The sequence below is a fragment of the Rattus norvegicus genome, chromosome X, assembly GCF_036323735.1.
Source record: "Rattus norvegicus strain BN/NHsdMcwi chromosome X, GRCr8, whole genome shotgun sequence".
Classification (NCBI taxonomy): domain Eukaryota; kingdom Metazoa; phylum Chordata; class Mammalia; order Rodentia; family Muridae; genus Rattus; species Rattus norvegicus.
The window spans coordinates 82205903-82277991 of NC_086039.1; the positions used below are offsets into that span (position 1 = coordinate 82205903).

Below are 72089 nucleotides of genomic sequence, written 5' to 3' on the forward strand. Positions count from 1 at the left end.
ATTCTCCAAACTATTCCACAAAATAGAAACAGAAGGAACACTACCCAATTCCTTCTCTGACGCCACAATTATGCTTATAACTAAACCACACAAAGACCCAACAAAGAAAGAGAATTTCAGACCAATTTTTCATGAATATCCCTGCAAAAATTCTCAGTAAAATTCTTGCAAACCAAATCCAAGAACACATCAAAACAATGATCCATCATGTTCAAGTAGGCTTCATCCCGGAGATACAGGGTAGGTCAACATACAGAACCTAATCCACTTTAAAAACAAAATCAAAGAAAACCAAGCAATCCCCTTATTAGCTGCTAAGAAAGCATTTTACAGAACCTACCCCTTCATGTTAAAAGTCTTGGAAATATCAGAAATTCAAGGACCATACTGAAGCACAGTAAAAGCAATATATAGCAAACCAGTAGCCAACATCAAACTAAATGGAGAGAAACTTAATGCAATTGCACTAAAATCAGGGACTAGACAAGGATACCCACTCTCTCCCTACCTTTTCAATATAATATTCGAAGTTCTAGCCAGAGTAATTAGACAACAAAAGGAGGTAAAGGGATACATATTGCAAAGGAAGTATTCAAAATGTCACTATTTGTAGATGATATGGTAGTATATTTAAGTGACCCCACAAATTCCACCAGTGAACTACTAAGCCTGATAAACAACTTTAGTAAAGTGGCAGAGTATAAAATTGATTCAAATCAATCAGTAGCCTTCCTCTACTCAAAAGAGAAACAGGCTGAGAAAGAAATTACAGAAATGACACCCTTGACAACAGTCAAAAAGAATATAAAATACCACAGTGTGTCTCTAACCAAGCAAGTAAAAGATCCGTATGACAAGAACTCAAGTCTCTGAAGAAATAAATTGAAGAAGATCTCAGGAATTAGAAAGATCTCCCATGCTCATGGATTGGTAGGATTAATATTGTAAAAATGGCCAGCTTGCCAAAAACAATCTACAGATTCAATGCAATCCTTATCAACATTCCAACTCATTTCTTCACAGACATAGAAATGGCAATTTACAAATTTATTTGGAATAAAATAAATCCCAGGATAGAGAAAACTATTCTCAACAATAAAAGCACTTTTGGGGAAATCACCATCCCTGAGCTCAAGTTGTATTACAGAGCAATGGTGATTAAAAAAAACTGTATTGTATTGGTACTGAAACAGGAACGTAAATCAATGGAATAAAATTGAAGATGCAGAAATGAACCCACACAGCTATGGCCACTTGATAATTGACAAAGGATCTAAAACCATCCAGTGGAAAAAAGATAGCATTTTTTAAAAATTGTGCTGTTTCAACTGGAGTACAGAATGTAGAAGAATGCAAACCAATCCATTCTTATCTCCTTGTACAAAGATCAAGTAAAAGTGGATTAAAGACCTCCACATAAAACCAGATACACTGAAACTAATAGATGAAAATGCAGGGAAGAGCCTCGAACACATTGGTACTGTGGAAATTTTCCTGAATAGAACACCAATGGCTTTTGATCTAAGATCAAGAATTGACAAATGGGAGTTCATAAAATTTCAAATCTTCTGTAAGGCAAAGGAATTGACAAATGGGAGTTCATAAAATTTCAAATCTTCTGTAAGGCAAAGGACACTGTCATTAGTTTCATACAGCAACTAACAGATTGGGAAAAGATCTTTACCAATCCTACATCCGATAGAGTGCTAATATCCAATATTTACAAAAAAACTCAAGAAGTTGTACTCCAGAGAATCAAATAACCTTATTTAAAAGTGGGCTACAGGGCTAAACAAAAAATTCTTAACTGATGAATGGCTGAGAAGCACCAAAGAGATGTTCAACATCTTTAGTCATCGAGGAAATGCAAATCAAAACAAATCTGAGATTCTACCTCATATCAGTCAGAATGGCTAAGATGAAAAAGTCAGGTGACAACATACTCTGGCAAGGATGTGGAGAAAACAGAACAGAAAATGGGATTGCAAGCTCTTAAAACTACTCTGGAAATCAGGCAGGAGGTTCCTCAGAAAATTGAACATAGTATTTACTACCTGAGGACCCAGCTGTACCATTCCTTGGCATATACCCAAAACTTGCTCCAACATATAGCAAAGACACATGCTCCACTATGTTCATAGCAGTCTTATTTATAATATCCAGAAGTTGGAAAGAACCCAGATGCCCTTCAACAGAGAAATGGATACAGAAAATGTGGTACATCTACACAATGGAATATTACTCAGCTATCAAAAACAATGACTTTATGAAACTCATAGGCAAATGGATGAAACTAGAAAATATCATCCTGAGTGAGGTAACCCAAACCCAAATAAACACACATGGCGGGCACTCACTGGTAAGTGTATATTAGCCCAAAAGCTCAAAATACCCACAATAAAACTCATATACCCTCTGAAGCTTAACAAGAAAGGACAAAGTGGGACTGCTTCAATCCCATTTAGAAGGGGGAAGAAAATTATCATGGGAGGCAGATGGAGGAAGGACCCTGTGTGGGAGAGGGGGAGTGAAATGGAAAAAAAAAGGAGAGCAGGATCAGATGTGGGAAGAGACAGGAGAGCACAGAGGACCAGGAGAATGAATAAAGGAAGAAGTAACAGTGGAGGATGGGGGTAACCACTAGAATGCCCCAGGTATTAGGGATGCGACAGGTTCCCTGAACCCAAAAGTGATGACATTAGCCAATGTACACAACAACAGTGAAATCGAATCTGAAAAGACCACCTGCACTAGATAGACATGGACCCCAGTGCAAGAATGGGACCACTCACCCATCTCAAACTTATTCATTCAGAGTTATTCCTGTCTAATGGAAATGCAGGGGCAAAAATGGAGCAGAGGCTGAAGGAAAGGTCATCCAGAGATCCACAGACACCACACCCGACACTATTGCTAATGCTGAGATGTGCTTGGACACAGGAGTCTGGTATGGCTGTCCTCTGAGAGGTTCTGCTAGCACCTGACTGAGACAGATGCAGATACTCACAGTCAACCATTGGACTAAGCCTAGAGACCACAATGGAAGACTTAGGGGAAGGGCTGAAGGACCTGAAGGGATTGGAATCCCATAGAAAGAACAATAATATCAATTAACCAGACCCCTCAGAGCTCCCGTGGACTAAACCACCAACCATAGAGTGTACATGGTCTGGTACCCTACATATGTAGCAGAGGACTGCCTCATCTCACATCAGTGGAAGGGGAAGCACTTGGTCCTCCGGATGCTTGATGTCCCAGAGAAGAGCGATTCGAGAAGAGCGAGGCAAGAATGAGTGGGAGGGTTGGGGGAGCACCCTCTTAGAGACAAAGAGGAGGAGAATGTGGTGATGGGTTTTATTGAGGGGGACCAGAAAGGGGGTAGTATTTGAAATGTAAACAAATACAATTATTAATAATACTAATAATAGAGGAGTGGGATTTTCCATACATTACTTTACTGCACAGGTTAGCTTGGAACATTTATTGCTGCCTAGATGCGTATTTCTCCCTATAGTACCTGGTATCTTGTTTCTCTGAGGAGTGTAGCCTTAGATCTTCCTCTTCATTCAAAGAAGGCATAACACTTAACACCTTTCTCCAAGCAAGGGTGATTGTAGATATGTCTGTAAAAGGCAGGAGGCATCTGTACAATCTAATTGGGAGTCACCAAAAGAATTATTTACAAGCAAAGCTTGTAACACAAACAGTTTGTGTTCAATCAACTTACCAGTATTGAAAGCATCCCAGGATTTCTAGCCAGACAACTGCATACAATGTCAAGAGACATTTAGAATTTCAATATATGTGACTAGAGAAAATACTTTCCATTGTGTAGCATAGTCAATATTTAAAAAATATCATCAAGGAAAGAATATTAAGAGCTATAGGACAACAAGACAAAATAGTGATACATCAAGGCAGAAACATCACACTAACACCTGGAACTCACATGGAATTGTAATATCAATCCCATGCATTCTATGCTCTATTCAAATCCTATCTCATGTTCATTCCATAGCACAATCCACCAGTGATTTTCTAGTCCCCGCAGTCTCTGAGGAGCAAGGGTCTGGATCAGCCTTTCCCATTCAGTTATGAGTCTCCAAAAGACATTGCTGCACCACTGATGGCCTCCGGGTAGATGCTTCTACCCTGGTGTAAGAGGGACTTGACAGCACAGTCTCCTAAGCAAGCCTTGCCCTTTCCAATCATGTTGCTCCTTCAATAATCCCTTGTCATGGCTCCTGACAGTGGGCACAAGAACAGGTAGCATTCTGGACTCAAAGGAAGAGGGTCGTCAGGGTTCCTCCTCATTCAGAAAGCTTGGATGATCACCCGGCTACTACAAGCGGAACTATCAAGTGAGGCAGCTCGCGACTGGCCCATGCAGACCTCGCGACTGGCCCGTGCAGACTCGAGGACAGCCCCTCTCGAGCTTTGCTCCAATCATGTTGCTCCTTCAATAATCCCTTGTCATGGCTCCTGACAGTGGGCACAAGAACAGGTAGCATTCTGGACTCAAAGGAAGAGGGTCGTCAGGGTTCCTCCTCATTCAGAAAGCTTGGATGATCACCCGGCTACTACAAGCGGAACTATCAAGTGAGGCAGCTCGCGACTGGCCCATGCAGACCTCGCGACTGGCCCGTGCAGACTCGAGGACAGCCCCTCTCGAGCTTTGCTCGTTTCCCGAGATCAACGGTCACTCGAGTTCTGACTGCTTCGCCTCCCGGACATGTTCACAGTTCTCCGGAGAGAGAGCCACACTCAAAGGATACAGCTAAAATGATGCTCACCATGACTCACCATTGGCAAGTACATTCACTGCCCCGTCACTGGGTAGTAGCCCATTTACCAGTTCTTTTTCAATTTCCTTAATAACTAAATGGCCAGACGTGTGGAGAGAGGCCAGCGAGCCTCAGCCCGGACTTTACCCTCTGATTATGTGCCGCAGATTTCTCAGCCTCCACGGCCTGGGACACCCTTCAGGGTCCCCCAAGCTGTTTATAACACCGGAGCCCAACGGATGAATCACTTGCAGGGTTCACAGCCTCAACGGCCTGGAACCCCATTCAGTGTCCCCCAAGAGGATTATAACACCGGAGCCCAACCGGTGAATCACTTGCAGGGTTCACAGCCTCAACGGCCTGGAACCCCATTCAGTGTCCCCCAAGTGGATTATAACACCGTAGCCCAACGGGTGAATCACTTGCAGGGTTCACAGCCTCAATGGCCTGGAACCCCATTCAGTGTCCCCCAAGCGGATTATAATACCGGACTCCAATGGGGGAAGCACTTGAATGGTTCCCAGCCTCCACTGCTTTGGACCCCCTTTGGTGTCCCCCAACCGGATTATAACACCCTACCCCAATGGGGGAAGCGCTTGAAAAGCAAAGACCCGAGGGACTTTGCCCCTCCGGGACTACTTAAATGGACTCGGCACAAGTTCAGATGCCCAAAACCCTATGAAGACCAGAGTTTCAAAAAACCTGATGCTCGTGTTACAAAAAAGCTACAGAAACTCAAAGATCGTATAAAGGCTTCAGTCAATAAAAGGGCCCTAGACCCCAAAACGGAACTGACAGAGAACAAGAAATGGACAGCTTCATTTCCTCTGAGGGTTCCTGAGGGCATGAGTAACCCACTGACCAAGGATACCAGATCGTTGAGTAACCCACTGATCAGGGATACCAGAACATCTGCTTTACAGCCTGGGGCCAGAAAAAGAGTGGCCTCATCATTAGTGCCCATTTTTGGGAAGGTGAAAAAAAACCGGGTTATGTCTTCTGGGTTTGAAGAACATATGGACTTTGACAAGTTGGTTGTCAGAGTACCTGCAACATCTACAAAACACAGTACTGGAGAGAACAGTGACAGCTTCAAAGAAGATCACACTGTGCCTGGGCCACCTTCGGCTGATTCTACTGCTGACCAACGTGGACAGGTAATTTCCCCACACATTCAAGGTTCCCAACACCCTTCCCTATCTAGTCATGGAGATCTTGGATCTTCCACATTTCCACAAGACGTTCCTACCTACCCAAGAGGTTCTGGAACTAACGAAATATTTCCAAGGGTCTATAGGACATTCTATATTTGCCCAGGTGTCCAAAAGTCTTCCCACAGATCCCGAAAGGAAAATCATACATTCTCCTTTTCCAGGAGTTTCTTTTTCTCTTTCATCTTTATTAAATTGGGTATTTCTTATTTACATTTAAAATGTTATTACCTTTCCCAGTTCCAGGCTAATATACCCCTAGCTGCTCCCCCTCCCTTTCTATATGGGTGTTCCTCTCACCATTCACTCCCCCAATTCCGCCCTTCCCCCAACAATCCCATTTACTGGGGTTCCAGTCTTGGAAGGAGCAAGGGCTTCCCCTTCCACTGGTGCCCCTACTAGACTATTCATTGCTACCTATGCAGTTGGAGCCCAGTGTCAGTCCATGTATAGTCTTTGGGTAGTGGCTTAGTCCTGGAAGTTCTGGTTGGTTGGCATTGTTGTTCATATGGGGTCTCAAGCCCCTTCAAGCTCTAAAAGTCCTTTCTCTGATTCCTTCAGCGGGGGTCCCTTTCTCAGTTCAGGGGTTTGCTGCTGACATTCGCCTATATATTTGCCATATTCCGGCTGTCTCTCAGGAGAGATCTATATCCTGTACTTATCAGCCTGCACTTCTTAGCTTCATCCATCTTATCTAGTTTGGTGGCTATTCCCTGCCAAGGGTATTCTTGTTCCCCTTTTAAAGAAGGAGTGAAGCATCTGAATTTTGGTCATCCTTCTTGGGTTTCCTTTAGTCTGTGCATCTTGGGAAATTCAACCATTTGGGCTAAAATCCACTTATCAATGAGTACATACCATGTATGTATTTTTCTCTGATTTGATTACCTCACTCAGGATGATATTTTCTTTTTTTATATAATTTTTTTATTAACTTGAGTATTTCTTATATACATTTCGAGTGTTATTCCCTTTCCCGGTATCCGGGCAAACATCCCCCTCCTCCCTCCCCTTCCTTATGGGTGTTCCCCTCCCAACCCTCCCGCCATTGCCGCCCTCCCCCCACCAGTCTAGTTCACTGGGGGTTCAGTCTTAGCAGGACCCAGGGCTTCCCCTTCCACTGGTGCTCTTACTAGGATATTCATTGCTACCTATGAGGTCAGAGTCCAGGGTCAGTCCATGTATAGTTTTTAGTTAGTGGCTTACTCCCTGGAAGCTCTGGTTGCTTGGCATTGTTGTTCATATGGGGTCTCGAGCCCCTTCAAGCTCTTTCAGTTCTATCTCTGATTCCTTCAACGGGGGTTCTATTCTCAGTTCAGTGGTTTGCTGCTGGTATTTGCCTCTGTATCTGCTGTATTCTGGCTGTGTCTCTCAGGAGCGATCTACATCCGGCTCCTGTCGGTCTGCACTTCTTTACTTCATCCATCTTGTCTAATTGGGTGGCTGTATAGGTATGGGCCACATGTGGGGCAGGCTCTGAATGGGTGTTCCTTCAGTCTCTGTTTTAATCTTTGCCTCTCTCTTCCCTGCCAAGGGTATTCTTGTTGCCCTTTTAAAGAAGGAGTGAAGCATTCACATTTTGATCATCCGTCTTGAGTTTCATTTGTTCTAGGCATCTAGGGTAATTCAAGCATTTGGGCTAATAGCCACTTATCAATGAGTGCATACCATGTATGTCTTTCTGTGATTGGGTTAGCTCACTCAGGATGATGTTTTCCAGTTCCAACCATTTGCCTACGAATTTCATAAAGTCATTGTTTTTGATAGCTGAGTAATATTCCATTGTGTAGATGTACCACATTTTCTGTATCCATTCCTCTGTTGAAGGGCATCTGGGTTCTTTTCAGATTCTGGCTATTATAAATAAGGCTGCAATGAACATAGTGGAGCACGTGTCTTTTTTATATGTTGGGGCATCTTTTGGGTATATGCCCAAGAGAGGTATAGCTGGATCCTCAGGCAGTTCAATGTCCAATTTTCTGAGGATCCTCCAGACTGATTTCCAGAATGGTTTTACCAGTCTGCAATCCCACCAACAATGGAGGAGTGTTCCTCTTTCTCCACATCCTCGCCAGCATCTGTTGTCCCCTGAGTTTTTGATCTTAGCCATTCTCACTGGTGTGAGGTGAAATCTCAGGGTTGTTTTGATTTGCATTTCCTTTATGACTAAAGATGTTGAACATTTCTTTAGGCATTCCTCAGCTGTGAATTCTTTGTTTAGCTCTGAGCCCCATTTTTTAATAGGGTTATTTGTTTCCCTGCGGTCTAACTTCTTGAGTTCTTTGTATATGTTGGATATAAGGCCTCTATCTGTTGTAGGATTGGTAAAGATCTTTTCCCAATCTGTTGGTTGCCATTTTGTCCTAACCACAGTGTCCTTTGCCTTACAGAAGCTTTGCAGTTTTATGAGATCCCATTTGTCGATTCTTGATCTTAGAGCATAAGCCATTGGTGTTTTGTTCAGGACATTTTTTCCAGTGCCCATGTGTTCCAGATGCTTCCCTAGTTTTTCTTCTATTAGTTTGAGTGTGTCTGCTTTGATGTGGAGGTCCTTGATCCACTTGGACTTAAGCTTTGTACAGGGTGATAAGCATGGATCGATCTGCATTCTTCTACACGTTAACCTCCAGTTGAACCAGCACCATTTGCTGAAAATGCTATCTTTTTTCCATTGGATGGTTTTGGCTCCTTTGTCAAAAATCAAGTGACCATAGGTGTGTGGGTTCATTTAAGAGTCTTCAATTCTATTCCATTCGTCTATCTGTCTGTCTCTGTACCAATAACATGCAGTTTTTATCACTATTGCTCTGTAATACTGCTTGAGTTCAGGGATAGTGATTCCCCCTGAAGTCCTTTTATTGCTGAGAATAGTTTTAGCTATCCTGGGTTTTTTGTTATTCCAGATGAATTTGCAAATTGTTCTGTCTAACTCTTTGAAGAACTGGATTGGTATTTTGATGGGGATTGCATTGAATCTGTAGATCGCTTTTGGTAAAATGGCCATTTTTACTATATTAATCCTGCCAATCCATGAGCATGGGAGATCTTTCCATCTTCTGAGGTCTTCTTCAATTTTCTTCTTCAGTGTCTTGAAGTTCTTATTGTACAGATCTTTTACTTGCTTTGTTAAAGTCACACCGAGGTACTTTATATTATTTGGGTCTATTATGAAGGGTGTCGTTTCCCTAATTTCTTTCTCGGCTTGTTTCTCTTTTGTATAGAGGAAGGCAACTGATTTATTTGAGTTAATTTTATACCCAGCCAATTTGCTGAAGTTGTTTATCAGCTTTAGTAGTTCTCTGGTGGAACTTTTGGGATCACTTAAATATACTATCATATCATCTGCAAATACTGATATTTTGACTTCTTCTTTTCCGATCTGTATCCCCTTGATCTCCTTTTGTTGTCTGATTGCTCTGGCTAGAACTTCAAGAACTATATTGACTAAGTAGGGAGAGAGTGGGCAGCCTTGTCTAGTCCCTGATTTTAGTGGGAGTGGTTCAAGTTTCTCTCCATTTAGTTTAATGTTAGCAACTGGTTTGCTGTATATGGCTTTTACTATGTTCAGGTATGGGCCTTGAATTCCTATTCTTTCCAGGACTTTTATCATGAAGGGGTGTTGAATTTTGTCAAATGCTTTCTCAGCGTCTAATGAAATGATCACGTGGTTTTGTTCTTTCAGTTTGTTTATATAATGGATCACATTGATGGTTTTCCGTATATTAAACCATCCCTGCATGCCTGGGATGAAGCATACTTGGTCATGGTGGATGATTGTTTTGATGTGCTCTTGGATTCGGTTTGCCAGAATTTTGTTGAGTATTTTTGCGTCGATATTCATAAGGGAAATTGGTGTGAAGTTCTCTTTCTTTGTTGTGTCTTTGTGTGGTTTAGATATAAGAGTAATTGTGGCTTCGTAGAAGGTATTCGGTAGTGATCCATCTGTTTCAATTTTGTGGAATAGTTTGGATAATATTGGTATGAGGTCTTCTATGAAGGTTTGATAGAATTCTGCACTAAACCCGTCTGGACCTGGGCTCTTTTTGGTTGGGAGACCTTTAATGACTGCTTCTATTTCCTTAGGAGTTATGGGGTTGTTTAACTGGTTTATCTGTTCCTGATTTAACTTCGGTACCTGGTATCTGTCTAGGCAATTGTCCATTTCCTGAAGATTTTCAAGTTTTCTTGAATATAGGTTTTTATAGTAAGATCTGATGATTTTTTGAATTTCCTCTGAATCTGTTGTTATGTCTCCCTTTTCATTTCTGATTTTGTTAATTTGGATGCACTCTCTGTGTCCTCTCGTTAGTCTGGCTAAGGGTTTATCTATCTTGTTGATTTTCTCAAAGAACCAACTTTTGGTTCTGTTGTTTCTTCCTATGGTCCTTTTTGTTTCTACTTGGTTGATTTCCGCTCTGAGTTTGATTATTTCCTGCCTTCTACTCCTCCTGGGTGTATTTGCTTCTTTTTGTTCTAGAGCTTTTAGGTGTGCTGTCAAGCTGCTGACATATGCTCTTTCCTGTTTCTTTCTGCAGGCAGTCAGCGCTATGAGTTTTCCTCTTAGCACAGCTTTCATTGTGTCCCATAAGTTTGGGTATGTTGTACCTTCATTTTCATTAAATTCTAAAAAGTTTTTAATTTCTTTATTTCTTCCTTGACCAGGTTATCATTGAGTAGAGCATTGTTCAATTTCCAAGTATATGTGGGCATTCTTCCTTGATTGTTATTGAAGACCAGGTTTAGGCCGTGGTGGTCCGATAGCACGCATAGAATTATTTCTATCTTTCTGTACCTGTTGAGGCCCATTTTTTGACCAATTATATGGTCAATTTTGGAGAAAGTACCATGAGGAGCTGAGAAGAAGGTATATCCTTTTGCTTTAGGATAGAATGTTCTATAAATATCCGTTAAGTCCATTTGGCTCATGACTTCTCTTAGTCTGTCTACATCTCTGTTTAATTTCTGTTTCCATGATCTGTCCATTGATGAGAGTGGGGTGTTGAAATCTCCCACTATTATTGTGTGAGGTGCAATGTGTGTTTTGAGCTTTAGTAAGGTTTCTTTTACATATGTAGGTGCCCTTTTATTTGGGGCATAGATATTTAGGATTGAGAGTTCATCTTGGTCGATTTTTCCTTTGATGAATATGAAGTTTCCTTCCTTATCTTTTTTGATGACTTTTAGTTGAAAATTGATTTTATTTGATATTAGAATGGCTACTCCAGCTTGCTTCTTCTGACCATTTGCTTGGAAAATTGTTTTCCAGCCTTTCACTCTGAGGTAATGTCTGTCTTTGTCTCTGAGGTGTGTTTCCTGTAGGCAGCAGAATGCAGGGTCCTCGTTTCATATCCAGTTTGTTAATCTATGTCTTTTTATTGGGGAGTTGAGGCCATTGATGTTGAGAGATATTAAGGAATAGTGATTATTGCTTCCCGTTATATTCATATTTGGATGTGAGGTTATGTCTGTGTGCTTTCATTCTCTTTGTTTTGTTGCCAAGACGATTAGTTTCTTGCTTCTTCTAGGGTATAACTTGCCTCCTTATGTTGGGCTTTACCATTTATTATCCTTTGTAGTGCTGGATTTGTAGAAAGATATTGTGTAAATTTTGTTTTGTCATGGAATATCTTGTTTTCTCCATCTATGTTAATTGAGAGTTTTGCAGGATACAGTAACCTGGGCTGGCATTTGTGTTCTCTTAGGGTCTGTATGACATCAGTCCAGGATCTTCTGGCCTTCATAGTTCCTGGCGAGAAGTCTGGTGTGATTCTGATAAGTCTGCCTTTATATGTTACTTGACCTTTTTCCCTGACTGCTTTTAATATTCTTTCTTTACATTGTGCATTCGGTGTTTTGACTATTATGTGATGGCAGGTGTTTCTTTTCTGGTCCAATCTATTTGGAGTTCTGTAGGCTTCTTGTACGCCTATGGGTATCTCTTTTTTTAGGTTAGGGAAGTTTACTTCTATGATTTTGTTGAAGATATTTACTGGTCCTTTGAGCTGGGAGTCTTCACTCTCTTCTATACCTATTATCCTTAGGTTTGATCTTCTCATTGAGTCCTGGATTTCCTGTATGTTTTGGACCAGTAGCTTTTTCTGCTTTACACTATCTTTGACAGTTGAGTCAATGATTTCTATGGAATCTTCTGCTCCTGAGATTCTCTCTTCCATCTCTTGTATTCTGTTGGTGAGGCTTGTATCTACAGCTCCTTGTCTCTTCTTTTGGTTTTCTATATCCAGGGTTGTTTCCATGTGTTCTTTCTTGATTGCTTCTATTTCCATTTTTAATTCCTTCAACTGTTTGATTGTGTTTTCCTGGAATTCTTTCAGGGATTTTTGCGATTCTTTCAGGGATTTTTGCGATTCCTCTCTGTAGGCTTCTACTTGTTTATTAATGTTTTCCTGTGTTTCCCTAAGGGAGTTCTTCATGTCTTTCTTGAAGTCCTCCAGCATCATGATCAAATATGATTTTGAAACTAGATCTTGCTTTTCTCGTGTGTTTGGATATTCCATGTTTGTTTTGGTGGGAGAATTGGGCTCCGATGATGCCATGTAGTCTTGGTTTCTGTTGCTTGGGTTCCTGCGCTTGCCTCTCGCCATCAGATTATCTCTAGTGTTACTTTGTTCTGCTATTTCTGACAGTGGCTAGACTGTCCTATAAGCCTGTGTGTCAGGAGTGCTGTAGACCTGTTTTCCTCTCTTTCAGTCAGTTATGGGGACAGAGTGTTCTGCTTTCGGGCGTGTAGTTTTTCCTCTCTACAGTTCTTCAGCTGTTCCTGTGGGCCTGTGTCTTGAGTTCACCAGGCAGCTTTCTTGCAGCAGAAAAGTTGGTCTTACCTGTGGTCCCAAGGCTCAAGTTCGTTCGTGGGGTGCTGCCCACAGGCTCTCTGCAGCGGCAGCAACCAGGAAGATATGCGCAGCCCCTTCCGGGAGCTTTAGTGCACCAGGGTTCCAGATGGCCTTTGGTGTTTTCCTCTGGTGTCCGAGATGTGTATGCAGAGTGCAGTCTCTTCTGGTTTCCCAGGCTTGTCTGCCTCTCTGAGGGTTTAGCTCTCCCTCCCACGGGATTTGGGTGCAGAGAACTGTTTATCTGGTCTGTTTCCTTCAGGTTCCCGCGGTGTCTCAGGCAGGGGTCCTGCCGCTCCTGGGCCCTCCCCCACGGGAGCCCAGAGGCCTTATACAGTTTCCTCTTGGGCCAGGGATGTGGGTATGGGTGGGCAGTGTTGGTGGTCTCTTCCGCTCTGCAGCCTTAGGAGTGCCCACCTGACCAGGCGGTGAGGTCTCTTTCCCACGGGGTCTGGGAGCAGAGAGCTGCTGCGGGCCGGGATCCGCGGGTGTGGGACTTCCAGTAAACACAGGACGTGCCCGGTCCTAGAGGAATTCTGTCTCTGTGTCCCGATTTCACCAGGCAGCTTTCTTGCAGCAGACAAGTTGGTCTTACCTGTGGTCCCGAGGCTCAAGTTTGCTCGCGGGGTGCTGCCCACGGGCTCTCTGTGGCGGCAGCAACCAGGAAGAGGATGATATTTTCTAATACCATCCAATTGCCTATGAATTTCATGAAGTCATTGTTTTTCATAGATGAATAGTACTCAATTGTGGAGACAAACCACATTTTCTGAATACATTCCTCTGTCGAAAGACATCTGGGTTCTTTCCAGCTTCTGCTTTGAACCTAGGGAGGCATGTGGCTCTGTTGTATGTTGGAGAATCTTTTGGGTATATGCTCAGGAGAGGTATAGCTGGGTACATAAATAGTGCAATGTCCAATTTTCTGAAGAACCTCCAGACTGCTTTCCATAATGATTTTTACCACTCTGCAATCCCACCAACAATGAAGGACTGTTCCTCCTTCTCCACATCTTTGCCAGCATATGCTGTTGCTGGAGTTTTTGAACATAGCCATTCTGACTGGTGTGAGGTGAAATCTCAGGATTGTTTTGATTTGCATTTCCCTTATGACTAAAGATGTTGAACATTTCTTTAGGTGTTTCTCAGCCATTCGGCATTCCTCAGCTGTGAATTCTTTGTCCAGCTCTGAACCCCATTTTATAATAGGGTTATTTGTCTCCCTGCAGTCTAACTTCTTGAGTTCTTTGTATATTTTGGATATTAGCCCACTATCAGTTGTAGGATTGGTAAAGATTTTTTCCCAATCTATTGGTGGCCGTTTTGTCCTAACAACAGTGTCCTTTACCTTACAGAAGAAGCTTTGCAGTTTAATGAGATCCCATTTGTAGATTCTTGATCTTAGAGAATAAGCCATTGGTATTTTGTTCAGAAAATTTTCTCCAGTGCCCATGTGTTCGAGATGCTTCCCCACATTTTTTTTTTCTGGAGCTGGGAACCAAACCCAGGGCCTTGTGTTTGCTAGGCAAGCGATCTACCACTGAGCTAAATCCCCAACCCCATTTTTTAGCAGTCATTTTCTTTTTTTTTCCCCCACTTTTTTAAAATTAGTTTGAGTGTATCTGGTTTGATGTGGAAGTCCTTTATCCACTTGGACTTAAGCTTTGTACAGGGTGATAAGAATGGATTGATTTGCATTCTTCTACATTCTGACCTCTAGTTGAACCAGCACCATTTGCTGAAGATGCTATCTTTTTTTCGATTGGATGGTTTTGGCTGCTTTGTCAAAAGTCAAGTGACCATAGGTGTGTGGGTTCATTTCTGGGTCTTCAAATCTATTCCACTGGCCTATCTGTCTGTCTCTGTACCAATACCATATAGTTTTTATCACTATTGTTCTGTAATACTGCTTGAGGTCAGGGATAGTGATTAACCCAGAACTCATTTTATTGTTGAGGACAGTTGTAGCTATCCTGGGTTTTTTGTTATTCCAGATGAATGTGCAAATTGTTCTTTCTAACTCACTGAAGAATTGGATTGGAATTTTGATGGGGATTGCATTGAATCTGTAGATCACTTTTGGTAAAATGGCCATTTTCTTTCTTTTTTTATTACTTTTTTTTATTAACTTAAATATTTCTTATTTACATTTCGAGTGTTATTCCCTTTCCTGGTTTCCGGGCCAACATCCCCCTAACTCCTCCCCCTCCCCTTCTTCCTGGGTGTTCCCGTCCCCATCCTCCCTCCCATTGCTGCCCTCCCCCCAACAATCACATTCACTGGGGGTTCAGTCTTAGCAGGACCAAGGGCTTCCCCTTCCACTGGAGATTTTACTAGGATATTCATTGCCACCTATGAGGTCAGAGTCAAGGGTCAGTCCATGTATAGTCTTTAGGTAGTGGCTTAGTCCCTGGAAACTCTCCTTGTTTGGCATTGTTGTTCATAAGGGGTCACCAGCCCCTTCAAGCTCTTTCAGTCCTTTCTCTGATTCCTTCAACGGGGGGTCCTGTTCTCAGTTCAGTGGTTTGCTGCTGGTATTTGCCTCTGTATTTGCTGAATTCTGCTGTGTCTCTCAGTTGAGATCTGCATCTGGCTCCTGTCGGCCTGCACTTCTTTGCTTCATCCATCTTGTCTAATTGGGTGGCTGTATATGTATGGGCCACATGTGGGGCAGGCTCTGAATGGGTGTTCCTTTTGTCTCTGTTTTAATCTTTGCCTGTCTATTCCCTGCCAAGTGTATTCTTGTTCCCCCTTTTAAAGAAGGGGTGAAGCATTCACATTTTGATCATCTGTCTTGAGCTTCATGTGTTCTAGGCATCTAGGGTAATTCAAGCGTTTGGGCTAATAGCCACATATCAATGAGTGTATACCATGTGTGTTTTTCTGTGATTGGGTTACCTCACTCAGGATGATATTTTCCAGTTCCAACTATTTGCCTATGAATTTCAAAAAGTCATTGTTTTTGATAGCTGAGTCATATTCCATTGTGTAGATGTACCACATTTTCTGTATCCATTCCTCTGTTGAAGGGCATCTGGGTTCTTTCCAGCTTCTGGCTATTATGAATAAGGCTGCAATGAGCATAGTGGAGCACGTATCTTTTTTATATGTTGGGGCATCTTTTGGGTATATGCCCAAGACAGGTATAGCTGGATCCTCAGGCAGTTCAATGTCCAATTTTCTGAGGAAACTCCAGACTGATTTCCAGAATGGTTTTACCAGTCTGCAATCCCACCAACAATGGAGGAGTGTTCCTCTTTCTCCACATCCTCGCCAGCATGCGTTTTCACCTGAGTTTTTGATCTTAGCCATTCTCACTGGTGTAAGGTGAAATCTCAGGGTGGTTTTGATTTGCATTTCCCTTATGACTAAAGATGTTGAACATTTCTTTTGGTGTTTCTCAGCCATTCAGCATTCCTCAGCTGTGAATTCTTTGTTTAGTTCTAAACCCCATTCTTAATGGGGTTATTTGTCTCCCTGCAGTCTAACTTCTTGAGTTCTTTGTATATTTTGGATATAAGCCCTCTATCTGTTGTAGGATTGGTAAAGATCTTTTCCCAATCTGTTGGTTGCCATTTTGTCCTAACGACAGTGTCCTTTGCCTTACAGAAGCTTTGCAGTTTTTTGAGATCCCATTTGTCGATTCTTGATCTTAGAGCATAAGCCATTGGTGTTTTGTGCAGGAAACTTTTTCCAGTGTCCATGTGTTCGAGATGCTGCCCTACTTTTTCTTCTATTAGTTTGAGTGTATCTGGTTTGATGTGGAGGTCCTTGATCCACTTGGACTTAAGCTTTGTATAGTGTGATAAGCATGGATCGATTTGCATTCTTCTTCTACATGTTGACCTCCAGTTGAACCAGCACCATTTGCTGAAAATGCTATCTTTTTTCCATTGGATGGTTTTGGCTCCTTTGTGAAAAATCAGGTGCACATAGGTGTGTGGGTTCATTTCTAGGTCTTCAATTCTGTTTCATTGGTCTATCTGTCTGTCTCTGTACCAAAACCATGCAGTTTTTATCACTATTGCTCTGTAATACTGCTTGAGTTCAGGGATAGTGATTCCTCCTGAAGTCCTTTTATTGCTGAGAATAGTTTTAGCTATCCTGGGTTTTTTGTTATTCCAGATGAATTTGCAAATTGTTCTGTCTAACTCTTTGAAGAACTGGATTGGTATTTTGATGGGGATTGCATTGAATCTGTAGATCGCTTTTGGTAAAATGGCCATTTTTACTATATTAATCCTGCCAATCCATGAGCATGGGAGATCTTTCCATCTTCTGAGGTCTTCTTCAATTTCCTTCTTCAGTGTCTTGAAGTTCTTATTGTACAGATCTTTTACTTGCTTTGTTAAAGTCACACCGAGGTACTTTATATTATTTGGGTCTATTATGAAGGGTGTCATTTCCCTAATTTCTTTCTCGGCTTGTTTCTCTTTTGTGTAGAGGAAGGTTACTGATTTTTTTGAGTTAACTTTATACCCAGCCACTTTGCTGAAGTTGTTTATCAGCTTTAGTAGTTCTCTGGTGGAACTTTTTGGATCACTTAAATATACTATCATGTCATCTGCAAATAGTGATATTTTGACCTCTTCTTTTCCGATCTGTATCCCCTTGATCTCCTTTTGTTGTCTGATTGCTCTGGCTAGAACTTCAAGAACTATATTGAATAAGTAGGGAGAGAGTGGGCAGCCTTGTCTAGTCCCTGTTTTTAGTGGGACTGGTTCAAGTTTCGCTCCATTTAGTTTAATGTTAGCAACTGGTTTGCTGTATATGGCTTTTACTATGTTTAGGTATGGGCCTTGAATTCCTATTCTTTCTAGGACTTTTATCATGAAGGGGTGTTGAATTTTGTCAAATGCTTTCTCAGCATCTAATGAAATGATCATGTGGTTTTGTTCTTTCAGTTTGTTTATATAATGGATCACGTTGATGGTTTTCCGTATATTAAACCATCCCTGCATGCCTGGGATGAAGCCTACTTGATCATGGTGGATGATTGTTTTGATGTGCTCTTGGATTCGGTTTGCCAGAATTTTATTGAGTATTTTTGCGTCGATATTTATAAGGGAAATTGGTCTGAAGTTCTCTTTCTTTGTTGGGTCTTTGTGTAGTTTAGGTATAAGAGTAATTGCAGCTTCATAGAAGGAATTCGGTAGTGCTCCATCTGTTTCAATTTTGTGGAATAGTTTGGATAGTATTGGTATGAGGTCTTCTATGAAGGTCTGATAGAATTCTGCACTAAACCCGTCTGGACCTGGGCTCTTTTTGGTTGGGAGACCTTTAATGACTGCTTCTATTTCCATAGGAGTTTTGGGGTTGTTTAACTAGTTTATCTGTTCCTCTTTAACTTCAGTACCTGGTATCTGTCTAGGAAATTGTCGATTTCCTGCAGATTTTCAAGTTTTGTTGAGTATAGGTTTTATAGTAAGATCTGGTGATTTTTTTTTAATTTCCTCTGATTCTGTTGTTATGTCTCCCTTTTCATTTCTGATTTTGTTAATTTGGACACACTCTCTGCGTCCTCTCGTTAGTCTGGCTAAGGGTTTATCTATCTTGTTGATTTTCTCAAAGAACCAACTTTTGGTTCTGTTGATTCATTCTATGGTCCTTTTTGTTTCTACTTTGCTGATTTCAGCTCTGTGTTTGATTATTTCCTGCCTTCTTCTCGTCCTGGGTGTATTTGCTTCTTTTGGTTCTAGAGCTTTTAGGTGTGCTGTCAATCTGCTTACATATGCTCTCTCTTGTTTCTTTCTGCAGGCACTCAGAGTTTTCCTCTTAGCACAGCTTTCATTGTGTCCCATAAGTTTGGGTATGTTGTACATTCATTTTCATTAAATTGTAAGAAGTCTTTAATTTCTTTCTTTTTTTTTTTTTTTTTGGTTCTTTTTTTCGGAGCTGGGGACCGAACCCAGTAATTTCTTTCTTTATTTCTTCCTTGACCAGGTTATCGTTGAGTAGAGGATTGTTCAACTTCCACGTATATGTGGGCGTTCTTCCCTTATTGTTCTTGAAGACCAGCTTTAGGCCGAGGTGGTCTGATAGCACGCATGGGATTATTTCTATCTTTCTATACCAGTTGAGGCCCGTTTTTTGACCAATTATATGGTCAATTTTGGAGAAAGTACCATGAGGAGCTGAGAAGAATGTATATCCTTTTGCTTTAGGATAGAATGTTCTATAAATATCTGTTAAGTCCATTTGGTTCATGACTTCTCTTAGTCTGTCTATGTCTCTGTTTAATTTCTGTTTCCATGATCTGTCCATTGATGAGAGTGGGGTGTTGAAATCTCCTACTAGTATTGTGTGAGGTGCAATGTGTCTTTTGAGCTTTAGTAAGGTTTCTTTTACGTATGTAGGTGCCCTTGTATTTGGGGCATAGATATTTAGGATTGAGAGTTCATCTTGGTGGATTTTTCCTTTGTTGAATATGAAGTGTCCTTCCTTATCATTTTTGATGACTTTTACTTGAAAAATGATTTTATTTGATATTAGAATGGATACTCCAGCTTGCTTCTTCTGACCATTTGCTTGGAAAGTTGTTTTCCAGCCTTTCACTCTGAGGTAGTGTCTGTCTTTGTCTCTGCGGTGTGTTTCCTGTAGGCAGCAGAATGCAGAGTCCTCATTATGTATCCAGTTTGTTAATCTATGTCTTTTTATTGGGAAGTTGAGAGATATTAAGGAATAGTGATTATTTCTTCCTGTTATATTCATATTTGGATGTGAGGTTATGCTTGTGTGCTTTTCTTCTCTTTGTTCTGTTGCCGAGATGATTATTTTCTTGCTTTTTCTAGGGTGTAGCTTGCCTCCTTATGTTGGGCTTTACCATTTATTATCCTTTGTAGTGCTGGATTTGTAGAAAGATATTGTGTAAATTTGGTTTTGTCATGGAATATCTTGGTTTCTCTATCTATGTTAATTGAGAGTTTTGCAGGATACAGTAACCTGGGCTGGCATTTGTGTTCTCTTAGGGTCTGTATGACATCTGTCCAGGATCTTCTGGCTTTCATAGTCTCTGGGGAAAAATCTGGTGTGATTCTGATAGGTCTGCCTTTATATGTTACTTGACCTTTTTCCCTTACTGCTTTTAATATTCTTTCTTTACATTGTGCATTCGGTGTTTTGACTATTATGTGATGGCAGGTGTTTCTTTTCTGGTCCAATCTATTTGGAGTTCTGTAGGCTTCTTGTATGCTTATGGGCATCTCTTTATTTAGGTTAGGGAAGTTTTCTTCTATGATTTTGTTGAAGATATTTACTGGTCCTTTGAACTGGGAGTCTTCACTCTCTTCTATACCTATTATCCTTAGGTTTGATCTTCTCATTGAGTCCTGGATTTCCTGTATGTTTTGGACCAGTAGCTTTTTCCGCTTTACATTATCTTTGACAGTTGAGTCGATGATTTCTATGGAATTTCTGCTCCTGAGATTCTCCCTTCTATCTCTTGTATTCTGTTGGTGATGCTTGTATCTACGGCTCCTTGTCTCTTCCTTTGGTTTTCTATATCCAGGGTTGTTTCCATGTGTTCTTTCTTGATTTTTTCTATTTCCATTTTTAATTCCTTCAGCTGTTTGATTGTGTTTTCCTGGAGTTCTTTCAGGGATTTTTGTGATTCCTCACTGTAGGCTTCTACTTGTTTATTTATGCTTTCCTGCATTTCTCTAAGGGAGTTCTTCATGTCTTTCTTAATGTCCTCTAGCATCATGATCAAATATGATTTTGAAACTAGATCTTGTTTTTCTGGTGTGTTTGGATATTCCATGTTTGCTTTGTTGGGAGAATTGGGCTCCAGTGATGCCATGTAGTCTTGGTTTCTGTTACTTGGGTTCCTGTGCTTGCCTCTCGCCATCAGATTATCTCTAATGTTACTTTTTTCTGCTATTTCTGACAGTGGCTAGACTGTCCTATAAGCCTGTGTGTCAGGAGTGCTGTAAACCTGTTTCCTGTTTTCTTTCAGCCAGTTATGGGAACAGAGTGTTCTGCTTTCGGGCGTGTAGTTTTTCCTATCTACAGTTCTTCAGTTGTTCCTGTGGGCCTGTGCTCTGAGTTCACCAGGCAGGTTGCTTGGAGCAGAAAAGTTGGCCTTACCTGTGTTCCCGAGGCTCAAGTTTGCTTGTGGGGTGTTGCTTATGAGCTCTCCGAGGGGGCAGCAACCAGGAGGACTGGCGCCACCCTCTCCGGGAGCCCCCATGCACCAGAGTCCCAGATGGCATTTGGTGTTTTCCTCTGGAGTCAGAGATGTGGGCAGAGTGTAGTCTCTTCTGGTTTCCCAGGCGTGTCTGCCTCTCTGAAGGTTTAGCTCTCCCTCCCACGGGATTTGGGTGCAGAGAACTGTTTATCCGGTTGGTCCCTTCAGGTTCTGGATGTGTCTCAGACGCAGTGGACCTGCTGCTCCTGCGTCCTCATCTACGGGAACCCAGAGGCCATATACAGTTTCCTCTTGGGCCAGGGATGTGGGCAGGCGTAGGCAGTGTTGGTGGTCTCTTCCGCTCTGCAGTCTCAGGAGTGCCCACCTGTCTGGGCGGTGAGCTCTCTCTCCCATGGGGTTTGGGGGCAGTGAGCTGGAGGCAGGGAGCACAAGATTGGGACTCCTGCTAAACACCAGAAGTGTCAAAATGGCCATTTTTACTATAGTAATTCTGCCAATCCATGAGCATGGGAGATCTTTCCATCTTCTAAAATCTGCATTTCTGTCACAGACCTGAAGTTCTTATCATACAGATCTTTTATTTGCTTGGTTCAAGTCACACTGAGGTATTTTATATTATTTGGGACTATTATGAAGGGTGTTGTTTCCCTAATTTCTTTCTCGGCTTGTTTCTCTTTTGTGTAGAGGAAGGTTACTGATTTATTTGAGTTGATTTTATAGCCTGCCACATTGTTGAAGGTGTTTATCAGCTTTAGTAGTTCTCTGGTGGAACTTCTGGGATCATGTAAATATACTATCATATCATCTGCAAATAGTGATATTTTGACTTCTTCTTTTCCAATTTTATCCCTTTGATCTCCTTTTACTTTCTGATTGCTCTGGCTAGAACTTCAAGAACTATATTGAATAAGTAGGGAGAGAGTGGGCAGCCTTGTTTAGTCCCTGATTTTAGTGGGATTGTTTCAAGTTTCTCTCCATTTAGTTTAACATTAGCTACGGGTTTGCTGTATATGGCTTTTACTATGTTTAGGCATGGTCCTTGAATTCCTATTCTTTCCAGGACTTTTATCATGAAGGGGTGTTAAATTTCGTCAAATGCTTTCTCAGCATCTAATGAAATGATCATGTGGTTTTGTTCTTCCAGTTTGTTTATATAATGGATCACATTGATGGTTTTCCATATATTAAATCATCCCTGCATGCCTGGTATGAAGACTACTTTATCATGGTGGATGATTGTTTTGATGTGCTCTTGGATTCGGTTTGCCAGAATTTTATTGAGTATTTTTGCGTTGATGTTCCTAAGGGAATTTGGTCTGAAGTTCTCTTTCTTTGTTTGGTCTTTGTGTGGTTTAGGTATAAGAGTAATTGTGGCTTCGTAGAAGGAATTCGGTAGTGCTCCATCTGTTTCAATTTTGTGGAATAGTTTGGATAGTATTGGTATGAGGTCTTCTATGAAGGTCTGATAGAATTCTGCACTAAACCCGTCTGGACCTGGGATCTTTTTGGTTGGGAGACCTTTAATGACTGCTTCTATTTCCTTAGGAGTTATGGGGTTGTTTAACTTTTTTATCTGTTCCTGATTTAACTTCAGTACCTGATATCTGTCTAGGAAGATGTCCATTTCCTGAATATTTTCAAGTTTTTTTGAATATAGGCTTTTGTAGTAGGATCTGTAGTATGGTTTTTGAATTTCCTCTGATTCTGTTGTTACGTCTCCCTTTTCATTTCTGATTTTGTTAATGTGGGCACACTCTCTGTGTCCTCTCGTTAGTTTGGCTAAGGGTTTATCTATCTTGTTGATTTTCTCAAAGAACCAACATTTGGTTCTGTTAATTGTTTGTATAGTCCTTTTTGTTTTTACTTGGTTGATTTCAGCTCTGAGTTTGATTATTTCCTGCCTTCTAGTCCTCCTGGGTGTATTTGCTTCTTTTTGTTCTAGAGCTTTTAGGTATGCTGCCAAGCTGTTGACATATGCTCTCTCCTGTTTCTTTCTGCAGGCACTCAGAGCTATGAGTTTTCCTCTCAGCACAGCTTTCATTGTGTCCCATAAGTTTGGGTATGTTGTACCTTCAGTTTCATTGAATTCTAAGAAGTCTTTAATTTCTTTCTTTATTTCTTCCTTCACCAGGTTATCATTTAGTAGAGCATTGTTCAACTTCCATGTATATGTGGGCATTCTTTCCTTATTGTTTTTGAAGACCAGCTTTAGCCCGTGGTGGTCTGATAGGATGCATGGGATTATTTCTATCTTTCTGTATCTATTAAGGCCTGTTTTATGACCAATTATATTGTCAATTTTGGAGAAAGTAACATGAAGTGGTGAGAAGAAGGTATATCCTTTTGTTTTAGAATAGAATGTTCTATAAATATCTGTTAAGTCCATTTGGTTCATGACTTCTCTTAGTCTGTCTACGTCTCTGTTTAATTTCTGTTTCCATGATCTGTCCATTGATGAGAGTGGGGTGTTGAAATCTCCTACTATTATTGTGTGAGGTGCAATGTGTGCTTTGAGCTGTAGTAAGGTTTCTTTCATGTATGTAGGTGCCCTTGTATTTGGGGCATAGATATTTAAGATTGAGAGTTCATCTTGGTGGATTTTTCCTTTGATGAATATGAAGTGTCCTTCCTTATCTTTTTTGATCACCTTTGGTTGGAAATCGATTTTATTTGATATTAGAATGGTTATTCCAGCTTGCTTCTTCAGACCATTTGCTTGGACATTTTTTTCCAGCCTTTCACTCTGAGGTAGTGTGTCTCTTTGTCTCTGAGGTGTGTTTCCTGTAGGCAGCAGAATGCAGGGTCCTCTTTCTATATCCAGTTTGTTAATCTGTGTCTTTTTATTGGGAATTGAGTCCATTAATGTTGAGAAATATTAAGGAATAATGATCGTTGTTTCCTGTAATATTCGTATTTGGATGTGAGATTATGTTTGTGTGCTTTTCTTCTCTTTGTTTTGTTGCCAAGACGATTAGTTTCTTGCTTATTCTGGGGTATAGCTTGCCTCCTTATGTTGGGCTTTACCATTTATTATCCTTTGTAGCGCTGGATTTGTAGAAAGATATTGTGTAAATTTGGTTTTGTCATGAAATATCTTGGTTTCTCCATCTATATTAATTGAGAGTTTTGCTGGATACAGTAACCTGGGCTGGCATTTATGTTCTCTTATGGTCTGTATGACATCTGTCCAGGATCTTCTTGCTTTCATAGTCTCTGGTGAGAAGTCTGATGTGATTCTGGCAGGTCTGTCTTTATGTGTTATTTGACATTTTCCCTTACTGCTTTTAATATTCTTTCTTTGTTTTGAGCATTTGGTGTTTTGAGTATTATGTGACAGGAGGAATTTCTTTTCTGGTCCAATCTGCTTGGAGTTCTGTAGGCTTCTTGTATGTTTATGTGCATCTTTTTCTTTAGGTTAGGGAAGTTTTCTTCTATAATTTTGTTGAAGATATTTACTGGCCCTTTAATTTGGCAGTCTTCACTCTCTTCTATACCTATCATCCTTAGGTTTGATCTTCTCATTGCGTCCTGGATTTCCTGTATGCTTTGGTCTAGGAGCTTTTTCTGTTTTACCTTATCTTTGACAGTTTTGTCGATGATTTTTGTGGAATCTTCTGCTCCTGAGATTCTCTCTTCTATCTTTTGTATTCTGTTGGTGATTCTCACATCTATGCCTCCTGGTCTCTTCCCTCGGTTTTCTCTCTCCAGGGTTGTCTCCCTTTCTGCTTTCTTTATTGTTTTTATTTCCATTTTTATGTCTTGGATGGTTTTGTCCATTTCCTTCTTCTGTTTTGCTGTTTTTTTCCAGTAGTTCTTTAAGGAATTTTTGTGTTTCCTCTTTAAGGAATTCTAGTTGTTTACTTCTATTGTCCTGTTTTTTCTTATGAGAGTTATTTATGACCTTCTTAACATCAACATCCTCCACCATCATGACAAAATGTGCTTTTAAATCTAGATCTTGCTTTTCTGGTGTTTGCATATCCAGTGTTTGCTTTGGTGGGAGAATTGTGCTCTGATGATACCAAGTAGTCTTGGTTTCTGTTGCTTGGGTTCCTGTGCTTGCCTCTCGCCATCAGGTTGTCTCTCGTATTAGCTTGTCTTGCTGTTTCTGACAGTGGCTTGACCATCCTGTAGGCCTGTGTGTCAGGACTGCTGTAGATCTGTTTACCTGCTTTCTTTCAGACAGTTATATTATCAGTGTATTCTGCTCTCGGGCATGAGGTTGCTCCTGTCCACTGGCTTTCAGTTGTCCCTTGGGTGGGAACCAGAAGGACCTGCCCCTACTTCTCCTAGGTCCCTGGGGGTGGGGGGCACAGATGGCACAAGGCATTTTCCTCTTGAGTCAGGAATCTGAGCCGAGAGTAGTCTTCTCTGGTTTCCCAGGACTGTCTGCCTGCTGAAGTTCTAGTTCCACCCCCTACAGTATTTGGGTGCAGGGAGCTGTTTGACAAGTTCAGTTCAGTCTGAACTGTTGTGCTACTGTAGCTTTACTCCCCCTCTATTCCTGTGTTCAGAGGCACTGTGCAGTTTCCTCTTGGGCCAGAGATGTGGGCAAAGGTGGGCAGAAGTGGCAGTCTCTTTTGCCCTATAGTCTCAGTATTGCCCACACTCCTGGGTGATCAGCTCTCTCTCCCACAGCATCTGGGAGTAAGGAGCTGTGGGCCCGGATCAGCAAGGTTCAGGCACCAGCTGGAAACCAGAAGTGCCCAGTCCCAGAGGAATTCTGCCTTTGTGTGTCCTGAATCCACCAGGCAGTTCACTTGGAGCAGAAAAGTTGGTTTCACCTCTGGTCTTGGGCCTGAAGTTGCTCCTCTGGCTGGCTTTCAGCTCCCCATGAGGGCAGCAACATGAAGTGCCCTGCCCTACTGCTCCTAGGTCCTTGTGTGCAAGGGACTCAGATGGAGCTAGGTGTTTTCCTCTTAAGTCAGGAATGTGAGTAGAGTTCTCAGGGGTTTCTGCACCTGTAATGGTCTAGCTCCCCTCCCCACAGGATTTGGGTGGAGGTTGCTGTTTGAACCAGTTCAGATCCAGGGGCAGTCTGGACTGAGGGGCTTCTGCAGCTTGACTGCTCCTATATTCATGTGTCTAGAGGCACTATGCAGTTTCCTCTTGGGCTAGGGATGTGGGCAAAGGTGGGCAGAAGTGGCAGTCTCTCCTGCCCTGGCGTCTCAGGATTGCCCACACTTCTGGGTGATCAGTTGTCTCTTCCACAGGGTTTCCGAGGGAGTTTCAAATGTTTATTCCCTACTCTGCAGGTCTGCAATCTTTCCAATTCTCCTCCAAAGTGGGTTGGACAAGACACCACTGGTCAAGGGGAGCTACAACAGGCCCCATCAGACAAAGAGGGCTCCAAAACTTCTTCTCCGAAAGGTAATCTCAGTGATTTCTCAATTTCCACAAATGGATTAAGTCCTGGCCTCTCTCCACAAGAGACTTTAACACCTTTGACAGCTGCAAAAGCAGGGCAGAGAAATATGTCCACTCACAAAGACAGTCAAAGATGTCCCACATCTATCCCAAAGTGCCCTATGCAATCTGCTTCGAGTCAAGTGAGTTTGAAACCCGATTCTGCTGACAAAGAGGATTTCAGAACTTCCCTATTAAACCAAGAGGGCTTTCAAAGTCCTCCACTATTTAAAAATGGGCTTAAATCATCTCTTACAGTCCAAGGGGAACAAAATGCAGTCACAGTTCCCCAAGTGAACCTCATACCACTCATACCTGCCCAAGCAGAGACAAAACTTTCAACATGTACAGCATTAGATCAAGGACCTTTATCATTTTCAGAAGGGATTCTTGAGAGTTCCACACCCACACAAGATGTGGTAGAAAATTCTGAGTTCACTCAAGGGACTCTCGTGCCTTCTGCACATGTAAAAATTGATATTGCACCTTCAACATCTTCCCCAGTGGTTCCAAGACATTACCAATCTGTCAGGGGGACACGAGGATTGTCCACATCCACAGAAAAGGGTCAAAGACGTCTTCTCAACTCTATTGTCCCTCAGAAGAGGAGATTAAAATATTCTGCAGCAATGACAAGGGACCCTGAACATTCCTGTTCTAGAAGGAGACTTAAAGATGCTCCCTCTAAACAACGGGTTTTCACAATGTCCCTATCCGACAGAGAATTATTCAAATATCCTCTACCACCCAAAAGAACCCTCCTGACTTGTCATCAGGCCCAAAAGAGCCAAGTTTATGACAACACACAGTCAATGAGCCATGCAGACTCCATATTTGTACAATGTGCAGAGAAGATAAAACCTTCCCTACCACCCCAGGGGACTCTAGGATATTCTGTCCTGAAAGGAGAGGCTCTAAAATTTTCCACACGTACATCAGAGATGTTAGAATTTCCCAAAACTGAACAGGATTCCCTGAGTAGTACCCTATCTCATAAAGAGACTGTGGGACAAGAAACACCTACGAAAGTAATTCTACCCACAGCCACATCTTTAGACGCAGCTTGTGGATGTGACAAATATACAAAACATGTTCTAGGACATATTCCATCTGTAGAGAAGGTTATGGATCCAATCATATGTGAACAAGGAGTGGTGAGACATGATATGCAAACACAAGTGTCTATTGCATCCTTGACATCTAAGGAAAGGGATTCCTTGGATTCCATCTGTGCAAAAAAATGCATACGACCTCCGCAAAATTCACAGGAGGCTATGGGAACTTCCCTATCTCCTCAAGATCAGCCATGTTCCCCAACTACACAAGATGCTATACACTCTTCCAAATATGCAGAAAGGGTTGTCAGTCTTACTTTATACCCACAAGCGGCCCCAGAACATCTGCCAAATACCCCAAAGGCTCTGGATTTTACCTTATCTTCTGAAGGGGCCTTGGAACCCGTTTTGCCTATCAAGCAGGCTAGGAAACCTGACACTTCTATACAAAAGTCAGCCCCTTCTCCAGCAGAAGAAGGTTTCCTTGGAACTTCCACAAGTACACAGCAATGTCTAGAAACTTCCCTATCTGCACATGAGGCTCTCAGACCTCTCACATATGTCCATGATGCTCTAGGAGAGGCCACATTTTCAGAGGTAGCTCTAATACCTTCCCCACATTCTGAAGTCACAGTCAAGACTTCTACAAATATAGAAGGTATATTAAGACCTTCCTCATCTGAGAAAGATGCCTTAGGATCTACTGCATCTGAACAGCATGCTTTACAAGTATCCCCATCTACCCAAGTGGACTTATTTCACGTGTCCACTCTGGGGAGAAATAGTCAACATCCTCCCTCTACCAAAGTGGACCGCAGGCATCCAGTTTCTAGAAACAAAGGGTTAAGGGTTGATCCTTCTGATGGAGACTTGAGAAATTTCTCATCTGAGGAAGACAGTTTTGACCTTCCCCCTTCTGCAAAAAGGGAGCTTGTACCATCTTCTGCTACCAAAGAGACACCAAAAGCTACAACTACTCCTCAGGTGAGTCCCACACCTTCTCCATCTGTCCAAAGGGCCTTAGAATGTTCCAAAAATGACCAAGGAATTGTGGAAAGTTGCCAATCCTCACAAGGGCATGCTGGACATCCCATTTTGTCCCAAGAAGCTCAAGGAACTTCTCTATCTACCCAAAAGGCATGTTCATCATCTCCCCCGGTGCTTCAGGGAATTTCTTCACCCCTCTCAAGGGCTCCAGAAAATGTTCCCCATGCTCAAGGTGATTTGTCATTGTGCAAATTAAACTTCAAAAATACAAAACCTCTTTTATATTTTGAAGGGTCTGTGGGAAAGTCCACATTGAAAAAAAATCATCTAGAACTTGTGCCATTAGCCCAAGTATATCCAAAAAATTCCATGTCTTCTAAAGCATCTAAAAATCTGTCTGGCTCTAACACTCTTGCTGAGAAACTTTTACCATCAACCATACAATCCCCAAGACCATCAAAATCTAAGAAGGGGTATCTAGAAACTTTACCATTGGCCCAAAGGTCTTTAGGATGTTCAGCAACTTCTCCAAGAGCTCAGTGTACCCAGAGAACAAAAGAAGTAAAGCCATCTGCCCAGGGTGTTGAGGAAGGTTTCCAAACTTCAGTCAGGAAACCAGGACATTTTCCCCACCTTCCAGAAAATAAAGAACTTTCCTTATTAGCACAAGGGGTTTTAGGACATGTTCCACATTCTCAGGAGCATATGGAAACTTCTTCATACTCACCTGGGTTTACAGGACCTTTAATGCCTTTGCAAAGGCCTCTGGATCTTTCCACAACTACTCAGAGTACTGCTGCTCCTTCACCAAATAAGCAAGGGGCTCTCCCAGCTTTGGTGCCTCCCCCAAGCAAAGTGGGAACATGCCAATCTGCCCAAGAGATGCTAGGCCCTTTGCTACCTAATCCAGAAGCTCTGGTAATTTCTCCTTCTGACTTTGTGGCTCCTGTGGGACAGTCCCTATCTGGACAACAGACTCTAAAACTTTCCATACCTACACAGGGAACTCTAAAACATTCTCTGTCTAGTCCAGGTGACATGGCACCTGCCCTGTCTTCTCAGGGTACCAAAGGACCATTGCCATCTGTGGGAGTGGATATGAGGACATATGAACATGCTCAGGGATCTCCAGGACAGTTGACAAATGTGTCAGGTTTTCCAAGGCACATGCTGTCTGAGCAGGATCCTGGGGGAATTTCCTTACCTGCTCAAGGAAGTCTCACACATTTGCCATCCACTCATGGAGCTGAGGGACTTTCCCTGTCAACCCATCAAGCTCGAGAACTGTCCACCTTAGAACAAGGGACTATTCAACCATTGAAGCCAGCTGAAATGGCTCTGAAGAACCCTGCTTCTTCCAAAGAACCTATAAGACATGTTCCATGTACCCAAGATGCTTTAGAACATTTGCTACCTTGTATAGGGGCTCTTAAACATTGTGTGGCTGATCAGGGGACTCAAAAATTTTTGGCATCTGCCCAAGAGGCTCATGAAACTTTGCAATCTAACTCTAAGGCTTTAGAAACTTCTCCAGGCACAGGGTGTCTGCAATCCTCTCTGACTATTCCAAAGCCTCCTGAAAATATTCTATCTTCCAAAGAGCCTGAAGAACTTTCCTTGTCTGCACCAGGGTCTCTGGGTCTTTTACTATCTTCCCAAGAGGCCCCAGAACGCTTAGCACCTTCACGAGAAGATGTGAAAACTTGCCAATATGCCGTGGAGAAACTCAGAACTTTGACACTTTCACCAACTGTTCTGGAATCTCCTCCAAGTATTTCAGCGACACAAGGAGCTTTGTCTTCAGTTTCAAGGCATACAGGACTTTCCTCATTAACAATTGATAGGCAAGAACATTCACAACATGTTGAAGGGGTCATGAAATCGTCCTCTGTAACAGGAACTGAAGCATCTATGGCCTATTTCCAAAGGCCTTTAGAAAATTCCTCATGTGGGCAAGGGACTATTGATTCACTGACATCTTCTCAAGGAACAGTAGAATGTTTGCTTTTTACCCCACAGGCTGTGGAAAAGCCCAGGTCTACAAAAGGGAGAATAGAAAATGTATCATCTCTTGAAAGGTCAGCGAAACCTGTTTCTGATTTTCAGGAGCTTTCAGGACATTCTCTTTTGACCCAAGGTCCTCACCAACATTCAAAATCTGCCCCAGGATCTCAAGGACCTTACAAACCTGACAGTGCCATTCAAAGACATTTGCCATCTCCAGAGGTTACAGGAAAGTTAACAAGTGCACCAGGTGCTTTGCAACCTGGCCCAAATACCCTAAAATCTCTAGATCATTTACAAACAGCTGAAGGATCTTTTGAACTATCTGTTCCACTACCAGGAGTGTTGGATCCTTCCCCATCTACCCAAGGGACTCTACAATCTTTGGTCTCTTCTCCAGTGGTTGTAAAACTATCAAAATCAGGCTACAGAAAGCTTGGACATTTGTCAAATGTGGGAAAAGACACAGACATTTTTCCATCTGACACAATAGCCAAAGGAACATCTCCTGCTCCACATTCTTCTCTTGCGACAGAGGCTTTGGTATCTTCCTCATCTTGCCAAGGATCTCAAGGATCTTTGCTAGCCAGCAAAGAAGGTGTAGAAGACTCACTCTCTGCACCGGATGCACAGAAACCTTATCCATCTACTACACAGGCCTTAGAATCTTTGGTAACTACCCAAGGACCACTGGACATTTACACACCTGCTAAATGGAATCTGCATTCTCTGCCATCTACACTAGGGGATTTACCTTTACAAAGTACTCTTGAAATGCCATCACTGCCACAAGAGACCCTAGAGCCTTTGGCATCTGACCAAGTGGAAGGGACAAAATACCAATCAGAAAAAGACAATCTGGGACAAACTATATCAGGACATGGGACTGTAGGATCATCACCATGCAAGACAGGGGCTTTAGGATCTACTCAACATGCTCACAGGAAGGTACAAATATTGCCATATAATCAAGGGGCTGAGAATCATTCTACATCTCATAGTGGGGCTATGGGATTGCCCAAATCTGATACTAGGACACCAAATAATTTACCATCTGACCAAGGGTCTGTGAAAAGTTTCAATTCTTTTCAGAAAGGTTCTACACCTTCTCTATGTATACATGATACTGTGCAACATTCACCAACTGCTACAGAGGCTCTGAGATCGTCTTCATCTAAAAAACCATTATCTTCCCCAAATAGTGTGAAAATGCCATCAACTGCACCACCTCCTCAGAAACCTCCCCAAACTACATCAGCAACACAAGCAACCGTGAGATGTAAGCAAGGGCCTCTAGAACATTCCATGTCTGTCCAAGGGTCTGGAAGTTCTTTTTCATCTACCCCAGGCTTTCTAGATCATTCAACATCTTCCCAGAAGAAGCTAGGGTACTCATCATGCAAGGTAGAATCTCAGGATACCTGGCCAACTGTCCAAGGGACTATAGGCTCTTTGCCATCTCACTCAGAGCCTAAAGTGCATTCACCACATGATCAAGGAGCTCAGGAATCTTCTTTAGTAGTTTCAAGGGATCTATCAGAGTTGCTACCTACCAAACTTTGCATATCTGCTCAGGCAACTCTGGGCCCTTCAACATATACTCAACAGTCTCTTCAGCAGTCATCATCTTCCCAAAAGATTCTGGGAACATTTGAGTCTGCCCAGTGTACACATAAACATTTGCCTTCTGACTTGGTTTCTTCAGGAATGTCTTCCCAGGTGCCAAGAACTACAGGAATATTATCACATGCCCCAAAGCCTCTTGGTCATTCCTCACCATCACAAGCAAGTCCAGTCTCTCCCCCATCTTTGCAAAAAGCTGTGACAACTTCCATAAATTCACAAGCAACTCTTGAGCTGGATGCATCAGGACAAATTTCTGTATTTCCCCCACTATCTACTCACGTACCTGGACAAGCTTCCCTTCATGCAGAAGCCACTTTAGGACAGCCCATATCTGCACAGAGAATTGAAGAAATTTTGCTTTCTAGCTCTGGGACTCTAAGTTATAAGGAAAGTGACAAGCAGGAAGTAGAAAGTTGTCCATGTGCCCAAGGGCCTCAAGGAGTTTCCTTACCTACCAAAGGAACTTTAAGATCTGTGGCATCTGCACAAGGGGGTCTGGGTATTACCCTATCTGCCCAAGGATCTCTGAAACTGTCCATGTCTAAGCCAGAAAGTATAAGAACTGTGCCATCTGTTCCAAATTCTTTGAAACATCCAACTCCTTCCCAGAGGGATCTCAAAATTTCTCCATCTGTTCAACATACTGTACAATGCTCATCAAGTTCCAGACAGACAACTGGAACTGTCCTATCTAGCCAGGCAAATCAGGGAACTTTTTTGTCTTCATCAGGTTATGCACAACACTACCCATCTACAGCAGGAGTTCAGGTACATCCACTATCTACTCCAGCAGCTGTAGGTCCTTTGCTAACTTCTCAAGGGCAAAAGGAAAACTTCACAGCTGGAAAGGGAACTATGCCTGAGCAAAGTTCTTTGTCATCCATCCGAAGAAAGCTAGAACCGTCAATAAATTCTTCAGGGATATTGGCTCAACAGAAAGACACAGAGAGTACCTTGGGCCATTTGCCAGACGTGAGGGAGGGTGTGGCATCTTCTCAATATGCTTCAGCTACACAAGGAACGTGGCTACCATCACCTCCAGAATCTGATAAACATTCATCATCTACTCAAGGAGGTGCAGAAACTTTCCCATCTGGTCAAGGGTGTCTAGCACATTTGCAATCAGCTGTGGGCCCTCTGAAACTTTCCATCTCAGCCCAAGCAATGACAAATATATCACAGTGTTCTGAAAGTTGTCATGGTCCTCTGGGTTGTTCCTCCTTGGAACAAGGAGCTCAAGTACCTTCTGATTTGGTTCATGCAGCTGTGAGTCCCTGTCTATCTACACAGGGGACAGTGTGTCTGCCCACATCTACACAAAGTTCTACACGACATTCTACATCTACCCAAAGGCTTGGAAGTCCTTCTTTACATACACAAGGTACAGGGACACAGTCCACCTCTACAGACTGCACAGTATCAGACTCACCATCCTCCCCAGTGTATCAGGGAGATATCCACCCTTCTCAAAAGATGGCAGGAACTTTGAAATCTGACCAAGGATCTCTGAGATTTTCTGCAAATGCACAAGGCTCTGTAGAGCCTTTGGCATCTGCCCAGGGGCCTCTAGGATATTCATCATCTGCACCAGGTTCACAAAAAACTTCAACATCTACCCCAGGACATGTGGTACCTGATGACTCACCTCTGGACCTTTCAATATCTGACGAACTTAGTTCCTTATTTTCTTCCCTAAGTCTTTTGGATCATCCCCTTTCCACAGAACGGACCTTTGATCTCTCTAAACCTATAGAGGGTACACTAGGACCTTCTACTTCATGCCAGGGACCAATTGAGTCTTTGGATTCTGCTCAAGGGCTCCAACAAACAGAACCATCTGCCTCAGACTCTTCAGGATCTGTACATTCTTCCAAAGGTCCCATGAAAATTTCTTTATCTGGACAAGGAACACTAGAATCTGTATCATCTGTCCTAGGGCCTTTGGCAATGTCCCTAACTGTTCAAGTGAGTCCAGGACCTTTGTTATCTGTTCAAGAAGTTGGAGGCTCTTGCCAGTCTTTACAGGGGAATCTAGAAAGTTGCACTTGTAGACATGGTGAGCCAGGAATTTCCAATAGTTCACTAGGAGATTTCAAAATTTCAGCAACTACCACAGTGAGTCTAGGATCATCTCTGTCTGTCCAATTGGATATGGAAGTGTCACAACCTGTCTTATTGTCTCTGAGACCTTCCCTGTCTGCTCAGGGTTTTCTAGGAACATCATCATCTGCCCAAAGGGCTATGAATCTTTCCTCAGATACCCTGGAGAGCACAGAAAGTTTGGGGTATGCCCAAGATGATCTAGAACTCAGGTCTCCTTGCCTGGGAACTCAGAAACCTTCTGAATTTTCCCAGAACAAATTACAGGAGTTGCCAACTGATCAAATGCCTCCAGAAAATTCCTATTTAGCCCACAAGACCCCAGGATCCTGTTTGGAAAAAGAAGCAATAGGACATTCGCCATCTGATACAGAAGATGTTGTACTGTTGGAATCTGCGCAGGGCACAGTAGAAACATTGCCATGTATGCAAAACACTGCAGAAATACCGCCTGTCTCCCAAGAGATTAAGGAACCTTTTCCACCTGCCCAATATTCTCTCAGATTTCGACCTTCTGCAACATTTACTCCAGAAGCAGAAGAACCTCTGCCATCTACCCAATCCAATTTTAAGATTTCAGAATCTGTGTCAAGGAATCTAGAATCTTTCCCATCTGTGCCAGGGGCTTTGGGGATTTTGAAACCTAATAAAAGTACTCTGGACCCTTTAGTATCTAAAGAAATGATCCAGAAAACACCAACATCTCCCCAGGAAACTCTAGAACTTTCTCAACCAGGCCAAGGGCCTCTAGAGCCAATGCCATCTACCCAAGATTCTGTGGGAACTTTATTTTCAACAGACATTCCTGGACTTTCCCTTTGTTCACAAGATGACTTTATCCCTTTCCATTCTTATGAGGAATGCCCGACACATTTCTCTTTTTCCAAGAAAGATCCTAGACATCTCAAATCTACCCAAAGGATGCTGAAATATGCCCCATTTCCTGAAGGGGACATCAGTTATTCCCTTTCAGAACTTGATGACTTAAAATGTATCCCTTCTGCTGAAAGTAGGTTCACATCTTCCAAGAATGACAGAAAGAACTCAAGTCCCACCTCTACTCCTCAAAGGAGCAGCTCTCCCTTAAAATCGTCAAAATTAAATTTCAAATCTAGTACTCCTCCTAAAGAATGTCTCAGACATTCTCCCTCTCCAGGACATTGCTCCAGGCATTCTAAATCAGAGAAAACAAGATCAAGGCATGCCTCTTCAGACCAAGCAGGTGTGAAAACTGTGCCATCAGAAGATGAGGAGTGGAAACATTGCCGTTCTTCCAAAATAGGGGTACAAGCTTGCAAATCTGACAAAAGGGGTGAAAAGCTTAAAACTGAAACTAACAGAAACCTTACAACTTCTGATTCTGCAAAAGGAGCCTGTAGATCCTCTACATCTCGTGAGATGGTCCTCAGAAGTCCCGCACCACTCCGAAGCAATAACAGACGGTCCAAATCTACTAAAACCACATCAAAAAAGGTTCCTTCTGACCAAAGAGACACTCAAGCTTCCCATTCAGAACATGAGAGGGTCAAACTATCCTCTTTGTCAAAAATGGGGCTCAGACATTCTTCAGACTCCAGAAATGTGTCCTCTGATCTAGAGTTGATCACTTCTGCCCTAGGTAACCTCAAACTTAGCCCTTCTGCCCAAGGAGGCACCAGAGCTTCCCAGCCTGCCAAATGGGACCTCTAAGACAGCCCATCTCAAGAGGGTGGCCTGGGCCCTATGTTCTCTTACCATGGCATTTTTAGCTCTATTTATTCACAAGCTGCCCTCATGTTTTCCCATGCTGTGCTCCATTTTAACAACAGGAGTTTAGAACTTTTTCTTATAATCAGCCATCTATCAATCTTACAACTTCTACCCCTAGCTGCCTCAGATGCACATTGGCACATCAGATAGGACCCTCTCATTAAAAGCATGGAAAGTATTATCCTTTTGATTAAGAGTAGATAGCAATTTGTAGCCAGGAGAACATGCTATACAATTTGCTCCTCGTGGAAAATAACATGTGCTTCCATTGACCACCTTGGACCTAGACCTACTTTACCTCACCTAATTGGTGACAAATCAATTCCCTTGATCTAAGGTGCACAGAGTACATCTTATTGTGGTCCTCTGACCTTAACACCTCTGTTCAAAGAACAAGCCGCTGGTGCCTGAGGTTCTAGTGCCTAAGAGTAGAAAGCAGAGCCATAGACACAGGATGTATACCTTAAAGTTGGTCAACAGAAATGAGGCAGCCAGTCATGCTCAGAAGTAGGCAGCTGATTTATCAGGAGACCTATTTGAGAACTGCCTCCTAGAATGTTGGAGATTGATTACACTACTGGACACCCTGTACTATACGAATGTCCTAGGGTCCATTAAGCCTTGGTAAGGAATTGTTCAGGCCTTTTCTACACTCCAACTTGACTTTTCATCTTCCCCTGGTACAACAGTCTTTGGCATTTCTGCTTTCCCCAACATAGTATGAGACTTTCTGCCTCTAAAGGATGGTATCCATAATAGTTTGTTTGTAGATACATCAGCATTTTCATTCTGTCAATGGGTCCTCCAAGTTGTGTTTTTGACACAAAGGCCTCAGATTTATTCCTTCAGAACCATGGAGATTCACACTTTCCCCAATACCTGAAGTGGAGATCAAATCATTCTCAAGGGCTCAAGGAGACTTCAGGCATACCCTGTCTAAACCTGGAAGTCAAGGGCACTCCAGTCATTCTCAAGTAGGATTCAGACCGACTGCTTAAGAAACATAGATTTCCTAAACTACTGTATGCATCTGAACCAGGGATTCTAAGATCTCTCACAATACCATAAGTGACCTTAATCTTCCCTGTGTAGGAACCAATGTGCTTCACAACTTTCACCAATAAGTCAAAGGGGTTTCAGATGTACCCTCTCAACATCAAATGTGTCAAAAACTCCCCAGTGTTCACAGGACCATTAACCTACAGTTCCTTTGAGAACTAGGAAACCTCCTGTGGAACAGTAAAAGACCCTGGTTCCCAGTTGAGAAGGTTTGAAAGCCCAGTGACTATGAGGGATGGTATGCATTTTGCCTGTCTCCCAGGAAACCAGACCATTCACTAACCTGCAGTCTTCCATAGATTTGTGACTATCAGTCATGTCAGGGCAATGCCCTAACCCCTTCACAGGTAGAGGACATGCCTACTGGTCACATAGGCTCAAAACAGATCTCCCTTATAATGAGATACCAAAAGGCCTGGAGGCTTTGCCAATGAATTTCCCTTTCCAGACATTCCTCCCTGCAAAATGTGTTTAATCTCAAGCCCCCTCTGAGAAGAGGGGTACAGTTTTGCTCATCCAATTTCTGCCATGACAATAAATGCCTTAAAACTGTAGACTGCTTCTTTTCATCAGAATCAACCATGGAGAGTCACAGAGAAGGCCTTCGCCCTTAAAGCGAACATCTAATCACGTGAAGAAAGCCTTCCTGTGACTCTCCACGGTGGATCCTGATGAAAAGAATCAGTCTATGGTTTCAAGGCATTTATTGTCATGACAGAAGGTGGATGAGTAAAACTGTACCCCCCTTCTAAGAGAGGGCCTGAGATTAAATAATTTTTGCAGGGAGCAATGTCTGGCAGGGGAAATTCATGGGTAGGTCTCCAGGACTTTAGGTACCTCATTTTAAGGAAGATCTGTCTTGAGTCTTCGTGACCTGTGTCATCTCCTCTACTTGTTGAGGGGCTTGGAGTGTTGCCTTAATATGACTGATGCTCACAAATCTTTGGAGGAGCTTTGGGCTAGTGACCTGCTTGGTTTCCCTGGGGTCAGGTGAAATGCCTACCATCCTTCAGGGTCACCTGGTTTTCAAACCTCCTCAACCAGGAATGAGGGTGTTTCACTGTTCTACAACCTCAGACATTTATTAACTGCTCAAATTTACACCAGAGTTACCACTTTAGAACAAAGGTGACACATAGGTTTTCAATGATTGAAGAGGTCCTGAGACATATGACATAATAAGCAAAGGACTTCAGACCTGAACAAAGTCCTAAGAAAGATACAAATATATCCATTTTAATATCAGCATGTAACAGAATTAATGAAATAACAACAGGGACTCAGATGTGCCCTTCTAGGGCCAGGAAAGTTTATTCATCCATCTAATAACTCCACAATTCATGCCCCCTCAGAAGTAAACTATTCCATGACTTCAAGGGGGCTGACACCCAGTTAGAATATCCTCTGAAGAGGGCCTTAGGCTTCTTTCCTCTAGCCATAGTAGCCCCTGACTTTAATGTTTTCACAAAGGAGTCAGCTGCCCTGGAGTAAAACACTTCATTCTCCCTCTGTCTGCACTGGAGGGGTCTGAGACATGCCCTTCTGATGAAACAAGCTATAGAACTGACCTTGTGACTGAGGAGTGTGTCTCAAACATTCATCCTCTGCTATAGTGTGCTTGAGACTGAATCCTGTGACCAAGAATGCATAGGAGATTCTCTCTTTGTTCATGGCTGACTCAGGCCTACCACTGTACTAAGAGAGACCAGAACTCTTCCTCAGACCTTATTGGATAGCAAATACAAATTTGACCACCAAAAAATCTCCGAGAACTATGGATTGAACTCCCATGGCCAATGAATAAAAACTCCAGCGTTGATCCAAGGTCATCTATCTAAGCTTCTCACCAGAAAGGTCACTGTCCCTCACACCCACACCTGTGCAGCTTATTGTAAGTTTAAATAGGGAACAGATCCAAGGACTTTGATCCAACATCTCAGAAGAAACCTCAGATTGCTGTCAAGTCTGCAGTGGAGGCCTCGGAGATAAGAATTTTCTTGAGTTCTCTGAAGATGTGTAGGCCTGGAGTGCCTGGACCATCCTCTTCTACAGAAGGTAAGCAGGGCTAATCCCCTACTGTCCAACAGGGTTGAGAACTTTCTCCTTTCAAAAACATTGGTATTTTTTCCTACTCCTGATGATTAGGCCTTATAGTTATCCATTTGACCCAATGGTCTCTCAGAACAATCCCTTCTGCTTGGGGCCCATGGGGCATTTTACCTCTGACCAAGGAGCATTGCTCCCTCTGGTCAAGGTTCACAGAAATCCAAAAGGAGGGAGCAAATCCTGGAACCTTATGCTACTTCCTTGTGTAAAGTCACATGACATGTTGTGAAATCATCAGTCTGGTGCTCAGTTCTTGTTGGTTGAATAGAGTTCTTAGGAGGCAATCATGCTTAGGACACCCTCAGCTGATCATGAATCATGGAATCTACTTTTAGTCTCTTGCAGACTCAGCTACAGATGTGGATATGCTAGACTGTGAAGTACAGTTAGAAGGTGAGGTAATGCTAGGACTTCGTGAGCTATGGTAAGCAATTTAATTTTTGATCAAATATTATGGGAATTTGAATACTCTTATTATCTCTCCTTTCACAAGGACATCAGCACCTCTTCTCTTCCCAGGGGTACAGACCACTTCTACCTTTGATTAAGGGGGCATCATATCTTATCCCTGAAGGAAAGATTACTTCAGATCATTCTAGTTTGTCCAAAGGAGGTTTAGACATTAATTTAGGGTGAGGAAATCCACACAACTTCCTGATATTATGGACTGAGCCGCAGATATTTTTCCTAATGTTTCCCAGGTTTCTCCTTCAGTTCAAGGTAAACTGTAGGTTCAATTATGATGCAGTGAAGAGCCCCTGACAAACATATTCTATCAAGGAAGATGACTACATTCTACTTTCTTTGAATAAGGGAAATTTAGACATACCCATAATACAAATTCTTCTGATTAAAGAATGTACAGAGAAGCAACTGAAATAAAAATTCATACAGATGTTTCTTTTTTCTCAAGGAAACATTTCCTTAGAGAATCCACTTCTATCCATAGAATCCTCAGTTGTATTCTTCTAAGAGGTCTTAATGTTTCCTTTCTGACCTGGGTGGCCAGGCATACCTAAATGTTTGAAGGGATGGCAGACCACATGGAAACGATATCCTCAGACATGACAGTATAAATCTGAGCTCTGATCTAACTTCTGTCTTTAAATTGTCACTTGAAATGGAGCAGTTCCATATTTGTTGTCCATGTCTATGTTGCTGCTGAACAGCTTGTGGAGAACATAGAGTCAGAGATTACCAACCAACTTGTAAGAACAAATTCTCTAATTGCTGGCATGCACACCTCAGAGTCCCGGAACACATGGGCATTCTGGACTGTGAGGACAGTTGTACTTGATTACCTTCTTCCAATCCCTAAGGTAACCTTTTGCCTGAGGGATTCTGTGACCTTCTTGCTCTTTCCTATCCTCCTAAAATGTTCTCTCTGAAAAATGGGGCTCATGACCTTCCAACAAAGTAGTCTTATACCTAACTGATCAGACATAGTTCCAAAAGTGATTCCTTCTATAAATCAGGGACTCTACTCCACCTTGGTTTGAGGTCCCATAGTCCAAGTTTAGAATCAGAGAATATAACTTTTGCCATCTGCCATCAAGCAAATCAATAGAAATGTAATAGCTTCAAAATTTCTGCCTAGATCTGGACAGCTGAACAAACTAAAAAATGTAACCTAGCCGGCAACAGTTATCCTAAGCTGTTGGAAGAAGAAATCAGTTGCCACCTTTTCTCTCCTGCATTAACAGAAACTATGAAGATATAAAACTTTGAATGAGATTTAGAAACTTATGATGACTGCTGGAAACTTTATCTACTGTATAAGGTACCAGGGACATTTTCTGTTGACAGAAGTGTATATGGCAGCTATATCCTATGCCTGAAGTAGCTTCTCTCCATTTTCAATAGGGCCTTAGAGTTTTCCTCTCTTACTTGGGGTTCACTTTTCCCAGTGTTAACTTACTCCTTCTCATTACATTGCACAGCATGTCAGAACTCCCATAGGAATAACATTGCCCTAGACCCCATTTGCCAAGGGGGCCTAAAACCTGTTTGAAGCCTTACATGGTCCTTATATATTCCTATTCCTATCAAGTGGTGTTGAGTCTTTTCTCCTTAAAGAGCTGCCAGACAAAGGGAGTCTTATACCACTCATTCTACATAAAAGAGCATCTAACATTCCCTGTTGTCCCAGTAGGGTTGTGGGCCAATTGTCTACTTCAATCCACCAAGTCGATTTTAGACCTTCAGCTTCTGCAAATGGGGCCCTGGGAAATCAAAGTATATTGAAAGGGCTCTCAAAACTAGTCCCTGTGCCCATTGGGTGACTCAGACCTTCCCTCTCTGCACTAGAGCAATTCAGGAGTATCTATAGAACTATAAAAATCACTAGAGCTGCCCTTCTACCTATGCCTCACAAACACCCCTATTGACTAAGTATGCTTAAAAGGTAACCTCTCCATTCCATAACTTCATACAACACATATGCAACCAATGCTGTCTCATATTTCTCTGCTTTTCAATCCTTGGACAGAAGACAGAAAGCTGAAATTTGACTCTTATGCCATGTGCCTTAAAGTTGGTCATCAAAAAAATGCACCATTCCTATCTTTTATTCACATATGTGTGCAGCTGAACACAACCTCGAAGAAATATCAATGCTTGCATAACCACTTATCCTGTTGTTGTGACCATTGCCTGGACTCAAAGATATATAAGGTATGCATATATGGGAAATATACTTAGAAGCTAGTGAGGCAGAGTCATAACATTCCTTCAGTACCCAATGTAGCCTAGAACCTTCCCCTGCTGACCATGGGTGAAGTAGATACTTCTTTTCTGCAAAATATGACAAGGGACCTCCACCTTGTGAACCAATACATTCAGGATTTCTCTTTTGTTAAAGATTTTCTCAGAACTTCCCATTCTGAGAATCTCTTCTCAGAACTCTCCTGTTCTGAGATACCTCACACACTCCTTCCTGAGAACTACCCTGGGTAAGGCTGTGCCTCCTTCCCCAACCATGTGGCCTTGGATCTTGTCTGGCTCTGCAAGGGATAATGTGAACCACTGTCTTTGACCAAAGGAAACTCACACATTCCTTTATTCACAAGGTGACATGAGACATGCTTTTTTGAATAATAGTGTGCCACACCTTGTATTCTAAAGCATTCCCTCATGACTTTGAATTACAATTATCCTTTGTATTCCAATGGATATACACTGAATAATAGAGATTCAAGCCTTTTACCTTTTACCATGGCAACTAGGCAAATATGTTCTTCCACTTGGGTTTAAGGTCCCATGTCCTATGTGTAGAATTATTGCCTGTATCCCATGTTATGCTCTTCAATCAAATCACTAGAAATCAAGTGGACCCTTTGTTGCTGCCCATATATGGACATATTAAGACAAACTGAGGGAGGCATCCTAGCCAGAGAGAGTCATCCAAGCTGAAAAAGGCTTAGGTTGTTAACTGAACTTCCCCAGACTAAACACAAGATGTAAAATTTCTACCAACTAAAGAAGTGTTTGGAAGTTGAAGCACATTGTTGGGACCTTCTTTCACTAAATAACTTAATAGGGCCATCCATGTTTCACAGGATGTTGCATGCCGCCTACCCCCTCTCGAAGGGTTTTCTAACCCATACCATTGTACAACCAGATATCAAAGTTTTCTCTTTCTTATATAGGGGCCGATATCATCATCTTTTCCCCAGTTACCTCAGTCATTGAAGAGAATGTCAGACCTCCCTCCTACAACTAAGCCTCCTGTATACATTCCGTTTGCCCAAGATCGCCTCAAGTCCTCATGTAGTGGAAAGACTCCCAAACTTTGTTTCTTTAAAAGTAGGGCAAAGTCACTTCTCTTCTGACTAAAGAGGCCCCAGACTAATTAAGCCTTATGCCATTCCTCTGTAGAAGCCAGAATGAGATTCACTAACATCCCGTTCAATGTAGTACAAAATGGGGCTATGATTTCCTCCTTCGACCACAAAAATTATAGGCTTCCAGTTCCTGGCCAAGGGTGTGTGTGCCATGGTACAATGATCACAGAGATCTCAGGTGGCTCCTGTGGCCAAGAGTGTCTCATTCATTCTGTCTCTAGTTGTGAGGAGCTTCAGATGTAGCCTCTGGCTATGGAAGGCCCAAGAGCATCACTTTATTGCAAGGGCATCTTATACCTGACTTTAAACTCATTTTACTTTAGTGCCAATCTTGATCAAGATTGCTAGGCAATCATAATTGCAATCTCAGAGTGGGACATCACAAGATTTTTGGTGTAGATCAGAGGGCAGAATATAGAAAACTAAACCTAACATATATGCAATCTTACTACAGATGGTTGTCAGAAATGCAATGTTCCCATCTCTCATTTATGGAAATGTACAGACCAATATAACCTTGAGGGAGCATCAGAGTTCAGACAATCACTTACCCGATGGAAGAGCATGCTGACTGCTTCATGTACTCTTCACAACAGACTATATGGATATATGGATAGTGGAAGCTGGGAAGAATATTTGAAAGCAAATGAGGCAATACCACACTTTTCTCCCACTACCCAACGTAAGCTAGAATTTTCCCTTCTGCACAGTTAGGTGGCTGGATCTTGCTATTTGGTTAAACATGGCCAGGCATTTTCTTGCTAAACAAAGCAGTTCAGGATGGCACCAGAAATTATAGTTATGAATACAGACCACTCAAACTGAACCTATTTCCCAGGTATCTCACACCATCCCCTTTAGATGAAGGGACATCAGCACTTCACCTGGGATTGGTGGCCTTCAGGTCTTTATTCTCTGACAAATAATACCCTATACCATTCCCTTCTGTCCAAGATCAGTTATAAGAATGACTGGAATTTACTATTGAGATCTCAGGATTTTCATTTTGGCCAGGGGACCAAGATTAAAGAGTCCTTAGAGCATCCTCCGCCTTCATAGGGGCCTTAAACATAATCCCCTAATGGTGAGCTTTAGATAATGTCCGTCTAATCATGGCCATTAATAAAATACAGGTGCGACCAAAGGGACTTCACTTAATTCTGATCTGTGTTAACAGATCCTGAAACTTTCGTCATCTGTCCTTTATACCATCCTTAATGCATATACCCATGTAGTTGATAGTAAGCTTCAAGAGGACTTAGAGACTGACAATCATGACTGGTGAATAATGCTAATGCTTGGATTTCTGACAGGCCTACCATGGTGTAACTGAAGATGGGAACATGTGAAGTAGCCCTAGCTCTTCTGCTCAAGGTAAGCTAGGACACTCCCTTATCCTTAAAGAGGTTTGGGACTTTAAGCAGACTCTAAGTCTGCTTTAATATTCTACTCCTAAACATCATTGCTTTAGATCACCAATTTATGGCCACTATATTTCAAATGCACACTCTGTATATAAGAGGGTCCAATATCTATCATATAAGACTGACAGGGCCTGAGATCATCTCTAGCACCCCATGCCTCAAACTCCACTTCCAGTCAAAAAGGTCATCAATAACAACCCTATTTGACCACATAGAATTGATTCTAAAGCATTTTACTTGTGATGAAAGAGGGTACAAAAATTCCACTTAACTGTGTCTCACATTCAAAATTTCCTCTAAAAGGTACATCAAAATATGACTCCTTTTGTTCCAGTGGTTCTCAAATTCACATCTTCTGTCCAAGGGGTCTGGAAATGTCATCCTTTCATAGAGGGTCTTCAATGTCTCTCCCTCTGCCTATGGGAGCAGCAGACACTCCACATCTACTCACAAGTATTTCACCTTTCCCCTCTGTCTAGTGGGCAAGAACACTTTCTCCAAATGCCCACATTGCCCTTTTTTGTCCAAGGGGGCTTCATGTCTACACTCTCTTGTAAGGCATCAATAGAGCTTCTTCACTTGATTTTGTGTGCCTGCTATATTCCAACTGTCTAGGATTACATCCAAACGTCTTCCTGCTTCATGTATTCTGAGACATTCCTCCACTGAAGAAAGGGGCCTTGGCCTTTTCCTATCTGACCAAAGTCTTCATAGCCCAAAGATAACTGTCAGAATAAAATCCAACCTGTTGGAATAATGGAAGAATTGCTGCCTGGACTTTCGAACAGCACACACAATACATGGACATTCTCAATACTGAAGAAGAATAGGAAGCTGATCAAACAATACTGGAACTTCCTCTGCTCCACAAGGTACTTACATTTTCTCCAGTGTGAAATGGTCTTTCTTATTATATTAAAAATAGCTAGAGATTTTACCGCTCTGACAAACAGGTGTAGAATTTCACCTTTGCACAATTTCTCAGAAATCGCAGTGATAACCAGGGTTCATCAACAACTTTTTCTCGTGAAGCCTGGCATATTACCTTTTTTATGAGGGACACAACAGTCCTACCTTTGTGCAAAGCTGCCCAAGGACCCTCCCTCCCCCATCTTACACGGGAAGATTTAGACATTCACAGTAAAGAGGGCTCCAGGAGCCAAAGAAATCCCACAGATTCCCCACCTTCCCAGTGCATTTCCTATCTACAACTTCTAATTTTAGTTGCCTGGGAAACACTGTTTTGACCTAAGAGTTCTCAGAGCACTCTGGACTGAGGACCCAAACAAAAGAGTATCAAGGAAAGGATAAATCAGACTACTGTCTTCATTTTGTTCCCTTACACAGAGATGTCCTGTCCTACATGCAGAGGAATGTGTAGATGGACATATATTTGAAGAAGACACTGAACCTAAGACTACTACTGCATTATAGCCTCTTAGAAGACTTCTAAGACTGCTACCATGCCTACCACGGACATTCAGAAGATGTGTATTCTTGACTGTGATTTCAAGTTTGGAGTTGATGATGTAGTGAGTGGCTGGAATATTCTATAATTTTCAAGGTACCAATCAATTTTCAACTTCTGCTCAATAGTGCTCCAGACGTAAGAGGAAGAGAGGCTAGGCACATTCCATACAATCCAGGGGAGATCCTACTTCAACCTTGTACTTTAGAGCATCATAGGTCTACCACCTGTCCCCAGAGGGACAGCAACAATTCCTCTTCAGCATTCAGGGAAATTAGATATGCCTCCACCTATTCAAAAAAATCTGAGTATCCTCTTTTTATTTATTGGATTTTTAACTTACATTTTAAATATTCCCTTTCCAGGTTTCCTGTTCATAAACCCCCTATCTGCTTCCCCTCCCCTTCTTCTATAATGGTGTTTCCCTCTACGTCAACACCCCTTCTAGCCCCCCTTGACCTTCCCTTACATTGGGAGTCCACATTTGGCAAGACCAAGGACTTCTCCTTCCCTTGGTGCCCAACAAGGCTATCCTCTGCTACATATGCAGCTGAAGCCATGGGTCAGTCCATGTATAGTCTTTGGGTGGTGGTTTAGTCCCTGGGAGCTCTGGTTGTTTGGCATTGTTGTCCCTATGATGTTGCAAGCCCCTTCAGATCTTTCAATTGCTTCTCTACTTCCTCCAACAGGGGTCCCATTCTCAGATCAATGATTTGCTGCTAGTGTTTGGCTATGTCTTTGACATGTTCTGGCTATGTCTCTCAGGAGACATCTATATCCAGGTCCAGTCAGCATTCACTTCTTAGCTTCATCAATGTTATCTAATTTTAGTGACTGTATATATATGGGCCACAGGTGGAGAATGAATGACCGTTCCTTCAGTCTCCGCTCCTAACTTTGCCTCCACATCCCCTCCTATGAATGCTTTTGTTCCCCCTTTAAGAAGGAGTGAAGCATCCAAACTTTGGTCATCTTTCTTCTTGAGATTCAAGTAGTCTGTGGATTGTATCTTGGATAATTCGAACTTTTTGGCTAATATCCACTTATCAGTGAGTGCATACTATGTGTGTTTTTCTGTGGTTGGGTTACCTCACTCAGGATGACACTTTCTAATTCGTTCCATTTGCTTATGAATTTCACGAAATCATTGTTTTTGAAGCTGAGTAGTACTCCATTATGTAGATGCACCATATTTTCTGTATCCATTCCTCTGTTGAAAGACATCTGGGTTCTTACCAGCTTCTGGCTATTATAAATAAGGCTGCTATAAACATAGTGGAGCATGTGTCTTTGTTGTATGTTGCAGCATCCTTTGGGTATATGCCCAAGAGAGGTATAGCTGGGTCCTCAGTAGGGCATTGTCCAATTTTCTGAGGAAACTCCAGACTGATTTCCAGAGTGGTTGTACCAGTTTTCAATCCATCATCGCCAGCATCTGCTGTCACCTGAGATTTTGATCTTAGACATTCTGATTGTGTGAGGTAGAATCTGAGGACTGTTTTGACTTTTATCCTGATGACTAAGGATGTTGAGTATTTCTTCAGTAACTTCTAAGACATTTGATATTCCTCAGTTGAGAATTCTTTATTTAGCTATGTACCCCATTTTTAATAGCGTATTTGGCTCTCTGGAGTCTAAATTCTTCAGTTCTTTGTATATTTTGGATATTAGCTCTGTATCAGACATAGAATTGATAAAGAGCTTTACCCAATCTGCTGTTTGCCCTTTTGTCCTAATGACAGAGTCCTTTGCCTTATAGAAACTTTGTAATATTATGAGGTCCCATTTGTCGATTCTTGATCTTAGAGAATAAGCCATTGGTGTTTTGTTCAGGAAATTTGCCACAGAGGCCATGTGATCAAGACTGGTCTCCACTTTTTCTTCTATTAGTTTGAGTATATCTGGTTTGATGTAGAGGTCCTTGATCCACTTGGACTTAAGCTTTGTACAAGGCAATAAGAATGGATTAATTTGCATGCTTCTACATGCTGCCCTCCAGTTGAACCAGCACCAGTTTTTGAAAATGCTATCTTTTTTCCATTTAATGTTTTTAAATTCTTTGTCAAGTATCAAGTGACCATAGGTGTGTGGGTTCATTTCTGGGTCTTCAATTCTATTCCACTGATCTACCTTCCTGTCTCTGTACCAATACCATGCAGTTTTTATCACTATTGCTTGTATTACTATTCCTTGAGTTCAGGAATAGTGATTGCCCTGGATGTCCTTTTATTGTTGAGAATAGTTTTAACTATGCTGGGTTTTTGTTATTCCACATGAATTTGCAAATCATTCTGCCTAACTCTCTGAAGAACTGGATTTGTATTTTGATGGGGATTGCATTGAATTTGTAGATCAGATTTTGTAAAATGGCCATTTTTAATATATTAATCCTGCCAATCAATGAGCAGGAGAGATCTTTCCATCTTCTGAGATCTTCTTCAATTTCTTTCTTCAGAGGCTTGAAGTTCTTATTGTACAGATCTTTTACTTGCTTGGTTAAAGACACACTGAGGTATTTTATATTATTTGGGACTATTATGAAGGGTGTCGTTTCACTAATTTCTTTCTCGGCTTGTTTCTCTTTTGTGTAGAGGAAGGCTACTGATTTATTTGAGTTAATTTTATACCCAGCCACTTTGCTGAAGTTGTTTATCAGCTTTAGTAGTTCTCTGGTGGAACTTTTGGGATCACTTAAATATACTATCATATCATCTGCAAACAGTGATATTTTGACTTCTTCTTTTCCGATCTGTATCCCCTTGACCTCCTTTTGTTGTCTGATTGCTCTGGCTAGAACTTCAAGAACTATATTGAGTAAGTAGGGAGAGAGTGGGCAGCCTTGTTTAGTCCCTGATTTTAGTGGGATTGCTTCGAGTTTCTCTCCATTTAGTTTAATGTTAGCAACTGGTTTGCTGTATATGGCTTTTACTATGTTCAGGTATGGGCCTTGAATTCCTATTCTTTCCAGGACTTTTATCATGAAGGGGTGTTGAATCTTGTCAAATGTTTCTCAGCATCTAATGAAATGATCATGTGGTTTTGTTTTTTCAGTTTTTTTATCTAATGGATTACGTTGATGGTTTTCCATATATTAAACCATCCCTGCATGCCTGGGATGAAGCGTACTGGATCATGGTGGATGATTGTTTTGATGTAATCTTGGATTCGGTTTGCCAGAATTTTATTGAGTATTTTTGCGTTGATGTTCCTAAAGGAATTTGGTCTGAAGTTCTCTTTCTTTGTTGGGTCTTTATGTGGTTTAGGTATAAGAGTAATTGTGGCTTCATAGAAGAAATTCGGTAGCACTCCATCTGTTTCAATTTTGTGGAATAGTTTGGATAGTATTGCTATGAGGTCTTCTATGAAGGTCTGATAGAATTCTGCACTAAACCCGTCTGGACCTGGGCTCTTTTTGGTTGGGAGACCTTTAATGACTGTTTCTATTTCTCTAGGAGTTATGGGGTTGTCTAAATTGTTTATCTGTTCCCGATTTAACTTTGGTACCTGGATCTGTCTAGGAAATTTTCCTTTTTCCTATAGATTTTTAAGTTTTGTTGAATATAGGCTTTTGTAGTAGGATCTGTAGTATGTTTTTTTTGGATTTCCTCTGATTCTGTAGTTATGTCTCCCTTTTCATTTCTGATTTTGTTAATTTGGACACACTCTCTGTGTCCTCTCGTTAGTCTGGCTAAGAGTTTATCTATTTTGTTGATTTTCTCAAAGAAACAGTTTTTGGTTCTGTTGATTCTTTGTATAGTCCTTTTTGTTTCTACTTGGTTGATTTCAGCTCTACGTTTGATTATTTCCTGCCTTCTACTCCTGGGTGTATTTGCTTTCTTTTGTTCTAGAGCTTTTAGGTGTGCTTTCAAGCTGCTGATATATGCTCTCTCCTGTTTCTTTCTGCAGGCACTCAGAGCTATGAGTTTTCCTCTTAGCACAGCTTTCATTGTGTCCCATACATTTGGGTATGTTTTACCTTCATTTTCATTAAATTCTAAGAAGTCTTTAATTTCTTTCTTTATTTCTTCCTTGACCAGGTTATCATTGAGTAGAGCATTGTTCAACTTCCCTGTATATGTTATTGAAGACCAGCTTTAGCACTTGGTGGCCTGATAGGACACATGGGATTATTTCTATCTTTCTGTATCTGTTGAGGCCTGTTTTATGACAGATTATATGGCCAATTTTGGAGAAAGTACCTTGAGGTGGTGAGAAAAAAACAGATATATCCTTTTTCTTTAGGATACAATGTCCTATAAAGATCTGTTAAGTCCATTTGGTTCATGACTTCTCCTAGTCTGTCTATGTCTTTGTTTCATTTCTGTTTCCATGATCTGTCCATTGATGAGAGTGGGGTGTTGAAATCTCCTACTAGTATTGTGTGAGGTGCAATGTGTGTTTTGAGTTTTAGTAAGGTTTCTTTTACGTATGTAGGTGCCCTTGTATTTGGGGCATAGATATTTATGATTGAGAGTTCACCTTGGTTGATTTTTCCTTTGATGAATATGAAGTGTCCTTCCTTATTTTTTTTTTGATGACTTTTGGTTGACAATCGATTTTCGTCGATATTAGAATGGCTACTCCAGCTTGCTTCTTCAGACCATTTGCTTGGAAATTTGTTTTCCAGCCTTTTACCCTGAGGTAGTGTCTGTCTATGTCTCTGAGGTGTGTTTCCTGTAGGCAGCAGAATGCAGGGTCCTCATTGCATAACCAGTTTGTTAATCTATGTCTTTTTACTGGGGAAATGAGTCCATTGATGTTGAGAGATATTAAGGAATAGTGATTGTTGCTTCTTGTTATATTCATATTTGAATGTGAAATTATGTTTGTGTGCTTTCCTTCTCTTTGTTTTGTTGCCAAGATGATTAGTTTCTTGCTTTTTCTAGGGTGTAGCTTTGCCTCCTTACATTGGGCTTTACCACTTATTATCTTTTGCAGAGCTGAATTTGTAGAAAGGTATTGTGTAAATTTGGTTTTCTCATGGAATATCTTGGTTTCTCCATCTATGTTAGTTGAGAGTTTTTCTGGATACAGTAACCTGGGCTGGCATTTGTGTTCTCTTAGGGTCTGTATGACATCTGTTCAGGATCTTCTGGCTTTCATAGTCTCTGGTGAGAAGTTTGGTGTGATTCTGATAGGTCTGCCTTTATATGTTACTTGACATTTTCTCTTACTGCTTTTAATATTCTTTCTTTGTTTTGTGCATTTGATATTTTGACTATTATGTGATGGGAGGAGTTTCTTTTCTGGTCCAATGTATTTGGAGTTCTGTAGGCTTCTTGTATGTTTATGGGCATCTCTTTATTTAGGTTAGGGAAGTTTTCTTCTATGATTTTGTTGAAGATATTTACTGGTCCTTTGAATTGGGAGTCTTCACTCTCTTCTATACCTATTATCCTTAGGTTTGATCTTCTCATTGTGTCCTGGATTTCTTGCATATTTTGGACCAGTAGCTTTTTCTGTTTTACATTATCTTTAACAGTTGTGTTGATAACTTCTATGGAGTCACCTGTTCCTGAGAGTCTCTCTTCTATCTCTTGTATTCATTGGTGATGCTTGTATCTACGGCTCCTGTCTCTTCTTTTTGTTTTCTATATCCAGGGTTGTCTCCCGTTGCGCTTTCTTTACTGCTTCTATTTCCATTTTTAATTCCTTCTCCTGTTTGATTGTGTTTTCCTGTAATTCTTTCAGTAATTTTTGTGATTCCTCTCTATAGGCTTCTACTTGTTTCTTTATGTTTTCCTGCATTTCTCTAAGGGAGTTCTTATGTCTTTCTTAAAGTCTTCCATCGTCATGATCAAATGTGATTTAAAATCAAGATCTTGCTTTTCTGGTGTGTTTGATATATAGTGTGTGCTTTGGTGGGAGAATTGGGCTCCCATGATGCCATGTAGTCTTGGTTCCTGTTGCTTGGTTTCCTGTGCTTGCCTATCACCATCAGGTTGTCTCTGGTGTTACCTTGCTCTGCTATTTCTGACTGTGGCTAGACTGTCTTATAGACCTGTGTTTCAGGAGTGCTGTAGACCTGTTTTCCTGTTTTCTTTCAGCCAGTTGTGTGAACAGAATATTCTGCTTTCAGGTGTGTAGTCTTTCCTGTCTACTGGTCTTCAGCTGTTCCTGAGGGCGTGTGTCCTGAATCCACCAGGCAGGTCACTTGGAGCAGAAAAGTTGGTCTTATGTCTGGTCTCAGGCCTGAAGTTGCTCCTAGGGTGCTGTGCTTCAGCTCTTGTGAGGGTGGCAACCAGAAGGGCCTGCCCTGCCTTTTCTCAGGCCGCTGTGCACAGGGTTCCCAGATGGCGTTAGGTGTTTTCCTCTACAGTCAGAAATGTGGACAAAGTGTAGTTGCTTCTGGCTTTCCAGGCGTGTCTGCCCCTCTGAAGGTTTAGCTCTCCCTCCCACGGGCTTTGGGTGCAGCGAGCTATTGACCGGGTCCCTTCAGATCCGGGAGGTGTCTGGACTGCAGGGGACCTGCTGCTTAAGTGCCCCTATCTTCCTGTTCCCAGAGGCGCTATACAGTTTCTTCTTGGGCCATGGATGTGGGCGAGGGTCGGCAGTATTGACGGTTTCTCCTGCTCTGCAGTCTCAGAAGTGCCCACCTGTCTGGGTGGTGAGCTCTCTGTCCCTTGGGGTTTGGGAGCAGGGAGCTGTGGGCCGGGATCAGCGAGGTTCGGGCTCCAGCTAAAAACCGGAAGTGTCTGGTACCAGAAGAATTTTACCTCTGTGTGTCCTGAGTCCACCAGGCAGGTCACTTGGAGCAGAAAAGTTGGTCTTACCTCTGGTCCCAGGCCTGAAGTTGCTCCTGTGGTACTGCGCTTCAGCGGTTCATGAGGGCAGCAACTAGAAGCTTTTTTTTTTTTCAACTATATCTGGGAACTGAGGGCTCTGCTCTCAGGTGTGCAGGCACACCTGCCAACTGGCTTTCAACTCTCTGTGCAGGCGGAAAACTGAAAGGTCCTGTCCCTGACTGCTCCTAGGTCCCTGTGCCCAACAGGCACAGATGGCACTAAGCAATTTCCTCTTGGGTTAAAAATGTGGACAGCAAGTATTTGTCTCCTCTGAGTTCTCCAGAGTGTCTACAATTCTGAGGGTCCAGATCTCTCCCTTATGGGATTTGCATGCCAAGATCTGTGGTACCAGCTCAGTTCAGTTACAGGCACAGCCAGAAACTGGAAGTGTCCTGTCCCAGTGGGCTTCTGCCTGTGTGTTCTGAGTCCACCTGGCAGGTCACGTGGAGCAGAAAAGTTGGTCTTATCTCTGCTTTCAGGTGTGTAGGCACTCCTGTCCTCCTGTCAACAGGTTTTCAGCTCTCAGCACAGGCAGAGACCCAAAGAGTTCTTCAACTGACTGCTCCTAAGTCGCTGTGCCCAGGGTGCACAGATGGCACTAGGCGATTTCCTCTTTGTTCAAGAATGTAGGCAGAAAGTATTTGTCTTCTCTGAGTTCTCAGGAGTTTCCGCACTTCTGAGGGTCCAGCTCTCTCCTCCATGGGATTTTGGTGGAGGGAGCTGTAGTAACTGTTTCGTTCAGTTCCAGGCATTGGAAGAAATCAGCCAGTTCCTGCTGCTGACTGCTATATTCCCTGAGTGTCCTCTTTGACAGAAATGTCTTTCAGACTATTCCCTCTCTCTAATTATACCCCAAATATTTGCCTTCTCACCCAAAGATTCCAACCCTGTCTATTCTAATAGAGTGCTACTGACTTCCACTATCCAAACGGCTCTCAGACCTTCTAAATATTATCTTCTGGGAGTGGACTTACTACGTCTATTTAATTGGGCCTCCAATCATTCTGTTGTGACCAAAAGAAATTCCAATTTACTACTTCTGATTTTTTCAGTGGCCCTCAGATTTCATTTTCCCTAAGTAGTCTTCAAATTTGCCTTTCTGACTAAGGAGGACCTTGTATTGTCCTCCTCTGATACAGGAAGTTTTACACACACACACACACACACACACACACACACACACACACACACATCCAAATTGTAGGACCTATAATATTTCAATCCTCCTGATCACAGGTTTAAAGTACCATAGCCCAAGCTTAGCAAGTACAACCCAGAACAGAAACTCACTGCCTCAAGGAGGAAACTAAAATGAAACCATTCATTCCTAGAGGTAGCAGCGGAAGATATGCTTGAGGAGGTGAACCAGCATGGGACTGTCAGCCAGATATTTTATGAATGCTCAGACTGCTACCTGACTGGGTAGCACATTCACTGCAGTGGGAAGATGATCGAGTCTCTGATGAGGATCTAGGGGCTGAACAGGTTGTACCTGGAATATGCTCCACTGCATGAGGTAGGCTGGGACTTTGATCTCATGTCAAGGAAAGAGTATGCAAATTTAAACTCTGCCCAACCAAATATGCTGGTTACCTCTACAAAGGACTTTTAGATTTGCAATTTCTACCCAAGAGGCCCTCACATATTTCCCCTCTGACACTGGGAGTCTTGTATAATTTTCATGACTCTTAGGTTCTCATTTCTTCCCCATGCCCCTTGCCCTCTCACTTCTCTCCAGTAGTCATACATCTCTGACTAGTGCTGGGACATTTTCAGTCTGAATATGAAGACATCAACAGTGACCACATACTCTAATGGGACCTTAAAACTCCATCTCTGGCCAAGGGCACTTCAGACATTCCTTTCTCATTACATGGGATCTCTATACCAGCATCTTTATTCAACAGCCTCTGGTCTTAACTTCTGGCTACACAGGTCTCCCACTTTGCTCAAAGAGACATCCCATTTACACAATGTGGGCAAAGAGGCTTTGGGCATTCTCCTGCTCATCAATATAACATTCCTCCCTTCAGGTCTGAGGTCTTCAGGGCAAGGAGATGCTGGAATAGCAGTCATCATCTTCAGGGCATTCATCATTAACAGAATGGTCCCAACCTTCTTGATCAAACATGGATGGTTGAATACAAACCTGCCAGGCTGACAAAGCACTAGAAACCAACCCACATCTTGGAACCGTGTTCAGGTTGCTGCACATCCTCCTGAAGATGCCACAGATGACATGGTTACTTTGATTGTTGTTGTTCTCTTCTTGGTGATGTTGTTTTCTTGTAAGTTTAGAAGAGGACTTCTTGTTATTTTGTTGTTATGGTAGTCATCTACTGGCATTAAAAACCAACAACTGGCTACTAAAATATTTCACATATTTTATTCTATTTGGAAATCACAATGTATACATATCTTTTCCCCTACTGTTTCAAAGACTTACCACTATGTCAATCTCTTTTACAAATGTAATCATTTTAACCAATATTCACATGAATATATATTTTATGTGCAAAATTATTTCCTGTTCTGTGTTGTTTTTCACTGGATGACAGTTTCATTTGAAGTCATTTAGAAGACCATTTCGTACTGATGTGTCTTTCAAATATGTGTTTTGGAGCTGATGGTGTATGATTGAATATCTCCAGCACCACAAACAGCTTCTGTAGCATTGCTGTCTAGTGGATTATAAGTATTAGTTATTACGCAACAATAACTGAAGCAATGAACATGTATGGGAAAGAGTTTTTAGGGTACAATCCGTAGAAACAGCCAGAAACAAAGGAAACCCTAGTTAATTTATCAAATCTATGCCAATCATAGAACATTCTGTGTTTTGTGAGGGTGTTTGTAGAAGACTTCTCAGTTTGAATGTCCAAACTTTATGTTTTAATTGGGGATAATAAACTCTCTCTCTCTCTCTCTCTCTCTCTCTCTCTCTCTCTCTCTGTGTGTGTGTGTGTGTGTGTGTGTGTGTGTGTGTGTGTGTGTGTGTATGTGTGTGTGAAGTAAAGGTAATGATTTTTAGATCATCATCACATCTATGTGTCTGTCTATCCATCATCTATGTATATAAGTATGAATGAATGCATTTATGTAGTTGTGTTTGCAAATATCTATCATCTATCTATTCCTCTCTCTGTTTATCCCCCCTCTGTTTATCTCTCATCTCTGAATATATGTATATATGTAGCTAAGTAGGTGTGGTAGTTTGAATATAATTGGTCCCCATAGGGCCATAGGCAGAATTAGGAGGTATAGCCTTATTGGAGTACGTATTTCCTTGTTGATGGAAGGGTGTCACTGGAAGAGGTGAGCTTTGAGGTCTCATACATGCTCAAGCCATATCCATATGCATTTATCCATCTGCCTGTCTGTCTAAGACCAGCTCTGACAGTGTGTTCAATAATCCAAGGAGGGGATTATGGTTTGGTACCATGTAAAGCAGGTACAGATACATTTACATGCTTGGTGGAAGAAGCAAGCTTTAAGAGCTCTAACAATTTTAAATACATGCATACACACATACACATTTGTCGGGTGAAGCAAAGCTTCAACCACTATACATACATGCTCACATTTGGTGAATGGAGCAAAGCTACAACTTTAACTTTTTCTCACACTGCTTGCTTATCCCTGCAAAATCAAGTAGTGTAAAAATGAAAATGTAATTATATTCTATTTTCTTCTAGTGTAATTACGAGTATATGTAAGAAAAAGCATGTCCCCAATATCCCCCCATGATCAACTGTTTATAAATTGTGGATTAAAGACAGCAAATTATTGCGAAGAACCCACACACATTCCTAAATAAGCGACTTGCTATAGATTAACAAGGTATAAGCAAACAAAGTAATTTGTAAGCCAGTTTCTCTTACTGGCAGGTTGCTATTTGCAGTTACAAAGAAATGATCACTTACTTTACTGTTTATCTCAAAAAAGCAATCTTATTAAAATTTTAAAAGAATCATAGAATTAAACTTTTATATAAAAACAATTAGCCAATTCTACTTTGAATTCTCACAGTGCACATCTATTCATTAACTATTTTTTATTAAATCATATCATTAAACTGATAGGAAAATGTGTACAAGGAATTAATCATCACCTGATTACCAGACCAGCTTTTGCAAGAAAGGCGTGCTTGTTGGTAGCAGTGGGGCTGCCATTGTTCTTGTTTCCTGATCTTAAAATCATCTGGAGATGGGGAGGGGGAGTGGGATGAGGACCTGTGGGACAGTGGCCAAGGAGGGGGGCAAACACTTGTTTGTAAAATTAAAATAAAATTAAAAAAGTAATCATTTGGTCTATACTCAAAAGTGTGCCTCTTTAAACTATAAATTCTCCTCTAAGGTTTTCTACATCAAAACCACTATCAAAAACATCTCTATTTTGTAGAGGAAAGGGTTTACTTGATTTATTCTTCCACATTATTGCGTATCATCAAGGGAAGTCAGTACAGGTATTTAAGCAGGACAGGAATTTAAGCAGGGCAGGAACCTACAGGCAGAAACTGGTGCAGAGACGATAGAGGGGTGCTGCTTACTGGTGTGCTTCACATGGCTTGCTCAGCCTGCTTTCTTATAGAACCCAGGACAATGAGCCCAAGGATGACACTACCCACAGTCCCTCTGCACACCCAGCACTAATTAAGAAAATGCCTTCCTAAGTTTGCTGGCAAATGGATGGAACTAGAAATTATCATGTGTGAGGTAACTCAAATCCAAAAGAACATGTATGGTATATTCTCAGTAATAAGTGGATATTGGGCAAAGAAAAGTACAGAATACCCAAGATACAATCCACAGAACTCATAAAGGTCAACAAGCTGAAGGGCCCAAGTGAGAACATCTCAGTCCCACTTTGGAGGGAGAAGAAAGCAACCAGAAGGGGGGATGGAGGGAGGGACTGAGGAGGGAAAAGGGGTGGAGGTGTGGGGAGAGGGGAACATGATTTGGTAATGGGTGGAATAAAAGGACAGAAACCCTGAGAGCTGGCAGAAAGAATGGAAACAGGCGACCTAATGGGAAGGAGTTTGGGAGGATTCTATAAAATATACTGGACAACTGGGAAGTGAGAGACCCTCAGGACTCAAGGAGGGGCTAGATGAAATGCCCTACAGTGGGGAGAGAGAACCTTCCACCAGCTGAAAGACAGATCATCAAGTGAGGGATACAGACAAAGCTCTGACCCATGATTCTTTTTTTTTGGGGGGGGGTTGTCAAAGTGTTTTTTTTTATTAACTTGAGTATTTCTTATTTACATTTCGAGTGTTATTCCCTTTCCCGGTTTCCAGGCAAACATCCCCTAATCCCCTCCCCCTGTCTCCTTCTTTATGGGTGTTCCCCTCTCCACCCTCCCCCCATTGCCACCCTCCCCCCAACAATCACGTTCATTGGGGGTTCAGTCTTAGCAGGACCAAGGGCTTCCCCTTCCACTGGTGATCTTACTAGGATATTCATTGCTACCTATGAGGTCAGAGTCCAAGGTCAGTCCATGTATAGTCTTTAGGTAGTGGCTTAGTACCTGGAAACTCTAGTTGCTTGGCATTGTTGTTCATAAGGGGTCTCGAGCCCCTTCAAGCTCTTCCAGTTCTTTCTCTGATTCCTTCAACAGGGGTCCTATTCTCAGTTCAGTGGTTTGCTGCTGGCATTCGCCTCTGTATTTGCTGTATTCTGGCTGTGTCTCTCAGGAGAGATCTACATCTGGCTCCTGTCGGCCTGCACTTCTTTGCTTCATCCATCTTGTCTAATTGGGTGGCTGTATATATATATATATATATATATATATATATATATATATATATATATATATATATATACAGCTGTATATATATATATGTATGGGCCACATGTGGGGCAGGCTCTGAATGTGTGTTCCTTCTGTCTCTGTTTTAATCTTTGCCTCTCTTTTCCCTGCCAAGGATATTCTTGTTCCTCCTTTTAAAGAAGGAGTGAAGCATTCACATTTTGATCATCCGTCTTGAGTTTCATGTGTTCTAGGCATCTAGGGTAATTCGAGCATTTGGGCTAATAGCCACTTATCAATGAGTGCATACCATGTGTGTTTTTCTGTGATTGCTGACCCATGATTCTTCATGTCTGAAAGAAACGCAGGGATGGAAATAGAGAAGGGCCTGAGGAAAAGAAAGCCAAATTGGGATACAGCTCAAGGGGAGACCCCAAGACCACACAACCATTACTGATACTATGGGGCATTCACAAAAAAAGACCTATCATGACTGCCTTCCGAAATATCCAACAAGCAGCTGAAAGAGTCATGTGCAGATATTTGCACCCAACCAATGGACAGAAGCTTCTGACTCCTGTGGTTGAATTAGGGAACAGCTTGAAGTTGAGGATGAGGGTGATCCTGTAGGAGGACCAGCAGACCTAATTAACGTAAACCCCCAAGATCTCTCAGAAACTGGACCACCAAACAGGCAACATACACCAGCTGAGATGAGGCCTCCAACACATATACATCAGAGGACTCCCTGGTCTGAGTTCAGTCAGAGAAGGTGCACCTAACCCTCAAGAGACTGGAGGTCACAAGGAGTGTAAAGGTCTCGAGTGGTGGGAGATGGGGAGACATCCTCGTAGAGGGGAGAGAGATGTGGAACAGTCAGAGGGTGGACTCAGAGAGGGATGAAATCTGACGTGTTAAACAAAAAAGATTAAATAAATTAAAAACATAATGAACATCTTAAGAGTCAATCCCTGTCTCTGCTCCCTGGTGTTGCTTGGGATTGTTTTGGTTTCTTTTTTTTTCTGTTATTCTTTTTGTTTCTTTGGTGTGTGTGTGTGTGTGTGTGTGTGTGTGTGTGTGTGTGTGTGGTGTGTGTGTGTGTGACAGGCTGCACAAATTGGGGTATTCCAGTTACAGGAAAAAAACCTCACCTGGGTCAACTGCAAGTGTACTGATATTCTCTGACTGTAAGTCATTAACAAAATTGATTGTGCTTTTATCAAACCCAAGATTTGAGTTAAACCCAAACCAACTATTTTAATTTTTCAGTATGTCTTTCCCTCTTCTTCATTAAACCTTTTTTGTTAAATACAGGATTGTCCCGCGCTGTCTGCCAGCAAGAATACGCGGGGACACACGAATCCTTCTGTAGCCAAAATGTTTATTATTTATTAAAAAGAGGGCCGGGGCGCCGGAATGGCGCGGCTTATATACACCCTAGCGCTGCGCATCCACACCTGATTGGTCGCTTACCCATGATCTCATTAGGCACGCCCCGGAGCGGACAAAGACCTGGCACGAAGGCACTCTTGCACATGCGCACACAGTTAACTTCCTGAAAGGAATTCAGCTGGCGCGGCGGAGGCCAGCACCATCTTGTAATGGCGAGAGCTATCCTGGCGTTCCACGTGGGGCGCAGTGGAAGGCAGCGCCATCTTGTGGTGGTGAATGTTATTGCAGCCCTCTACATCTCCCCCTTATTGTTTTATTAATAACAATAAATTATTGTCTAGGCTGGTCTAGGTCTCTGAAGTTACGTCCATCTGCTGTGGCTCCTGTCTTAGGTCGTTCCTCGAAGTCACAGCCTTATCCGTCGAAGGGTAACCCTATCGCCACCGGGCCCTGTGTACTGTGCATGAGGAAAGTTGCCCATCTCTGGATACCACAGTGCTGTGTGACAGTAACTGTTAAATGACCTAGGGTGAACTCTAAAAAGAGGCCAGTCAGAAAATGAGTTAGTGGGGAAATCATGATCACCCTATCGCGTGCAATGAGGAAACCTCAGCGATGTAGAAAGGCTGATCAAAGAATAATTGAGTCTCTCTCATCCCAGTGCAATGGATCCACAGATCCATGGGGTGCAAGAGCAGAGAACTCAGATACCAACTAATTTTTGAAGATAGATAACCAAATTTTAGGGGAGGCCCCTTGTTCAATGGCCACAAGTGCTTGAGTGATAATGGCCTTGTCACGTTTCTGTTGAGATCTGAGTTTGCAAACCAACCATAGCATGAACACTAATCCACAGCATAGGGCTGTACCAAACAGAGCCACTCCCGATAAATAGTGGGCACCTCATCTGGTTCTCTTCAGCTGTTACCACCAAGGGCCGTAGTCAAGCCGCTCCTATAATAAAATTTAGAATTCCCAATTGTTAGCAACTACTCCAGAAAGTTCACCCACTGTGCTTGTCTAACAATAGATTGGGGGAGGGTAACTCCAGACACTGTAGACACAATGGCTGTAGCAGTTATGGCTGCTACAATAGCAGCGAAAATAACCAGGTCTTTCCCAGGACAGTTCAGGATCAGCCATTCTTCTCTGGAACAACCAGCAGGCAAGGGAACCATGTCTGAGATCTGTATAACCAGGACAGAGTTCCCCAGTCCACAGCAGCTTTACGCAGGTGGCATTCCTGTGAAGCTATAGACTGCAAGATGACAACACCAGTTAAGGCAGCAAGAGTCACCAGGGAAATGAGGGGGGCAGCAACGGCTGGAGTCCAGTCTTCTCCAGCAAGCAGCAGTGCACAGAGGGTCAGAGAGCAGGCCACAGTGGGACAGGACACACACAGCGGTAACACTGACTGCAGCAACACCAAAATCTCTGTGATGACAAAAGATGAGGGGGGATCTTCCATCTTCCTCTCAGGGCAGAGGAATGACTATAGGGACCCGAACCATGAGAGCTGAATCTTCATACTCCCAGGATCAGCAAGTCTCAGCAACCACCTCTGGCAGCTGTTCTTGGGGCAGTGGAATTAGCATCAAAATACAGATAGCTTCAGGGCAAACCACAACTTTGGAAAGCAAAACTCAACCTCCAACAAACGATCTAGTCTCCAAAATCCAGTCTCCAGTCTATCCTTCATGCTACAAAGTTTGACTGCCAATTCCTACATAACAATGCACGATGGTGCAGTCTCTAATACCTCAACAAAGAGACATTGTCCTAAATTCTTTTAGAAGCCTGGTTTCTAGAATAAGAATTCCATAAAAATATTATCTCAATTTAGACCTGTTTTCCTGGGTTGGCTCATGCCACATGTTGTCTAGAATGACTCTGTCCAAATTACCAGCTTTATGTCAACTTTCTGTTACCAATATTGTACCTTTTTAACCATATCCAATAACTTGAAAGCCAACAATCCATGACCAAGGCATGTAGAGCATATTAATACATTTAAAACCAATGAGAAACAAAATTGAAGTGGCTACACATATCTTTAATATTTAGACCAAGCACCATTTTTACCTTTTTAGCTATGATTTTAAGAGAAGCACCTTGTCACCTGTTGAGTCAAATAATAAGTCAGGGATTTTTCTAAGAGAAACAGCTATCAGCTCTTGTACCAAAGAAGCTGAGGAGCTGCTGGCGCCTTTAAGATCAGCTCGTGCAGACGCTCAGCCCCCCCAGGCAGCTTCTCCAGCTGACCTATGCTCCTAGCTACAGGTGCAGGGCTCTAAAGGCCGATTAAAACTGCTTTTTATTCATTTGTTCCTTTTTTGAAACGAGTTAAAACCAAATCAAGGTGTGAACGATTGGCAGATAAAGTTTTTACCATTTTTTCCTTTGAACATGAAACATAAAACATTTAAGCAACAAGAAACAAAAACCACAGACATAAACTGACATACAGAGACAGCTTGGTGCACCAAGGACAGACAATAGACAAAGAGGGAAAAAACCAGATGGTGTCAGCAGAGGGGTAGGATTTCCCCTTTCCCACCACTTCCACGTGACCATCCACTCGAGTGGAATTGATATGGACGATGGATTGTCTCAATTCCTGGACTAGTGCATCAACGTGTTGAAACCAAATTCCTGTAAGATACTGAGATATATTACGGGATATCTGAGCAGCATGACTGACATTCAAAATGGTATGGAAGTGAAACACAGTCCTGAATATTTCCACTCTTAACCCAATTACTTAACTCTATCAAGCTGTGTATGGGCGTTGAGATGTCCTTTTGTTTGATTCTCCTGAATAAATTTTCAGGCGGTCTACCTCTATCAAATCTGATCAGTATGACTCTGTGAAGCTCTTCTTCATAGCGAGCTGACTCATCTTCTAAATCCTCTTCCTCAGAGGAGCTAAGCTCGTCTGTCTCTGAGCTATCAAGCTCTGAAGCCTTTAATTCCTTTACCAGATAAAGACTTCTCCTTTTCAAGACTTTTTTCTCCTTTCTCTGTTTCATCTCTCCCGGGGCGTTTTTTCCCCAATCTCTCGCCTCCGCAGATCTGAAATCTTTGGAAGGGACTGTCTGCTTATTTTTATCTTTTTTCCTTGAGCTCTTTAATTTTTTACCCCACCCTGTTTCTGACATGCCATCTTGTACCTCCCCTAGCGCTCTCTGCTTCGCTATTACAGCTGGGCAGCTCCCATGTGACCTCTGACGCTGTCTGGCAGCAGCCAAGAACTCAAAAGCCAATAGAGAAAGCATGAAGGCTGCTAAAACGATAACAAAAACTTCCGCCGCATCTAGCAGGGGAGTGAAGTGGAACAGATCAAGACTAAGCATGTCTCTCAGGGCCTACCTTTAAACACTACAGTTCTGGATTCCTTCCGCGGACAGAAGACCCCCTCTCGGCGCCTGGCGATGGTGTGGCGTCCCGGGTTCTCGGCACCAGATGTCCCGCGCTGTCTCGCCAGCAAGAATATGCAGGGACACACGAATCCTTCTGTAGCCAAAATGTTTATTATTTATTAAAAAGAGGGCCGGGGCGCTGGCATGGCGTGGCTTATATACACCCTAGCGCTGCGCATCCACACCTGATTGGTCGCTTACCCATGATCTCATTAGGCACGCCCCGGAGTGGGCAAAGACCTGGCAGGAAGGCACTCTTGCACATGCACACACAGTTAACTTCCTGAAAGGAAGTCGGCTGGTGCGGGGGAGGCCAGCGCCATCTTGGAATGGCGAGAGCTATCCCGGCCTTCCACGTGGGGCGCAGTGGAAGGCAGCGCCATCTTGTGGTGGCGAATGTTATTGCGGCCCTCTACACAGAATCTCTGTAATTAGCCCTGGAAAGTTGAATACTCATGTGTAGAACAGGTTATTCTTGAACTTGAACCAATTCTGCTCCTTCTGCTTCCTCAGATGTTACTGAAATTTTGAGGAAGCCCTTCATGGAATACTGGGGGAATCAGGCCCTTTGGGGGCGTCTTAGATCTATTAATAAAGAATAAACTCAAACATAAAATCAAGGAGAATTTTACTGCAAGTTTAAAAAAGGCAGGCAATGTAAACTGTAAATCTCAGCATCTGTCCACAGGGAGAAAAAAATAGCCATGCTGTTTGAGTTAAGCAGGTATGGAGGTCCACCTTGTGGTGAGAAGCTATATCTGCATAATGAGGATGGGGGTTTTCCAGAAAGAGTAAGAAAGCCCAAACTTACCAGCCAAAGCTTACTTAGGTCCTGACCAGCATCTGAAAGAAAAAGTCAGAAAAAAGAAAAGTCACATCTGATGATTTAGAAAGATTGACTGGCCAAAAATTCTAGGAAGGAAAGGTATACTATGTCGTTAAAGAAATAATTGTCCTGCCTATCTCTCTAGCATGGCTTAAAGTGAACTGCTGTTTCTAGGAGTGGTCTCTGCTTCCAGTGGGATGGTCTCCTTACCAGGTCACTGACCCTGTCAAAATGCTGTTAAGTTTCTACCCAGGCAAAAGACTCTTGACTAGAAGTTTTCCCTTAATGACCCTTTAAGGCTACTCTACATGAGACCCATTATGCTCAACTTCACCACCCTTTTTAAAAGTACCTGTTGTATTTAGTGTAAACATTGTCATTTTTAAAGGAATAAGAGAAGTTTGTTCTGGAGGTATGTTGACTAACCATGGCCTGAGAACACAGATTTAGGTTACCGCAAATTCTTGTTCCAACTCAGGGTTTCTATAGCTTTATAGAACTGAAAATGTCATAAATCAAGCCAACCTTAAAATACATTGGTGGTAGCATGAGGAAGGGGATGGGACAGGAAGTTTCTGGAGTAGAAACCAGGAAGGGGGATAACATTTGAAATATAAATATAGAAAGTATCCACTAAAAGAAAAGAAAAAAGAAAACCACACCAAGTCTCCGGTACAGGAAGGTATTCCACACATTTCTGAAGGAGAATGGTAAACACCAAGCTAGCCACAAACCCTTTGGTCTACACTGCCATCCGGTGTAAGATAAGCTAGGCTAATGTGGCGCAGAACTTGTGGGAATAACCAGCCAGTGCCTGATTTGACTTAAGATGCACCCCACAAAGTGGAACCCATACCTAACCCTGCTTGAGTGACCAACATCCAGAGGCTAGAGAGCCCGGGAACCTAAGGTTAAACCAAATATACTGGTCTTAAAAAAAAACACTGTCATAAAATGAATCCTCATAATATTCTCCTACACTCATAGAGCAATGCCTTATTCAGCCGTCAACAACGCTTCCTTCTGCAGGAGATGGAAATAAATGCAGAGACTCATAACCAGACACAGAGTGAGAGAGAGACCTTGGAACACTCAGCCCTAAATGCGATGTCTCCATCAAATCCCTCCCCTCCCAGCTCAGGGAGCCCCTTGGAAGAGGAGACACAAATACTGCATGAACCAAGGGGAATGAAGAAAACAAGGACCTCTAAACCAACATGAGCAAAGCTCTCACCAACTCACAGAGACCGAAGCAGCATACACAGGGCCTGCACTAGGTTGTCTATGGCTTTCAGTTTCGTGCTTTCATTGGATTCTTGGGTATGCAAATGAGTGGGTCTCTGATTTCTATGCCTTTTCTTGGGCTCTTTTCTCTCGCTGGCTTTTTGTGTCTAAATTCGATGTGACAATTTTTGATTTGTCTTATTATATTTAATGTATAAATAAATACAAAACCACAGAAAAACAAAAAATGTACATTGGTGGATATATCAGAAAGACAGGTACATCATTGTGATATGATATTGATCCTGGAGATTCTTTATTAATGGCCTTTATGAGCTGTTCCAAACTGCTGAAGATTGTTGTCTCGACCACTACTCAATTCGCATCTACATCAGATTACACCCCAAATCAGGCATTGGTTGGTTATTTCCACAAGTTTTGTGCCACCATTGCCCTAGCATATCTTGCAGGCAGGATGGCAGACTGTGGGGCAAGCTTTTGTATAGGCCTAAAGTATTATCTGATGACATTCTTAGCTCTTGGATTAGCGGAAGCAAGTTTTCTGCTAAGTTAATAGCTTCTAAGAGATTTATGTTTATTATTATTTTGTTAGTTTAGATACAGCATGGGGCAAGGAATGGCTGTTCCAGGAGACTAAAACTAGCCCACAATAAAGCAATTAGCCTCTGAGCCTAGAAAATCCCAATCTCTCCAAATTACTGAAATTCCAATAAGTCCATCAGTGTCCAGAGACACAGGCTCCTCCCAGAAGTCTTTTGTTCATAGCCAGACATAGCTTCTTTTAAGAATTTTCATTCACAGACTCTCCTGTTGGCCAAGTGTCACATTTTGTGAATGTAAGAGCATACATTGAATATTATGTCTCCAAGGTAGGAGCCTTATTCTTGTAATCTGACATAGATGCGAATTGAGTACTGGTCTAGACAACAATCTTCAGCAGTTTGGAACAGCTCAGAAAGGCCATTAATTAAGAATCTCCAGGATCAAATATCATATTATAATATCAAAACTGTTAGCCATTATTATTAGATCTAAATAGTTATTTTAATGTGAATATTATTAAAATATATCAGGAAGTTTTGAATCTGTGGATAAAATACTCCTAAGCTTCCTTGAACTGTGCATAAGGATGCTGTTTCTTTGTTTGTCTGACATATTAGTGTCTGAATTAAGAATTAAGAATTAAGAAGAGCATATGCTGTACAGGTTCAAAGCTCCAACTACTGTTATTTTTTTCCCCAATTTCAGCAGCAGTGTTATCAGGCACTTTAGTCCATAGATTTCCTGCCTATTTTCCTATATCTTAAAAGAAATGAGGCTAAGAACCAGGATGCTCACAGTCTTCGCACCTGGAAGCAAGAAGCAGAGAGCTGCCAATTGGAATCCAAGGTGATCCAAATAGCAAGTCTCCGACAGCCAGGACTGTTAGCCTGACTGTCCAAACAATTATTTAATTAGATAATTTTAGCCAAGGTATTTGATCTTTTGCTATTGAGTTGCAAGACTTCTTTGTGTGTTCCAGATAATAATCCCTCTCTTAAACTATAAAAAGTGATTTATAAAGGAAAGGCGTTTATATTTCACAGGATTGGAGGTTATCATGTCTGAGATTAAGGTGCCGGTATTTACTGTAGAAGTGTCCACTGAGTTCTCACATGGCACAGGTATAAATGATTAGAAAGAAAGAAAGAAAGAAAGAAAGAAAGAAAGAAAGAAAGAAAGAAAGAAAGAAAGAAAGAAAGAAAGAAAGATAGATAGATAGATAGATGATAGAAAATATACATACATTTTTCTCTAATTTCTTAAACTTCCATATATATGTAGGCATTCTTTCCTTTTGGTTATTGAAGACCAGTCTTAGCCCGTGGTGATCTGACTGGACATATGGGATTATTCCTAACTTTCTGTATCTGTTGTGACCTGTTTTTTGACCGATTATATGGTCAATTTGGGAGAAAGTACCAGGAGGCAGTGAGAAGAAGTTATATCCTTTTGTTTTCGGATTGAATGTTCTATAAATATCTGTTAATACCATTTGGTTCATAACTTCTGTTAGTCTGTCTATGTCTCTGTTTAATTTCTGTATCCATGATCTGTCCATTGATGAGAGTGGGGTGTTGAAATATCCTACTCTTTTTTTTTTTTTTGGTTCTTTTTTTCGGAGCTGGGGACCGAACCCAGGGCCTTGCGCTTCCTAGGCAAGCGCTCTACCACTGAGCTAAATTCCCAAGCCCCAAAACATCCTATTCTTATTGTGTGAGGTGCAATGTGTGATTTGAGCTTTAGTAAGGTTTCTTTATGTATGTAGGTGTTCTCCTATTTAGAGCATATATATTTTGGATTGAGAGTTCATCTTTTGGATTTTTCCTTTGATTAATATGAAATGACCTTCCTTATCTTTCTTGAAGATTTTTGGCTGAAAGTCGATTTTTTCAATGTTAGAATGGCTACTCCAGTTTGCTTCTTCAGACCATTTGCTTGGAAAGTGGTTTTTCCAGCCCTTTGCTCTGAGGCAGTGTCTGTTTTTGTGTCTGAGGTGTGTTTACTATAGGCAGCCAAACGCTGGGTCCTCTTTATGTATCCAGTATGTTAATCTGTGTCTTTTTACTGGGGAATTGAGTCCATTGATATTGAGACATATTAAGAAATAGTGAATGTTACTTCCTGTTATCTTCGTATTTGGAAGTGAGATTATGTTGGTGTGCTTGTCTTCTCTTTCTTTGGTTGCAAAACGATTAGTTTCTTGCTTATGCTGGGGTATAGCTTGCTTCCTTGTGTTGGGCTTTACCATTTACTATCCTTTGTACAGCTGGATTTGTAGAAAGATATTGTGTAAATCTGGTTTTGTCCTGGAATATCTTGGTTTCTCCATCTATGTTAATTGAGAGTTTTGCAGGATACAGTAACCTGGGATGGCATTTGTGTTCTCTTAGGGTGTGTATGACATCTGTCCAGGATCTTCTGGTTTTCATAGACTTTGGTGAGAAGTGTGGTGTGATTCTGATAATTCTGCCTTTATAGGTTACTTGACCTGTTTCCCTTACTGCTTTTAATATTCTTTCCTTGTTTTGTGCATTTTGGTGTTTTGACTATTAAGTGATGGGAGGAGTTTCTTTTCTGGTCTTATCTATTTGGAGTTCTCTTCTATGATTATGTTGAAGATATTTACTGGTCCTTTGAGTTGGGAATCTTCACTCTCTTCTGCGGTTTGATTTTCTGAGGTTTGATTTTCTCATTTTGTCCTGGATTTCCTGTATGGTTTGGGCCAGTAGCTTTTTCCATTTTACATTATCTTTGACAGTTGTGTCAATAATTTCTATGGAATCTTCTGCTCCTGAGATTCTCTCTTCTATCTCTTGTATTCTGTTTGTGATGCTTGTCTCTATGGCTCCTTGTCTCTTCCTTTGGATTTCTTTTTTTTTTTTTTTTCGGAGCTGGGGACCAAACCCAGGGCCTTGTGCTTCCTAGGCAAGTGCTCTACCACTGAGCTAAATCCCCAACCTCTTCCTTTGGATTTCTATATCCAGGGTTGTCTCCCTTTGTGCTTTCTTTTTTGTTTCTATTTGCATTTTCAATTCCTTCACCTGTTTGATTGTATTTTCCTGTAATTCCTTTAGGGAATTTTGTGTTTCCTCTCTAAGGGCTTCTACTTGTTTACTTGTGTTTTCCTGCATTTCTCTAATGGAGTTCTTTATGTTTTTCTTAAAGTCCTCCATTATCATGAACAAATGTGATATTAAATCTAGATCTTGCTTTTCTGGTGTGTTTGGATATTCAGTGTTTGCTTTGGTGGGAGAATTGGGCTCCAATGATGCCATGTAGTCTTGGTTTCTGTTGCTTGGGTTCCTGTGCTTGCCTCTTGCCATCAGGTTGTCTCTGGTGTTAACTTGCTTTGCCTTTTCTGACAGTGTCTTGAACTTCCCATAGGCCTGCGTGTCAGGCGTGCTGTAGACCTGTTTTCCTGTTTTCTTTCAGCCAGTTATGTGAACAGAGTGTTCTGCTCTCAGACATGTATTTGTTCCAATCCACTGGCTTTCAGCTGTCCCTGTGGGTGGCAACCAGAAGGGTCTGCCCCTACTTCTCCTAGGTCTCTTGCACGGGGGGGGGGGTGTTCCTCTAGAGTCAGAAATTTGGGCAGAGTAGTCTCCTCTGGTTTCCCAGGCATGTCTGACCCTCTGAAGGTCTAGCTCTCCCTCCCATGGGATTTGGGTGCAGGGAGCTCTTTGACCAGGTACTTTCAGATCCGGGCGCAGGCTGGGCCACAGGGCTCCTGCAGCTTGACTACTGCAATCTTCCCATGCTGAGGCACTATACAGTTTCCTCTTGGGCAAAGGATGTGGGCAAAGGTGGGCAGAAGTGGCAGTTTCTCCTTCCCTGTAGTCTCAGTATTGCCCACACTTCTAGGTAATCTGCTCTCTCTCCCATGGGGTTTGGGAGCAGGGAGCTATGGGCAGGGATCACTGAGGTCTGGGTGCCAGCTGGAAACTGGAAGTGCCTGGTCCCAGAGGAATTTTGCCTTTGTGTGTCCTGAGTCCACCAGGCAGGTCACTTGGACCAGAAAAGTTGGTCTTACCTCTGGTCTCGGGCCTGAAGTAAGTCCTCGGTACTGGCTTTCAGCTGTCCTTGTTAGCCCCATATTTGTGTTTTATTCTGTTCCCAGTGGCCATGTTTTTTTGAACTCATGAAGATTTTCTGGCTCATTTGATGTAACTTTTCTGTAAGCTTATACTACTCCTAGTTGCACAATGCTGTGCATATATTTAATATTACTGGATAGTATAGTTAAAAATCACCTGGATTAGAAATTTTTGCATGTATATCATACCACACTAAAATACTAAAGATAAAAAGTAGAAGATTTAGATATTTATTATATACTTTTACTCTTCTAGAGCTTGCAACTGTCTCTTAGTAATATATAAAATATGAGCAAATCACTTCTATGAACACAGCCGTATCAGCTCCCATAAAGTTGGATTAAATTCTAATTGCAATCTGAAATGCTTGAAATAAGTAAAACTAAACAAGCATGCAGTATAAACATAGCTTTGCTATTAATGAAATAAGAACTGCCAGATATAACTTGAAAAAAATACATCTGTTAAAGTAAGTTTTTTGTTATATAATAGCAATGAATTCATGGTCTGAGTATAGGCTTAAATCACCAAATCTTGGACAGTAAGTAGAAATTTCTAGTGAGTTAGAGGTTCTCTCAAGCATCTTCGAGTAAATTGATCTAAAATAAGTTTCTTTGCAATTCTCCTAAACACACTTATCATGAAATATTCTACAGCACAGTAGATCACACCAACATCTTTTCATTTGCTCAAAACAAGACATTGTCCTTCTTTTCTTCCTGCTCACACCACACTCACTGTACTACCAAACACATCCCATTTCCAACATAGCTCTCTGATATGACTCTTTTCATTATCATTGACACTACTGCCAGATAGACTTCAAAAACATCCTTCCAATGATTCTCTGTATCATTTCATTCTATACAAGTAATCAGAGTCCCTTCCTATAAACATAGTGAGTTAAACAAACTTAATTAAAACTATCCAGTGATTTCTAAGACATTTTCAGTAAATAAAAATTCATATCTCTTATATTGTTTCTATATTACCATATATGATATTTGTCTAAGCTTCAGCTTTATTTTGACCTCTCTTCCATCACTTAATCTATACAAACTACTCTCATATTTACTTGTTAGATACATCAAGCTCTTTGCCCTTTTATAGACCTTGTATGAATTGTGATTTTGCCCAAAATATAGTTAAATTATTTTTCATCTTATTTTAGCATAAATGTCACTTCCTTAGGACAATCTCCATGATCTTATTTCTAAAATAGATTCTTCAATTACTTGCATACTATCAACACCAACACACTGATCTATGCATTGATTTCTTTCTATTTTCCTATACTGTAATGTAATTTTTACAAAACAAAGGTGATAATACATTTATTCATTCCGAATCTATACCACTATTATGGAGCCTGGTAAATTAATGGAGACTTACTATTTATTACATGATTTAGTAAGTTGTAAAAATAAATTTTATACTATTCCTTGTTTTAATGAATATGCATTCCATGCATTGATTAGACCAACATGGAGTAATTATGTGAGTTCATTAAAATATTACAATTCAGTGACCTAGATGACATTGCCTAAACTTTAAATTTCACACAGATATTCTATTTCATATTCAATAGCATTGCTTTGGTGGTTGAGCAATTATCTCAGCTGGGAACACATTTGACATGAAAGAATGAGATATCTAGGTTTAATTCACAGTGCCCATGTAAAAATGCCAGGTGCCATTCATTTGTGGCCCCATCTCTGAAGAGACAGAGAGATGACAATTCCTAGAGGCTTATTGGCCAAGGAATCAAATTTCACTTGGGAGCTGTTCCAGTGAAAGATTAACAACCAAGAGGGCCCAGATCTGTGTTCCCAGAGCTGAGCCTGTGCCAGAGCTCTCTGTCCCCAGCTCCCACCAGGAAATAGCTGGACTTCCAGGAGGGCTGACACACTTAAGAGCACAGGTGAGACCACCACTTCTCAGAGGGAACTGCCCAGAGACTTCAGAACACAGGAACAGAGGGGCAGTCTGGGGCAGGATACTTTTGGTTTCTGTCTATGCCTGAAGCTGACACTGTGTCACAGCTCTGGGTACACAAAATCCTTCAGGAGAGAGCTAGTCTCCTAGGAATGCTGACATACAGGCTCACAGGAGGGTCAAACCACTGTCAGAGACAGCAAAATTAGCTGACAACAGAGTTAACCAGATGGCAACAGAAACCAAGGCTACCTGACATCATCAGAACCCAGTTCTCCCACCACAGC

General features: G+C 41.9%; 1 protein-coding gene across 2 annotated transcripts; it reads left to right on the forward strand.

Annotated features, from left to right (window-relative positions):
* The first annotated feature begins 25989 nt into the window (after positions 1-25989).
* Positions 25990-55100, forward strand: 4932431L22Rikl (RIKEN cDNA 4932431L22 gene like). 2 transcript variants are annotated; one of them, XM_039100308.2, is made up of 9 exons: positions 25990-39027; positions 39414-40858; positions 41665-41751; positions 43375-43602; positions 44234-44294; positions 44960-45216; positions 45692-45908; positions 53929-54113; positions 54631-55100. In XM_039100308.2, exon 1 carries the CDS (start codon positions 26083-26085, stop codon positions 35851-35853), a length of 9771 nt encoding a protein of 3256 aa, XP_038956236.2. In that variant the 5' UTR covers positions 25990-26082; the 3' UTR covers positions 35854-39027; positions 39414-40858; positions 41665-41751; positions 43375-43602; positions 44234-44294; positions 44960-45216; positions 45692-45908; positions 53929-54113; positions 54631-55100. The 2 variants fall into 2 exon arrangements, with proteins under 2 accessions (XP_038956236.2, XP_038956234.2); XM_039100306.2 differs by lacking the exon at positions 43375-43602.
* The last annotated feature ends 16989 nt before the right edge of the window (positions 55101-72089 follow it).

What these genes read in the sequence shown, in the direction of transcription:
- 4932431L22Rikl (XM_039100308.2), top strand. Translation starts at nt 26,083, where the DNA reads ATGCAGTTTCCTCTTGGGCTAGGGATGTGGGCAAAGGTGGGCAGAAGT.